At 37.0% G+C, this 72,089-nt stretch overlaps 2 protein-coding genes across 5 annotated transcripts; both read right to left on the bottom strand.

Annotated features, from left to right (window-relative positions):
* Positions 1–31,983: 31,983 nt before the first annotated feature.
* Positions 31,984–32,895, bottom strand: LOC133832913 (uncharacterized). Its single transcript, XM_062263189.1, has one exon. It carries the CDS (start codon positions 32,893–32,895, stop codon positions 31,984–31,986), a length of 912 nt encoding a protein of 303 aa, XP_062119173.1.
* A 25,587-nt stretch (positions 32,896–58,482) lies between these two features.
* On the bottom strand, positions 58,483–63,098 carry LOC133831217 (putative pentatricopeptide repeat-containing protein At1g19290). Of its 4 annotated transcripts, none has more exons than XM_062261427.1 (5): positions 60,152–63,098; positions 59,944–60,022; positions 59,706–59,829; positions 59,058–59,143; positions 58,483–58,971 (listed from the first exon to the last, which is right to left on the bottom strand). In XM_062261427.1, the coding sequence occupies exon 1, from the start codon at positions 62,947–62,949 to the stop codon at positions 60,160–60,162; it is 2,790 nt and encodes a 929-aa protein (XP_062117411.1). In that variant the 5' UTR covers positions 62,950–63,098; the 3' UTR covers positions 58,483–58,971; positions 59,058–59,143; positions 59,706–59,829; positions 59,944–60,022; positions 60,152–60,159. The 4 variants fall into 4 exon arrangements, with proteins under 4 accessions (XP_062117411.1, XP_062117410.1, XP_062117409.1 ...); XM_062261426.1 differs by having other exon boundaries at positions 59,706–59,826; XM_062261425.1 differs by having other exon boundaries at positions 59,944–63,098.
* Between the last annotated feature and the right edge of the window lie 8,991 nt (positions 63,099–72,089).

Raw genomic sequence — 72,089 nt, 5'->3', positions numbered from 1 at the left:
GTTGACTAAGTCAATTTTGGAAAATTTATAGAGATATGAGATTTAGATAATAAAAGAGAATCTTTGGGTAAATTTATTAATATTGATAAATTTGTGTCAATATAAATAAATAAAATTAAATCAAGTTACAAATTATAATTAGTTAATTTGAATAAGGATTTAATTAATTAATTAAAATAAATAAATAAAAGGTTTTGAGTTTAGGCCCAATTATGATTTAAATTCAAAATAAAGGTATTGGGCCCAAGTCCATTTGTGGGAGCCTAAGGCTTTTATCTTTTTGTTTATTATTTTAATTAATTCAAAATTTAAATTTAAATAAAGCCCATTAAGTTGTCTATATAAGGAATATGATATCTAGGGTTTTCAGATGTCAGTCTCAGTTGATTCATTAGGTAAGTGAAAACCTAGACACTCTAATCCTTTCTTAGCCACTTTCTCTTCTTCTTTTCTAGATATCTATCTCATGTGTTGAGAACCGACCCACACTAGTTCTAGGTTGATCAAAGGCTTGGTGAGGAAGACTGTGTTGCTGATCTAGTTCAATCTCTTTATAATACTCTGCTACAGAAAAGAATCAAGGGTTAGAGAGATTGAAGGAAGGAGTTGTTCCAGTTCCACTGCGTATTCGTAAGTTTCTACATCATTACGTTTATGTTAATTTATGAATCTAATGTTCATATGTATGTCATGTTATTCTATGTTTCCATTATGTGTTTGGAAAAATAATAGGAAGCATGCATCTAGATTTAAATTCCAATATCCTACAATCATAACACTTGCACTTTTCCTCCCGAAAAGTGACTCACGAACAAGACTTCTCCCGAAGCTTGATGACCAATGTCCAAGTGTGTTCAACCTGCACAATTAACACAAAGAAAACAATACAGAAGTACACTGTAATAAACCACTAAGAACTTGCTGGACTCAAGTTCTTCACATAATCAAAAGTCTTTTTAAAACTTGAAAAATATTTGGAAAATAATACACCAAGAGAGATGATAAAAAACCAGCGACCTAAGGATGATTATATACTTTTTAGAATCTCTTTAGGTCGTGGAAAACAAATTAGAAATCAAACAGCCAATAAATGGAAAATCTTCCAAAACAGGAAAGTCAGAATCTGTTCAAACAAACTGGCAATCCGTTCAAACAGAATCATTGAACCTGGACAGTTTTTCAATCCTAGTTTCCTTAAATAAATAAGGAAACAATTTCTACATTATCACTGCAAGCTGTACACGATTTCTGTACAAAAAAATCAGATCAAAAGATAAAAATAATGTAACGACCCCAAATTCGGTATTAAGGCTTAGGGCCTGAGATAGCGTGCCTGGAGGGCATAATGGAATTCTGTGTGGGTCTTTAATGGGTTTTATGCATGATTATGATTTAGTGCACGTTTTATGATTATGTGATTAATTGTGGTGCATGATTATGCGAATTAATATGCATGTAGACCTGATTGAGCATATTTGTAATTTGGCCATGTTGGGCATGACTATGTTGATACCTGTGATCTATGACTCGAGACGATCCTAGAACGAGCGGGTTAGCGGGAAGTCAAAGCGGGAACCTGTACCAGGCTTGGGTTAAGCCTGGGGAGTTAATCGAGAATTTGGGAATGTATTTGGTGATTTATTAGGCATTGGGTAGCGAACGGGAATTATTAGGAACACTTGAGGAATTAGTGGGAATTTGGGTATTATGACTAAAATGCCCTTTATGGACATAAAGGCTTAGAATTGATAAGAGAGGGTATTTTGGTCATTAGGCTTGCAAGAGATAAAATAAAGGAGGCCTTTATACTTAGTGGATTTAGTAGAGAAAATTTTAGGCTGAAAAGAAAGAAAGAAGAGAAAAGAAGAGAGGGAAAGCTGAAGGGTTGGCTTTGAAGATTTGGTTTGTGGTTCTCCCACCCTTTTTCTTTGATTTTTCTTGAGGTGAAGCTCAGTGGTAAGCTAGGTTTGTGGATTTGCAAGAGATTAGCAAGATAAAATCAGAGATTTGAGGTAAGTTCTTGAGGTTTTCGGTTTTAGGGTTTTGCTGGTTTTGAACTGTGTTTTTGAGCTAAATGGATGGAGTTTTTGGGGAAAACAGGTCAAGGTTGTAAAGGTGCAAGCCAAGGAGGTCTAGGGTGCAGTTCAAGGTCGAAATTCCACCCACGGTATGATTTCTAAGACCCTATCCTAGTTGTTTGATTGATTTTTCTGGTTTTGGGGTTCATTGGGTTAGATTTTGAGTTGTGGGTTGCTTGAGCTTGGGATTGAGTTCTTGGGGTGCTTGGGATGAGTGTGTGGTGTATATATGTTTGTTTTTGGGCATGGGAAAGAGTTGGACAAGTTTGGGTTCGAAATGGGGGAAGAAAATCGCAAGATGCGATTTTTGGTTTTGTTGTGCTGCAACTAGCGCTACAGCGCTAGGCAGGGGGCGCTGTAGCGCTAGCCCCTGTCTGGTGAGGGTGGTTCTGCTTGTAGCGCTACAGCGCTACCTTTTGAGCGCTGTAGCGCTGCACTGTTCACAGAGGGGATTTTTGGGCTTTTGTGAAGGGATTTTGACCTAGGGTTCGGGGCTCCATTCCGCCACTTTGTTTTGGGGATTTAGGACTTCCCGGGGGCTCGGGATTAGTCCCGAGGCTAGGTTTTGGACTTGAGGATTGGTGATGACTTTGACTTGTGGATTTTGCTTAGGTAAGCGCTAGGGCTCGGGTAAGATCGTGCTCAAGGAGTCAGGTTGATCAAGGCTACTTAATCTAAAGGTAAGAAAACCGTAACACCCGAGTTTAGGGCATGGCCCCACTGTGTGATTGTAGGGCGTGGCCCCGGATTGTATTACGTGCAAATGCTTAACCTTAAATGAACCATGATGTGTGTGAATGTTTATTTTGAATGTACTATATGTGTTATTATGATGAAACGAGCGGCAGAGGCCGGGTACGGCATAGGCCGGGGCGGCCGTGGGCCGAAAGTAACACAGCACATGGGATGCTTATATTCAGGGTGGGACCCAAGGGATACATGAGTTATCCTCGCGGTGAGAACCGAAACTCCAGGCTTTGGTAAGGCCTTGGGAGCGGCATGGCCGTACTTGTTTATTATGGTGGTTTTCCTATGTATCAGTGAATTATTGCCAGCTATTTGTTTTGCATATGTTATGTGTTATTTGGGTTTTCTTGCTGGGCTTCGGCTCACGGGTGCTCCGTGTGGCAGGTAAAAGCAAGGAGTCAGTCAACCGGCCATGAGTATGGAGAGCGTGGGGACGGCGCGTACATGTTCGGCCTGCCCGACTGCTTTGGTTGGGGGCATTTTGTATATGGCTGTATTTAACCATTCTTTTGATAGATGATCAAGTGTAAATCTATTTTGGTGTTGTAAACATTTTGTAAACCTTATTTTGGGATCCCAGATGTTTTATATTTAACGTTTTCAATGAAGTTGACCATTTTAAAAGAATACAGCCTTAAACTCTGGTTTAATCACACTTTTGGTTTTAGAAACCACTTCGAGTCAATTAAACGCACAATTTCTGTTTTAAACTCACTTAGTAACGGCTCTAAGGTAGTAGGGCGTTACAACTTGGTATCAGAGCGAGCCAAGGTTTATTGGTTCTGGAGATTGACCGAACATGTACGCACGCTGCCATTGAAAAGCTCGACTCAGGGTGGTTTGGTATGGTCGATTGATATATTCATGAATATGTGTTTAATGCTTTGTGTGCCTGCCTAGATTGTTATGAGCATAATGATTCAAATAACATATGCATGATGCCAGGGCGAGGCCCGTTGTATGCTGCATGATATTTGTATGTCATTCTGGTCGATTAATCTTGGTTGTTGTTGAGATGGAGAGGTGGAAATTGGACCTTGTTATCATGCCTAATGAGCGGTGTCATTGATTGCAGGCATTTAGTTGCAATGCCTCGCCAATCATCGAGACTCCGCGACATTCAGGCCGAGGATGATAACCAGGGGCAGGACCCTCCACCTGCCCCTCAGAACTGGCAGCAGATTTTAGCAGAGATGGAGGCTAGGTTGAAGAAAATAGAGGATGAGCTTAGTCAGTACAAGCAACCAGCTCCTCCACCGGCCACTGTGATACCACCACTGCCTAGTGTGGTGCTGGCTCCGGTTCAACCTGTGACTGGGAACAGGTTGGAACCTCTATATGAAAGATTCAGAAAACAACAACCTCCTACCTTTGAGGGGGGAGCAGACCCACTGCAGGCTGAGCAGTGGATGAGTACAATGTCTGTAATCCTGGACTTCATGAGGGTTGAAGGAAGGGATAGGGTTGATTGTGCAAGTTATATGCTTAGACATGATGCACGAATATGGTGGGAGGTGGTAGGGCAGCGAAGGGATACTGCTATTATGACCTGGGAGGAATTCAAGAGCCTTTTCAACGAGAAATACTACAGCGTAGCCGTTCGAGCGGCAAAGGCGGATGAGTTTAACAGTCTGACTCAGGGCAGGTTATCTGTCACTGAGTATGCCTTGGTATTTGATAGATTGGCGAAGTTTGCGCCAGAGCTTGTGCCGACTGATACGGCCAGAAGGGACAGATTTGTACGGGGATTAGGTGCAATGATCGCCCGTGACGTGAGTATTACAATGGCTCCAGAGACTACCTATGCGCAAGTGGTGGACAAGGCCCTCACTGCTGAGAGGGCTGAGGATCAGATCTGGAAGGATAACGCTGCTAGGCGTGATACCAGGAGGGTAGTGCCTTCTTCTTCTGGGCCTAGTCGGGGCAGCGGCCCCAGTGAGCAGAAGAGGAGAGTACCAGACTCCTTTACTCCCTATGGTTCTGACAGGAGGGTTCGCGGTTCTGTGGGTGGCCGCCAGGGCGGTAATGACAACTGAAGGAGTTATCCATGGTGTCCTCGATGCAGGCGACGGCATCAGGGCGAGTGCCGGTCCGCCTCTGGGGCGAGTACCAGCATCAGGGCCTGTTTTGTTTGTGGAAGCACCAGTCACTTGAAGAAAGATTGCCCACAGGCTAAGAAGGAGGAGCCTAGGCAGGGTGACAGCCTCGCACCTGCTAGGGTCTTCACCTTGACTCAGACTGAGGCAGAGGCCAGTCTATCAGTGGTTACAGGTCAGATTTTTAGCGCTGGATCCTTGTTTACTGCATTGATTGATTCTAGTGCTACGCACTCATTTGTTTATGCTAGGGTGATTGATCAGCTGTGTAGACCTAGTATTTTGTATGCTAGGGGTTTTCAGACTATATTGCCTACAGGGGAGCTGGTAGTCTGTAGGAGGTGGGTTAGAGCCTTACCAGTAGTGGTAGACGGTAGAGAATTGTTTGTTGACCTGATTGAACTAGATATGGACGATTTTGACATAATACTAGGGATGGATTGGTTGACGCGGTATGGAGCAACAATTGATTGTAGGCGACGAATGGTGACCTTCGAACCGGAGGGCGAGGCACCCTTTGTGTTCGTGGGAACGGTGGATGGACCGCAGGTACCTGTGATCTCGGCACTAAAGGCTAGAGACCTGATGCAAGAGGGTTGCATAGGATTCCTAGCAAGTATAGTGGATTCCTCTAAGGTGGCGGCAGTGGGACCGAATGAAACCAGAGTCGTCTGCGAGTTTTCAGACTTGTTTCCAGCAGATCTACCGGGGTTGCCGCCACAGCGGGAGATTGAGTTCGTCATAGAGTTGGCTCCGGGAGCAGAGCCAGTTTCCAAGGCACCTTACAGAATGGCTCCAGCAGAATTAAAGGAATTGAAGATTCAGCTGCAGGAACTACTTGATTTGGGGTTTGTCAGACCGAGTTTCTCGCCGTGGGGTGCTCCAGTTTTATTTGTTAAGAAAAAGGATGGATCGCTCAGGATGTGCATCGATTACAGGGAGTTGAATAAGTTGACCATCAAGAACAAATATCCATTGCCTAGGATCGACGATTTATTTGATCAGCTTCAAGGGAGTACAGTGTTTTCGAAGATTGATCTCCGATCAGGCTACTATCAGTTGAGGATCAGAGATGAGGACATACCAAAGACTGCATTTCGGACACGGTATGGGCATTATGAATTTCTGGTTATGTCCTTTGGATTAACCAATGCCCCAGCGGCATTTATGGATTTGATGAACAGAATTTTCAAGGATTATTTGGATAAGTTCGTGATTGTGTTTATTGATGATATCCTAGTATACTCCCAGTCAGAGTCAGAACATGAGCATCATTTGCGCCTGGTGTTGCATCGGTTAAGAGAGCATAAGTTATATGCTAAGTTTAGCAAATGCGAGTTCTGGTTATTGCAAGTTTCATTTCTAGGCCACATTATCAGTAAGGATGGGTTACTAGTCGACCCAAGCAAGACGGAAGCAGTAAGAGATTGGCCTAGACCCAGCAATGTTCCTGAAGTTAGAAGTTTCCTTGGACTAGCAGGTTACTACCGGCGGTTTGTAGAGGGGTTCTCCAGAATTGCTACTCCGTTGACAGAATTGACAAGGAAGAAGACCAAGTTTGTGTGGACAGATCGATGCGAGAATAGCTTCAAAGAGCTGAAGCGGCGGTTGATTACTGCACCAGTGCTGAGCCTGCCAACAGATAATGAGAAGTTTGTGGTCTACTGTGACGCTTCCAGACAGGGTCTGGGATGCGTGTTGATGCAGGCTGGGAAAGTGATAGCGTACGCATCAAGGCAATTAAAGGAGTACGAGCAGAGGTATCCCACGCATGACCTGGAATTAGCTGCAATGGTATTCGCACTTAAGATTTGGAGACACTATCTGTATGGAGAGAGGTGCGAGATATACACTGATCACAAGAGTCTAAAGTATTTCTTTACCCAGAAGGACTTGAACATGCGCCAGAGACGGTGGCTAGAGCTGGTAAAGGATTACGATTGTGATATCCTATACCATCCTGGGAAGGCTAATGTGGTGGCTGATGCATTGAGCCGGAGGGGCCCAGGACAGTTGTATAGTTCGAGGCAGATATCTGACAGACTAGCAGGAGAGATGACCAGAGCGGGTATAGAGCTAGTGGTTGGTAGGTTAGCCAACATTACTCTTCAGTCAACGCTCCTCGAGAGGATTAAGGAAGCACAGGGAAAGGACCCTCAGTTAGTTGAACGTAGAGAGAATGTCCTATCGGGAGCAGCTAAGGACTTCTCTATTTCTGAGATGGGTTTGTTGAAGTACAAAGGACGGATTTGCGTTCCGATTGATCCAGACATTCGGCGAGAGATTCTGGACGAGTCTCATACCACTCCTTACTCCTTACACCCAGGTTCTACGAAGATGTACCATGACCTGAAGGTTTTGTATTGGTGGTCAGGCATGAAGAGGGACGTGGTGGATTATGTGGCTAGATGCCTAACCTGTCAGCAGATTAAGGCAGAACACCAGAGGCCAGCAGGATTATTACAGCCTCTTGGGATTCCCGAGTGGAAATGGGAAGATATTGCCATGGACTTTGTGGTAGGATTGCCAAAGACCGTGGGTCAGCATGACTCGGTATGGGTGATTGTGGACAGGTATATGAAGTCCGCCCACTTCTTACCTGTGAAGACGACTTATACTGTGGAGCAGTATGCAGAGTTTTATGTTAAGGAGATTGTTCGACTTCATGGGGCTCCGAGGTCGATAGTATCCGACAGAGACCCCACTTTCACTTCCAAGTTTTGGAAGAGCCTGCAGAAGGCTATGGGCACGCAGCTTCGGTTTAGTACCGCTTATCATCCTCAGACGGATGGACAGTCTGAGAGGACAATTCAGATACTGGAGGACATGTTACGAGCGTGTGTGTTGGATTTTGAGGGATCTTGGAGTAAGTATCTCCCTCTGATTGAGTTCTCGTACAATAATAGTTATCAGGCGACTATCGGAGTGGCTCCGTATGAGATGCTGTATGAAAGAAAGTGCAGATCACCGATTCACTGGGAGGAGGCAGGGGAGAGAAGGTATTTAGGTCCTGAAATGGTTCAGAGGACCAATGAGGCACTTGAGAAAATTAGAGCTCGTATGCTCGCCTCCCAGAGTCGCCAGAAGAGTTATTCAGATCTGAAACGCAGGAACGTGGAATTTCAGGTTGGTGACCATGTATTCCTCAGGGTTTCACCCCTGAGAGGAGTAAAACGGTTTGGCGTTCGGGGCAAGCTGAGTCCCAGGTTTGTTGGTCCATTCGAAGTTCTAGAGCGAGTTGGGGAGGTGGCTTACAGGTTAGCAATGTCTCCAGCTCTATCAGGGGTTCATGACGTGTTTCATGTATCCATGCTTCGGAAGTATGTTTCGGACACTACTCATGTGCTGAGCTATGAGAACTTGGAGTTGGATCGGGAATTATCGTACGAAGAAAAGCCTGTTCAGATCCTTGATAGGAAGGACAAGGTCTTGAGGAGCAAGACAATCGCCTTGGTTAAAGTACTGTGGAGGAATAGCAAGGTCGAAGAGGCGACGTGGGAACTGGAATCGGATATGCGGGAGCGGTATCCCGAGTTATTTAGGTAAATTTCGAGGACGAAATTTTCATGAGGAGGGGATAGTTGTAACGACCCCAAATTCGGTATTAAGGCTTAGGGCCTGAGATAGCGTGCCTGGAGGGCATAATGGAATTATGTGTGGGTCTTTAATGGGTTTTATGCATGATTATGATTTAGTGCACGTTTTATGATTATGTGATTAATTGTGGTGCATGATTATGCGAATTAATATGCATGTAGACCTGATTGAGCATATTTGTAATTTGGCCATGTTGGGCATGACTATGTTGATACCTGTGATCTATGACTCGAGACGATCCTAGAACGAGCGGGTTAGCGGGAAGTCAAAGCGGGAACCTGTACCAGGCTTGGGTTAAGCCTGGGGAGTTAATCGAGAATTTGGGAATGTATTTGGTGATTTATTAGGCATTGGGTAGCGAACGGGAATTATTAGGAACACTTGAGGAATTAGTGGGAATTTGGGTATTATGACTAAAATGCCCTTTATGGACATAAAGGCTTAGAATTGATAAGAGAGGGTATTTTGGTCATTAGGCTTGCAAGAGATAAAATAAAGGAGGCCTTTATACTTAGTGGATTTAGTAGAGAAAATTTTAGGCTGAAAAGAAAGAAAGAAGAGAAAAGAAGAGAGGGAAAGCTGAAGGGTTGGCTTTGAAGATTTGGTTTGTGGTTCTCCCACCCTTTTTCTTTGATTTTTCTTGAGGTGAAGCTCAGTGGTAAGCTAGGTTTGTGGATTTGCAAGAGATTAGCAAGATAAAATCAGAGATTTGAGGTAAGTTCTTGAGGTTTTCGGTTTTAGGGTTTTGCTGGTTTTGAACTGTGTTTTTGAGCTAAATGGATGGGGTTTTTGGGGAAAACAGGTCAAGGTTGTAAAGGTGCAAGTCAAGGAGGTCTAGGGTGCAGTTCAAGGTCGAAATTCCACCCACGGTATGATTTCTAAGACCCTATCCTTGTTGTTTGATTGATTTTTCTGGTTTTGGGGTTCATTGGGTTAGATTTTGAGTTGTGGGTTACTTGAGCTTGGGATTGAGTTCTTGGGGTGCTTGGGATGAGTGTGTGGTGTATATATGTTTGTTTTTGGGCATGGGAAAGAGTTGGACAAGTTTGGGTTCGAAATGGGGGAAGAAAATCGCAAGATGCGATTTTTGGTTTTGCTGTACTGCAACTAGCGCTACAGCGCTAGGCAGGGGGCGCTGTACCGCTAGCCCCTGTCTGGTGAGGGTGGTTCTGCTTGTAGCGCTACAGCGCTACCTTTTGAGCGCTGTAGCGCTGCACTGTTCACAGAGGGGATTTTTGGGCTTTTGTGAAGGGATTTTGACCTAAGGTTCGGGGCTCCATTCCGCCACTTTGTTTTGGGGATTTAGGACTTCCCGGGGGCTCGGGATTAGTCCCGAGGCTAGGTTTTGGACTTGAGGATTGGTGATGACTTTGACTTGTGGATTTTTCTTAGGTAAGCGCTAGGGCTCGGGTAAGATCGTGCTCAAGGAGTCAGGTTGATCAAGGCTACTTAATCTAAAGGTAAGAAAACCGTAACACCCGAGTTTAGGGCATGGCCCCACTGTGTGATTGTAGGGCGTGGCCCCGGATTGTATTACGTGCAAATGCTTAACCTTAAATGAACCATGATGTGTGTGAATGTTTATTTTGAATGTACTATATGTGTTATTATGATGAAACGAGCGGCAGAGGCCGGGTACGGCATAGGCCGGGGCGGCCGTGGGCCGAAAGTAACACAGCACATGGGATGCTTATATTCAGGGTGGGACCCAAGGGATACATGAGTTATCCTCGCGGTGAGAACCGAAACTCCAGGCTTTGGTAAGGCCTTGGGAGCGGCATGGCCGTACTTGTTTATTATGGTGGTTTTCCTATGTATCAGTGAATTATTGCCAGCTATTTGTTTTGCATATGTTATGTGTTATTTGGGTTTTCTTGCTGGGCTTCGGCTCACGGGTGCTCCGTGTGGCAGGTAAAAGCAAGGAGTCAGTCAACCGGCCATGAGTATGGAGAGCGTGGGGGCGGCGCGTACATGGTCGGCCTGCCCGACTGCTTTGGTTGGGGGCATTTTGTATATGGCTGTATTTAACCATTCTTTTGATAGATGATCAAGTGTAAATCTATTTTGGTGTTGTAAAAATTTTGTAAACCTTATTTTGGGATCCCAGATGTTTTATATTTAACGTTTTCAATGAAGTTGACCATTTTAAAAGAATACAGCCTTAAACTCTGGTTTAATCACACTTTTGGTTTTAGAAACCACTTCGAGTCAATTAAACGCACAATTTCTATTTTAAACTCACTTAGTAACGGCTCTAAGGTAGTAGGGCGTTACAAATAAATACCAATAATTTCCATTTCAAGAATAGATATTCTTTTATAGGAAATTATATATTTATTTTATTATCATAAATATAATAATCTGATTATAAAAAGACACATTTCAACAAAACAGGAAACTACCTATTTTCGAAAATTACCACTCAATATTACAAAACAGGAAACTACCTATTTCGAAAATACCCATTTAATTAATTTTGTCAATAATGTCAAATATGCCAATAAAGGATTTTACAATCTCCCCCTTTGGCAATTTGATAGACAAAATTAATTCAAAAACCTGCAACACAAATGTTAGTGATAAGTAAAGAGAAAGAACTCCCCCTGAAAACATGCATTTAACTTATAACAAACATGTAAAGAAACTAGACTTAACTCCCCCTCAAAATAAGAAGGTCCAGAGTTAAATAAAACAACAAACAAACAGGTTTTTGGAAAATATCTACTCTCCCCCCTTGTGTCTTTCAAAGAAGCCAAAGAAACAAGAGAGGCTCGAACAACAGCTAGTTCTATAGCAACAGTTCCTGAATCTGGGGGAACAGATGAGAATTTAGGAGGAATGTCATCTGAAGCAAACATTAGAGATTGAGTAGCAGGGATCTTCTTAGAGGAAGCTCCACGAGTTTTCACCATTTTTCCTTCTCTGAAATGTAGCAAACACTTACAAAAACAACAAGAGAAAAAAAAATAAGAAGACGAAGACTTAGAGAGATCGTGGGTGAGAAGGATAAGGGTAATGGCAAGCTTTGTAAGGACAACACTTACCCAATTTGGACACCCACGGCAATAAGAGGTTTCCTTTTTTTTTAATGATTTAATTAACAAATAAAAGGAAACAACTTTTAAGACATGATCTACATAAAACTTACCTTTTTTTTTTGTATTTTATAAAGGAAAATAGAAGATATCCCCAATCCAAAAAAGGTAACCAGAAAAAAATAACCCCACACGATCTTCTTATTGACCTTTTTCCTTTTCTTTTTTTTAACAAATCTAAACAAGGTACAAAACAATAAAGATACAAATCATAGAATTCCGAATTGAGAAAGAAGACAAAAATAAATTCCTTGGAGACAAAGAATATAATAAATCACACAAATTAAATGCATAATTTCACATAATCACTACAATGATTCGGTCCACCATGAATTTCCTTGTCAAAATTATTATTATGATTTTTTTATTTTCATTTTATATATATGCACAAAAATGAAACTCAACCAAAAAAAAAAAAAATCTACTTTGATCAATGTGAATCATCCTGATAAGAATAAAATCAAGCAAATGAAAATAAGTGTTAGTGTATACCATGGATAAGAACACTTGTGAAAACAAAAAATTAGAAAGAATATTCGAGAGAAATAAATCACAATTCAGTCACAAGCACATATTCTTAAGTGAATCAATCAACATGTATGAGACTTACACACATTTTTTAATTTTTATAAACTGTGTACAATTTTTTATTGCATTGTTTCAAGCATAAGTGTGTGATAATGTATGCAAGTGAACATTGCCCAATGACAAATAAGTCTTTTTCGAAATTAAAAATAATTGTAACCCATGAAGACGCTGTCACACTACACCAGTGGTAGCCCTTTTCTATGGTAGTGTATCCTCTTCATAACTCTGAATTACAAAGTTCCAACTTACTCAAAAGATGGCTTTCACACACTGATGTAGGTAGCTCTATTCTTTCACAGGAGCTTGAAACAATGCTACACAAAAGGAAGCTCAAACATTAAACATTGATTAATTTACTCGAATATGCCTAGGAGGAATTGATTAAATTTCTCTCAAAAATATACAACCAAAGGTTCATAAACACAAGTCATACTATCCAGCTTGACACACAACAAAATTTTCAAATTGATTGATAATTTTCTTAACCTTAAATAACACACATTTGATCAAGCGGATAACACCATAACAAGAAAATTTAAGGAGAACAAACCCCCAAAGATTTTCGGAGGAAATCAAAGCGAACCGAATCAAGAGCTTTAGTGAAAATATCTGCAATTTGTTTATGTGTTTCAATATATTCCAAGAAAAGAACTTTATTTTCAACTAATTCTCTTATGAAATGATGACGAATATCAATATGTTTAGTACGGGAATGTTGCACAGGATTTTTTGAAATATTAATTGCACTTGTATTATCACAAAAAATAGTTAAAGTGTCAAGATCAAACTCATAATCCATCATCATTTGCTTCATCCACAAGAGTTGTGCACAACAACTTCCTGCTGCAATGTATTCGGCCTCAGCTGTTGAGAGAGAAATAGAATTCTGTTTCTTGTTGTGCCAAGAGACAAGATTATTTCCCAAGAAGAAACATCATCCACTAGTGCTTTTTCTGTCATTAGTGTTACCTGCCCAATCAGCATCACTAAAACATACTAGATTAGGGTTAGTTTCTTTTGAATACCAAATACCATAATCAGCAGTCCCATGAACATATCGAATGATTCTTTTGACAGCTGTAACATGAGACTCCATGGGATTTCCTTGGTACCTGGCACACACACCAACACTATAACTTAAATCAGGTCGACTAGCAGTGAGATAAAGAAGACTACCAATCATGCTCCTATATAGTGTAGGATCAACTTTGACACCATTTTCATCTTTGGATAGCTTTACAGTTGTTCCCATTGGTGTTTTGGCAATCTTTGAACTTTCAAGTCCAAACTTTTTGACCAGGTTCTTAGCATATTTGCTTTGAGAAACAAATGTGCCTTCATCTAACTGCTTGACTTGCAAACCTAAGAAATAAGTCAATTCTCCCACCATGCTCATTTCAAATTCCTCTTTCATTTGTTTCACAAATACTTGCACCTCATTGTCAGAAGTAGATCCAAACACAATATCATCAACATAAATCTAAGCAATGATTATGTTAGATTTGATATTTTTTATAAACAAATTTTTATCTACTCCACCCCTTTTGTATCCATGAGAAACAAGAAATTAAGTGAATCTCTCATACCAAGCCCGAGGGGCTTGTTTCAAATCGTAAAGAGCTTTCTCCAATTTGTACACATGATCAGGTGCATGGGGATCTTCAAATCCTTTAGGTTGTTCAACATATACCTCTTCATTCAAGATCCCATTGAGAAATGCGGATTTGACATCCATTTGGAACAACCTGAAACCAATCAAACAAGCAATAGACAATAATAATCTAATTGATTCAAGTCTTGCAACAGGTGCAAATGTTTCATCAAAGTCTATTCCTTCCACTTGTGTGTACCCTTGTGCCACTAATCTTGCTTTATTTCGCACAATTGTACCAAATTCATCAGATTTATTCTTGAAAATCCATTTTGTACCAATAATATTGGTATTTAACGGTCTTGGCACAAGAATCCACACTTTGTTTCTAAAAAATTGTTCCAATTCCTCCTGCATAGCTTTAATCCAATTTTCATCAGTTAAAGCTTCTTTCACATTTTTAGGCTCAATTAGAGATAAGAAACAAACAAATTGAACAACATTACTAAACCTTCTTCTTGTGACCATACTGTCTTTTGGATTCCCAAGAATTAAATATGCTGGATGATTTAATTTAACTCTGGTTGATGGCTCCTTTTGGACTTCATCCGAAATAATATCTGGAAATTTATTTTCTGTCTGTCCAGAATCTGTTTCATCGGATTCATGCTCTGTTGGAACAGATGGACCATACGTTGAAACAGTAGTATCACTGACAAAAGCTTCTTCGTGTTTTTCAGTAGTATCACTGACAGAAGCTTCTTCGTGTTTTTTAGTAGGTTCATCAACAAACCTATCAATTTCTTTCTCAGTAGAAAACTCAGAAAAATCCCTGGCATCATCAATAACAACGTTAGCCGACTCCATTATAGTTTGGGTTCTCATGTTATACACACGATAAGCCCTGCTATTAGTGGAGTATCCAATAAAAACACCTTCATCACTCTTAGCATCAAACTTACTAAGATTTTCTCTATCTCTCAAAATGTAACAAACACATCCAAAAACATGAAAATAAGCCACACTTGGTTTCTTACCTTTCCAAATTTCATAAGATGTTTTAGATGTACCTGGACGGAGAAAAACACGGTTTATGATATAGCAAGTAGTGTTAATTGCTTCTGCCCATAACCGTTTGGTCAATTTTTTGCTATTTAGCATCACTCTAGCCATCTCTTGAAGAGTGCGATTTTTCCTTTCTACAACTCCATTCTATTGAGGAGTTTTGGGAGTTGAAAACTCATGAGAAATACCTGCAGACTTACAAAAATCATCATAGACAGAATTCTCAAACTCTTTACCATGATCACTTCTTATACAAACAATTTTTCCAATGTTGCAATCTTTTTCAACTTTTAATTTCAAGCAAAGAGTTTTAAATGCATCAAAAGTATCAGATTTTTCTTTCAAGAAATCCACCCAAGTATATCTAGAAAAATCATCCACACAAACAAAAATATACATTTTCCAGTAAATGTGGAGATTTTTCCTTGAGAATTCTATTCACGGGTGAAGCTCTATACTACGAGACATCCTAAAAGGGTGTCACATGATGGTGAGGGAGTTGGGATAAGAGAGTCACCCTCACTAGGCGAGGGCCTTCGGCCGCTTGCCAATCCAAACGTCACCCTCGCTATGCGAGGGTCCCCAGCTAGTCGTCCGCGTGCGCCCCGTTCCATCAGGCATCGAGCCTCGCCTGCACTCGGGAGAAGAAGGTTAGCCTCGCTACGCGAGGCACCCTCGCTATGCGAGGGTGAGGCTTTGTTGTGGCATCCGTGCCCCTAGCCTCGCGACGTCTGCACCCGGAGAGAGGAGAGGCAACCTTGCTATGCGAGGGTGCTTCCTTGTTGCGGCGCCCGTACCCCGAGCCATGCCTACACCCGAGGGAAAAGGGCCAGCCTCGCTATGCGAGGGTGTGGCCTTGCTACGACGCCCATGCTGCGAGCCTCATGTCCATGTGACCTGCATAAGCCGGCCCTGGCCCCTGGCGCCTTGGCTTCTCAGGACACGCATAGGTTGAAGCCTCCTTGACATAAGCACGGGGACCACTTGGAGGAACCTTATTGATATGCCAAACGAACATGGGGCATTGAACGGGGATTGATGAGGACGACCGAGTACGGAACACGTACGCTGACACGGGGCGTACGGTTGTGAAGAATAGAGGCACGACCCTGTGATCTGCATCTGAGGAGTAGTGGCGGTACGGACCTGTACGAAGAGTAGTGGTACCACTTGGACACCCCCGACCATACGCCAGAACCGACAGTACTATGTCCTAGGCCACAACTCTGACACCATCAGGGTAGACACCACTACGCCCTGAGCCACTACACTATCAGAGTACCTATGTACGTCCCTGTCGTTTGGGACTTATTTGTATCCAGGGCCAATAGAGCCCCCCTATAAATAGGCCCCAACCCCTCAGGCTAAGGGGTTGGAAAACTGAGTGTATGAATGAGACTTAAGAAATATATGTTTCTGGTTTTCATGGTTGCCTGAGTTTTCTCCTGTTGATTAGAGTTCTTTCTATCTGATTCAAAGCTTTCTATAGTATAGAGATTGAAGTTTTCTAACCATCAATCGTTGACGAGTTCTTACCGTCAACATTTCCCATTTAAACTCTCAATTTGAATTGGACCCATAAGATCCATGTGAAGCAATTCTAAAACTTTTGAAGTGTTTATGTCAGAAACACTTTTATGTGTAATTTTTAATTGCTTGCCAAGTTGACAACTCTTGCACTTACCATCAGATTCTTTACCTAGCTTAGGTAAACCACGAACAATCCCTACATGTGACAATTTTTTCAAGGCTTTGAAATTTATGTGACCAAGTTTAGCATGCCACACATCAGTGTTATTTCTCACAACAGATTGACACATAATAGAAGGCAAAAGAGTATAGCAATTGTCATTAGATCTAAAACCTTCAAGAACATTCTCACCATTCTTGTTTAAAACAAAACAATTCTCTTTATCAAAGTTAGCAGTATAACCTTGATCACAAATTTGACTTATGCTAAGCAAGTTAGCTTTAAGTCCTTCCACAAGTAATACTCTTTTGATTTTAGGTAACCCTTCAAAGTTAAGAGTACCCATTCCCAGAACATTACCTTCAATTCCATTCCCAAAAGTAACAGATCCACAATGCATAGGTTTTATGTTTGTAAGAATAGACCTATCACCTGTCATATGTCTTGAACAACCACTGTCAAAATACCAAAAATATGAAGAAGCAGATCTATCATATTTACTAGTAAAACCAGCAAAACAATTATTCTTTTTTATCCATATTTTCCTTGATTGAATATTTTTCTTTTTTCCTCTTTTAAAATTATCAAAATAATTGAATTTCTCAAAATATTCATTTTTGGCAAAATTCATAAGAGTAAAACACTTAGGTCGAATATGACCCTTCCTACCACAAAAATGACAGATTGGAATGAATTTTTCGAACTTACCATTGGATTTACCTGCTGACTGTGTCCTTTATGTTGGAACAACAGATTTCAGTGAGGATGACATAGGAACATCAGACGATAGCATCCCAGCCGAGATAAAGACAGTTTTCTTTTATTTTTGAGAACTTGAAGCACCAAGTCCCACATGACTTCTTTGACCTGTATTCTGTATATTCTCAAAAACAGTTGAACCGGGGTTAAGCATTCTAACATTTTTCTCAAGAGTATCCAAATCCTTAGACAACTTATTAATTTCAACATTTTTTGAAATTATTTCTTTTTCAAAATTTTCATTTAAGTCAGTAAGCTGTTTAATTTCAAAGGATAATTCTTTATTTTTGCTTACCAATGACCGATTTTCAAAACACACTTTCACCCATGAACCATACATCTTTTTGTAAGATTCACTCAAAGACTCATCATTCAATTCAGATTCATCACTATCATAATTTTCTTCATCTTTTGAAACATTATTCAAGCAAACAATTTTTTTATTTTCAGATTTAGAAACAGGTAAAATAGAAGTGAAAGCGACATTACCTTCCTCATCTTCACTACTTTCTGAGTCATTATCACTCCAAGTAGTAATCATACATTTTTTGTTCTTTTTCAAGGTATTTGCACATTCAGACTGGATGTGACCAAATCCCTCACATTTCCTGCACTGAATACCCTTTTTATTAGTTTGAAAATGATTAAGAGAAGAATGATTACCTTTTGACGGCTTGCCATTGAACTTCTTATTTCCTATCTTTTTCATATATTTTTTAAAATTCTTTGCAAGCATTGCCATTTCATTATCACCATTTTCATCATCTGATGCTTCTTTTTTCAGTACTTTTGAAAGCTATGGTATTCTCTTTCTCTTTGGAAGTACTTGGCTTGTCTTTTTGGCGAATCTTTTGATTTAACTCAAAGGTACGAAGTGACCCCATCAATTCTTCTACTTTCATAGTACTGAAGTTTTTTGCCTCTTCCATAGCAGTGAGCTTAACATTGAACCTGTCAGGAAGAACTCGAACGATTTTTCTAACAAGAACAGAATCATCAAGTTTCTCACCAAGTGCAAAATACTCATTAGAAATATCAGATAATCTCTCATAAAATTCAGAAAGTGTTTCAGAATCAGACATCCTAAGGTCATCAAACCTAGTTTGTAACACAATAAATCTAGATCTTTTGACATCTACAGTTCCTTCAAACTGAGTTTGAAGAATTGTCCAAGCATCTTTAGCCGAGACACATGTGGAAACAAGTTTAATAAAACTTTCTCCAACACCATTGAAAATGGCGTGAAGAGCTTTATTATTATAACTGGATAATGTTTCTTCTTCTGTATCCCAAACAAGTTCAGATTTTACCCTTGTGCCTCCATCTTCACCTTTTTCAGTAGGAGGTGACCATCTAGACAAAATTTCTCGCCATGCTTTCTCATCTTGAGCTTTTATGAAAGCTCTCATCCTAACTTTCCAATATGGATAGTTTGAGTCATTAAGCAATGGAGGTCGAGACACTGAACTACCTTCTGCAAAGAAAGACATTTCACACAAAACAAATCAAACAGAAAATAACCACAAGATCTCACTAAGAGTTTAGTGAACCGCTCTGATACCAATTGAAATTCCGTTTTTTATGATTACCAACTTAATTATTCAAATTAAATAATTAATTGTTGAACTATTACAGAAATGTTTTAACAGACACAAAGATGTTTGAACAGAAACCAGATATGTTTAAACAGTTTGTGACCAGAAGATAAAAAACGAACATAAAGTAAAGAACACACGAATTTTTACGTGGTATCAGCAATCTTTGCAGATTGCTACTAGTCCACGAGGCCACACCCAGAGAATGAAATTTATTAGAAGAATATTGAAACGATTACAAAACCAAATTGACTTATACAAATAAAGACTCCCTCTTGAATTTGTCGCAACTGTTGTGATCTAAACTCCTAATCAAATTTATGAAGTGTTAAGATCTTGAACTCCCTTCAAATAATAACACTTGCACTTTTCCTCCCAAAAAGTGACTCACGAACAAGACTTCTCCCGAAGCTTGATGACCAATGTCCAAGTGTGTTCAACCTGCACAATTAACACAAAGAAAACAATACAGAAGTACACTGTAATAAACCACTAAGAACTTGTTGGACTCAAGTTCTTCACATAATCAAAAGTCTCTCTAAAACTTGAAAAATATTTGGAAAATAATACACCAAGAGAGATGATAAAAAACCAGCGACCTAAGGATGATTATATACATTTTAGAATCTCTGTAGGTCGTGGAAAACAAATCAGAAATCAAACAGCCAATAAATGGAAAATCTTCCAAAATAGGAAAGTCAAAATCTGTTCAAAAAGACTGGCAATCCGTTCAAACAGATTCATTGAACCTGGACATTTTTTAATCCTAGTTTCCTTAAATAAATAAGGAAACAATATCTACATTATCACTGCAAGCTGTACACGATTTCTGTACAAAAAAAATCAGATCAAAAGATAAAAATAAATACCAATAATTTCTATTTCAAGAATAGATATTCTTTTATAGGAAATTATATATTTATTTTATTATCATAAATATAATAATCTGGTTATAAAAAGACACATTTCAACAAAACAGGGAACTACCTATTTTCGAAAATTACCACTCAATATTACAAAACAGGAAACTACCTATTTCGAAAATACCCATTTAATTAATTTTGTCAATAATGTCAAATATGCCAATAAAGGATTTTACAGTTTTGGTACCCTATATTTACATTAATAGTCATTTGGTACTCTGTATTTAATTGATATAATTTTACCAATTTAATAAAACTTCTCTCAATTATATGAATTCCAAATATAAATTTAATTACTTAATTATATATAACTGATGACAGTTTATTCATATTGATAAAAATTGTATTTATGAAATTTGAGTTTAGGGTACCAAATATCTATGATTTTGAAATACATGGTACCATATGATTGATTATTGAAAAAAGAGGGTACCAAAATGATAGTTTACAAAAATACAGATACCAAATGAGTAAATTTCCTATAATCAGTGTCATATATTTTAAAATACAATGTTTAATATAATGTATGACATAAAGATATTACTAAAAATATTGTTGGAATACAAATAATAACATTGTTGTTAAGGATTTGGTGGTTTTGTTTCCGAACGAGCAATTTTGCTATTGAGCGGTTTTAAAGGCTAGACCTTCGTAAATAAAACAATAAAAATAAAATTGTATATAGTTTAATAAAGAATGTGATTTTGTCTGAATAAATAAATAAATGAAGAAAGGGATTAATTTGTGTTTGTAATTTAGGATGACGATTCATCCTTGTTGTTGTCTTGTTTGGCTTCAATGGAGAGAATAATGAAATGCTTGTATTTCACATTATTCATTTTTTCTTCATCTCCGGACAATTTGATTGTCTATTTTTTTGTTACTAATTTATTTGCAACACTTTCAATGGTTTGAGGAATTTCCTGCAAGAACAATTTAGAGTTAGTTTATATAAATTATGGTTTTTTTCATATGTATTATTTTTAAATGTAGCAATATTTATTCTTACCTGTGTAGAATTTTCCATCAACTGGACTGCAAAACTACCAAATGTCTCTTCTACTACTTCTCTTAACATAATAGCATCGAGCTTTCCAATATCATCTTCTAGTTGCACATATGTCCTAGTACTTAAAATTTATTTAAATATATTAGTTTTAATGTGAATATTTTTTTTAAAATTTATAATTTATTTATAAATTTAAATAAAATGTACTCACTGTGGTGTGGGGGTGTCTCGTTGTTTGCAGTTTGGATTTTCGCAAACAATTATTTCGTCATACTTATGTCGTATTTTTCTATGGCATGTCGCACACGACATGTAATAGTACATTTGGGCAGAATCAATTATATTTATCTTTGCTTCTATCCAAAAGTATTTTTTTCTACATAAAATAAGAATTGTTCTTTAGAAAGTTAATAATTGTATTTTGTTATTAAATTTAAATAAAAAAGTAATATTTACCTCCATAGATTGCAAAGCCTTCATCGCACAGGGAATATCACAAATCTTCACGATTTTTTGAAGTCCAATAGATGATAGAGTAGTAGATAGATGTGTCAACGATGTTTCAATGATACTTTTGATTTTCAGTGTATTATTATTCGCCCTTTAGAATAAAAATGGAATAGTAATAAAAGTTATTAAATATAGGAAGATTGTATGAAAATAATATAATTAAATGTAAAGTAATTTGAGCAATATGTGTATTTTAATATGCAAGTATTACCATTGCTTCAATGCAGTTGCCTCTGGAATTTGAGGATTGATTGTGAAGGTACTTGATGAATGTGATGATAGGGACAATCCTGTGTTCAAAATGAGATTTATATTAATGAAAGTATATCAAAGATATAAGAATATATAAGTTATGTATTTCTAAGTACCTTTATATGTTCGAACAACTATTTGTGTTCCCAATATTATTGGGTATTCATCAATAATTTTTGTTATTGTTTGGCATTCGTCTTGGGCAAACCGACCCCACATAGTCAATTTAATTGGGTTGAAGCTGACAAATTAGATTGAATAAAAAATGTTAGTGTATATTTTGTAAAGTAATATCAATACTAAATTTAATTGAAAGTATGTTTTTATTCTTTTACTTTTTATCGATAAGATATATCTCTTGGATTGTTTGTTATTGAAATTTTGTAGTTATCTCTTTTGTTGATTCAATCTGGATTGCAACAGCTAAGAAATCTACATATTGAAATAAGAAAATGGTTATTTTGATGATAATCAATTTGTATAAGAATTAAATTTGAAATACCTATTCGTTCAGCTGAGTCTTTGTAAGAGTGCAAGTCTGTAAATGGAACGATGTTATATTTTGGCGCCTCTATTTGATTGTCTTGTTCTTCTACATCTTCTATTAGTGTTCTTGAGTTGAGGGTCCAATCATATTCATATGTTCCAATCTTGTACCTTGGGTTGGCATTTTTGACAAGGGCGTCACTGATACAATAAGAGTGAAACAATTTTAAATTGTCCTCCCTAGAGTCAATATCTGTTCCATAAATTACTGATTGGACTCGATTCCCCTGAACCAAAATTTTAAGAAATAATGGTTAATATTGTATTATATGAGTTGCAAATGATAAATAGAGGTATGCTACATTCATTTAGGAGAGTATTAGTAAATTTCAAACTAATATATATTTATAACAAATATGATACCTGTTTGGTCAATTAATATTAGATTTTAGTTTTTGACTGCTGAGTTACGACTTGTTCGCTTTGGAGATTTGTCTGCCACAATCATCTTGATTTTTCAAGGTTTTGTATTTGGCGTGATCTCGTTGATCGATGTACATATTGTCGGCATTTTTTCCCTGTAAAGATAGAAGAATATTACACACATAAATATAATGTATTTGAATTATTAATTTATGAAATAATGGAATAATAGAATAATGGATTGAAAATAGATTAATAAAATCTATGAATATTACCTACGTAAACATTAATTTAAACATGATGATGATAATAATTCAGTGTACACAATATTTTTGGTGTAGTTTTTGTCAAGTTTATCAGTAGTCACTGGTCGAATTAAAATCCTCACTGTAGACGCTGTCTTTGCCCTTGATAAAGCCATGTATAATTGGCCATGAGAAAATACGGGTTGTGGTAAATAAATCCCAACATAATCCAATGTTTGGCCTTATGACTTATTTATGGTCATTGGAAAACTTAATCTTATAGGAAATTGAGTTCGCTTAAACGGAAAACTACTATTATCATCCACATTTGGTAAAAACGGTATTCTTGGAATGAAGACTCTTTTTCCCATATCATGTCCAACTGCAATTTCAGCATCTATGATATTTCGATCTAAAGCCCGACAAATCAAACGGGTTCCATTGCATAGTCCCTCTAAAGGATTAATGTTTCTTAGGAGCATGATGGGACAATTTTTCTTTAGTAATAATTGATGAGGCGGAAGTCCATTAGGCATTAATTTGTTTAAGAAATCTTCCATAACTGATTGCTCAGTTTTATCTATTGTCTCATCTACACTGTAATATCGTTGGGCTTCACCTGGAAATCTATATATTAACAATGCATTTATTTCATCGACAAAACTATTCTTTGGTCTTAGTATAGCCCAATTCATCATAGTTGACATATTTCCTGAATAATCTTGAATGTTGTGGAAAACTTCTTGTATTAAGTGATCTAATGAAGTCTTGTCATTATCATAGGGAACAAGCATCCCATTTGGTATTTTTATGATTTCATCTTTTGTGGTGGGTGGCAATCCATTACCTACTGCTAGTACATAATTTAAAAACATTGGATCTAATCTTGCTCGCATATTTTTAGTTAGTCAAAATTTAGTCAATGTAGGCCACGAGTAAGAATGAACCAGACTGAAATTAACCTGCTCTTGTCTAGTTCCTTTACGGACCATAGGTAATACTTGTCGAAAATCTCCCCCGAAAACAACAACCTTTCCACCGAAGGCTACGTCAGAATCATTGATGTCTCGTAGCATTTTGTCTAATGCCTCTATGTGTTGTTTTCTTGTCATTGGTGCCTCATCCCATAAAATTAATTTTGCTACACAAAGAAGGTTTGCAAGTGCACTTTGTTTGCTCACACAACATGTGATTTTTTCGTCAGTATCAAGTGGAAGCTTAAAGTGTGAGTGAGCTGTTCGACCTCCTGGAAGTATAGATGCAGCAACACCTGATGAAGTAGTTGCAAGTGCTACCAAGTTTCTTGATCGTACTTGTAACGACCCCAAATTCGCTAATGAGGCTTAAGGGCCTTGATTAGCATGCCGGGAGGGCATAATTGGAATAAATATGGTTTGCATGAATATATTGATTTAAATGCATGATTCCATGATTAATGATGTTGAATGATAATTGATGATAATATGATATATATATATGTGATATATGTGAGAACCGCATTATTAGGTGGGTAGACCTGCAGAGCACGACTCGAGGCGATCCTAGTGCTAGATAGCGGGGAAAAGTCACGACAGGGCTTAGCAGTTGACTTTGGATAAGTCAAGGGTATTTCAGGCATTGGGTAGTTATTTAGACTATCAGGTTATAAAAATAAATATATGGAGATAAATTTGAGGTTAGAAATTCTAGGCGGGAATATTGGGGGATCTTACCATTTTGCCCTCGGGGACGGTTCCGGCACCCCGAGCCTTGGGATTAACTTAACAAGTAAGACAATTTTGAGGAAACCCGTAGAAAGACTAAATCGACCTAAACACTCTTTCTCAGTTCTTCTTTCCTTTCTCTCAAGGAAAACACAAAGGAAACTAAGTGAAAACTCAAGGGAGAAGCAGGGAAAATTCTGGGACTTTAGAGCTGGGAATCATTGGGAAATTGAGCTGGATTTCTGAGGCTTAGTTCAAGACCTATTCAAGGGAATCAAATCAAGGTTAAGGTAAGGATTTAAACCCTGTGTTTCCTGAAGTTTAACTTTGAGTGCAGTTTGTTATTGAGGTTATTGTTCAATTGATGTTTCGGGTGGAACTTGAGCAGGGAAACATTGGGAGTCAGCTGAGTTTTGGTTAAAGGAAGGATTCCATTAACAAGGTAAGCATAAACTTATGAATTAGTGGTTTGAATTTGGGTTTTTGACTGGTTAGTTTGAGTGGTTATGTTCTTAAAGTTTCAGTGATTAAGAGTGGGATTTCCATGAGTTTTGAGTTGAATTTTCTGTCGAGTTGTGTGGCTTAAGTTGGTCTATAAGTTGTGGTAATGTTGGATGTTTAAGTAGGGAGCTTAGGAGTGGTTTTGGTTGAGGTTTTGAGCTTTGAAATGGTGGGTTTTCTGGGCACGAAGGGAAGGGTCGCGGATCTGTTCTAGAGCACTGCGGCCCTAGGATTTAGATGAGCCAAGGAGGCTCGGCCAGGGGTGAGCGCCGCGGCACCCATTGTAAGGGCCGCAGTGCGTGTCTTTTCTCAGGGTGGCCCTTGGTTCTGTTTTGAGGCTAGGGTCACGGCTAAGCTTTAAGGGCTGCAACCCTTAGTTGTGCACTTGAACTTTTTGGGGATTTTAGGCATGGAATGTGGTCTAGTATGCTCGGGATTGATTTCACCACCGTGCTGGTGGAAATCGGATTCCCGGAAGTTAGTTTTGTAACTGAAAACCTATATTTGAGTATTAATGGAACCCTATACATTGGTTGTGACTAGATGATAAAAGCTTAGGCTCGAGAAAGGATCGTGCTTGAGGAGTGTTGCTCATAAGCAATAACCGTAAACACTAAAGGTAAGAAAACTGCACTTGGTTGAATATATGTGACGGGACTAAGGGTTCCCTATTGTGAATGCTTGAAAATATGGTATTATGTCATGCAAGCTATTTAGTGAACCAACGGCCTAAGGGTGCCAAGGGTTACACTAGCGCACAGGGCGCGGCTCGGCCACTGGTAGCCGAGGACAACTTAATATGCACTGGGCTCAGTTTAAGCGGGTCGGAGTCAGTGGGATAAACAGAGGGTGCGACCTAAGTTGTCGGTCCTAATTATTATGTGATATAAATGTTATAAGTGTTTGATTGCATTCATGACTCTGAATATATACTGATTGACTATTGTGGATTAATTGATGAGAGTTTTTGCTTAGTGAGTTTGTTATTTGTTTCTACTGTTTATGTTGCACATATTTTCTTGCTGGGCCTTGGCTCACGGGTGCTACGTGGTGCAGGTAAAGGCAAGGGAAAGCTTGATCAGCCTTGATTGGAGAGCTCTGCGAGTGGAATGTACATGGTCAGCTGCTCAGCCGCCACGGTTGAGGTTTAGGGAGGGACGCGTGACCCAGAGATTGTCTATTTTGCCTTAGTATGGCTTACCTTCATTTATGTACTTTTGGAAGTCTATAAATCAACTTTTAACTTTATTTCTTATGGGATCCCATGTATATAACAGTTTAATTATATAAAATGAGTCTTTTGAGACCAAAACTTTTTTAACCCTAGCTCATACATGTTTAATGATACATTTTCAAATTAATGGCTTGATTAGCAAGTCTTGCACCTTTATAAGTACACAGTGTAGCGGTCTTGGCTATCCAGGGCGTTATAGTACTGTTGCTAGAAGTGCCCTGTATAGGAATGTTTTCCCTGTCCCACCTGGGCCATCTACAAAGAATGCAGCATTTTGGTTTGATAAAACTTTTTCCAACACTACAGTATACACTTGTTGTTGCTCGCTATTAAGTGATCTTGAAGATGTAATATCTTCTTCTGGAATTTCAACACCCAACTCATCACTGATTTCTCTAGATTAAAATTAATTTCCATCGAAAGAAATGTCTTCATCAAGAAGATGGTAAGAGTTAATGTTTTTCCCCATTGATTCAATTGTAGAAGAGATTGACCTTAATACATGATATCTTGCAGTCGATGTAGAATCTTCTGAAGATTTGAAATCAATTGGCATATTTTCCTTAAAACGTTCCCAAAGGTCTCTTGGATTGGTTGGATTACAATATACCAATATTGTTGCGAACAGTCGGCTCAAATTAGATGGCATTTGATATAAAGATGCCTCATGTAAACAGTGTTCTAAGCTACTGTCTCTTTGTAATAAACCATGCATTGTTGCTGCCTCACGAAATGTGGGGGCCAAAATGCCCTCCACTATTCTAAGTGTTAAAGAATATATGTTATTTCCTCAATGGAAAAGGTAAGATAATACAACTCTATGCAAAATATTACAAATAAATAATGATTGATTAAAAAGAGTGTTACAACTCTATAACTGAAAATACAAACAAACAAAGAAAGGAAGAGGAAGAAGGAGAAGAAGAGAATGGTGAAAGATACAACTCTAAACAAAATATTACAAGTAAAGGAAAGGTGTTTGAAACAAAAGAAAAGAAGATTACAACTCCAAACAAAAGTTACAAGTAAATAGAAAATGAAAATAAGAAGAAAAGAAATAGAGAAAAATGCAAGAACAAAACAATAGTAAACTCTCACTTACACAACCTAAGTGAAGAGGGTTGGGGATCACCAACTTGAACAAGGTTTAAAACCTTTGTCCAAAAGCTTATTTCCCCTAATTCAAGCACTAAGGGATCTCTCACAGAATTTTTGAAATGCTTTCTGGAATAATCAAGCCTCAAGGTGTATTTTCCAGCCAAGTGCTTTGTGGATGGAAAATGGTGTATCTTACAAGTGAGCATTAGGCTCCTATTTATAGAGTTTGAGATACCCCTTTGAATTTCAAATTCCACCAACCCCCATGGCTGTTACCAATGTTTAATTGGATGTTTATGGAATTAAAATGGAGGTTTGGGAGTTATTTGGGATGTTAAAATCGTTCAATTTGGAAAAAACTGAAAAATCATATAGGTTGTCAGCCTCACTGGCCGCGGCCACTGGCTTCTGTCCTCCAGGCCGCGGCCACTGAAAGTCAATGGCCGCAGCCACATGCCATTTTCAGCACAAAAAAGTCATTTTTCCAAAACGTTCCAAAATGTCCCAAATCCTTTCCCACATGATTTTGTAACCTTCAAACACCTATTGAGAGTTAAAAACATGTCTCCAACAGCCATATTTCATCATGGCTTTGTGAAATCCAATCTCAAATGTGTAACATATAATATACACATTATTGGGTAATATTTAGGAGTTACAAATTTGTAACTGATTTTGTAACTCCAAAATATGTCACATTTGGGCACACACATGTGTCTAATTTTTGTGACTCTCAATAATATATTACAAGGTGTGACAAATCACATTTTTTCACATTATTTAATCTAACATTATATTATATGAAATAATATAACATTCCTCCACTATATTAAATAATCACTTTTTGTAGCACTTAATTAATCAATCAAACATTATATTAAATTATAATATTCCCCCACTTGATTAAATAATCACTCTCTATAGAAACCTTTGCATTGGTGCATAAAATAAAATGGCTTTCGACTTGAATTTTATCTTAGTGTAATTATCACAAAGCTTGTTGAAATTTTGGTTGCCAAATCATTAAACCACTATCCCTTGATAAAAAATCGGTGATAACACACACACATTTTCTATGTTCACTTGAGACCTCAATGTCTCACTTTTGCACCGTTAATGCCCATGTGCACATTCCATTCATAGACTTTTCTTGAGAATGACTCTCAATTCTCATGAGGGGCGGCACCACCCCTAGGTCTATATAGGTAGAACTCTTATAGTATTTTGTTACCCTAAAATACTTGTCTTTTCAAGACTGAGTTCTATTAAAAAAACCTTTCGGTTTTAACCCTCATTTTGGTAACACACTAGTACTCATATCTCAAATGGGACAAAATTTGAGTACTACTACTATTCACTTGATTGACTTGTTATTACCTATTAAACCTAATACTAGTTTGGTGACTAGTATTAAGATAGGTTATCATCAATCGTGAATCTCTTTAGGGAGTTTAAGTCCCACCCCTTGAGATGTAGAAATGATTCCATTTGAATCATTTCTTTTCTCATGTATGCATACTTAGACACTCTCATTATTTTATTCAAACTTTGTTGCTAGCTATAGTTTGATTAAAATAGTTACCTCTTTAAAATAGTGATTTTGACCATAATATCCAAGATAAACATTTGAATATTAATTCTATAAATCTCTTTGTTTCTAAAATGCTCCCTTATGTTTTAAATTGATTCCTTCTTGAATCAAAATATTACAAACAATGACTTTAGACACCAAACATGTCTAGATTTGTCTGTTCTATACACATATAGCCAATGTAATTTAGAATGTGAAATTCAAAATCACCTATTTGATATGATGACCAAATTAATCAATTATTGTCAACAAAATAAATTGATTAATTTTGGAGCATCACCCCCACATTTCTCACATAGTGATAATAAAATATCACTTTAAAATAGAAATTTCTTCATTTCTATTAAGTCTTTTATCCTTCAAGATAAATCTAGACCTATGATTCTCAAAGTTCATCATGAGTCCTTTGTGCCACATGATAAACTCTCAAGATAAAACATGTTTTATCTTGATTTATTTACTTGCTAAAGCAAGGCACACTCCTTTCAAAGAAACTTTTACTTAGTTTCTTTCTTTTATGTATTTCACAAAATAAAATGTGAACACAAGTGTAATGTGAGAATTTCTCAAACAAATAATCACAAATTTTTATTTTTAGTTGTCTAAATAATCTCAAAATCACTTAAACAACTTTTGTGTATTTATTAAGAGCCTTTTTGAGATTCTTTTGAAAACATCAATTTGACATCCATTGATTTTCTCATCAAATTCAAAATGAAAATGTCAATTTTTTAAACGCATTAAATCAAAGAAAATAAACCCTCATTGATTTATTTAAACACTTTGATTTCTTATGTTTTTGTTTAAAATTATCTCCTCATTGAGATTAATTTAAACATTTCACCATCTTTAACCAAAATGAATAAAGTTCTCTTTTATTCACAATTGGTGTAAAGATTCAAATTGCTTCTCCAATTTTGAATGTCTCCTCATTGAATATTTAAGAATTATTTTCACTAAATAATTCTCAAATATATTTCATTTGACCACACTCTAGACTATAAGTCTATTGAGTCAATATGTCATCCCACAATTTTGAATCCACTTTGATCCATTTTTCTTGCAATGGAAAGACACTTATCAAAAGATGTAACCCCCTTATGTTCATCTTTTCTTATCTCATAATTAAGATGCTCAACACATTAAATGAGAATTTTAATTTCCAAATCATACACTTTATTCACCAAATAAATGGTAACTTATTACATTCTAATGATATAGGATAAAACATATTATCATCTCACAAATATTTGAAATATAATCTCACATTATTGTCAACATACATGACTAATATCATACTAATATGGCTAATTATTAATATGAAAAATTGAATTACAAATATCATACACATATGATTTCATATTTCTATTGATTCACAAAATCAATATATAGGCATGTCATATAAAACTCATAAAATTGTCATTCTAATAATTTCCCATTAACACAAAATAAGACAATTCTATGACATGCTAGCATATTACCCAATAATCTACTAGATTATTTATACATTGATCACATATAACAAAAACTCAAGATATTAAATTATCTTCTAATCTAACCACTAATAAAAAGGAGATTAGAAAACAATGAATCTCATTTATAAACTTTTCTTCTTCTCATTTCTATCACTATAAGAAAACCATTAGATCTTCTAAGAAAACAAAGAAGAACATTACCTTATCTTACCATCTTTTCAAAGTTGGATCCTCAGAAGATCTCTATGGTTTCTCCTTCCATTGAAAAGGAACTAAGCTTTTGATTGTTAGAGAATATATGTTATTGCCTCAATGGAAAAGGTAAGATAATACAACTCTATGCAAAATATTACAAATAAATAATGATTGATTAAAAAGAGTATTACAACTCTATAACTGAAAATACAAACAAATAAAGAAAGGAAGAGGAAGAAGGAGAAGAAGATAATGGTGAAAGATACAACTCTAAACAAAAGATTACAAGTAAAGGAAAGGTGTTTGAAACAAAAGAAAAGAATATTACAACTCCAAACAAAAGTTACAAGTAAATAGAAAATGAAAATAAGAAGAAAAGAAATAGAGAAAAATGCAAGAACAAAACAATAGTAAACTCTCACTTACACAACCTAGGTGAAGAGGGTTGGGGATCACCAACTTGAACAAGGTTTAAAACCTTTGTCTAAAAGCTTGTTTCCCCCTAACTCAAGCACTAAGGGATCTCTCACAGATCTTTGGAAATGCTTTCTGGAATAATCAAGCCTCAAGGTGTATTTTCCAGCCAAGTGCTTTGTGGATGGAAAATGGTGTATCTTACAAGTGAGCATTAGGCTCCTATTTATAGAGTTTGAGATACCCCTTTGAATTTCAAATTCCACCAACCCTCATGGATATTACCAATGTTTAATTGAATGTGTTATGGAATTAAAATGGAGGTTTAAGAGTTATTTGGGATGTTAGAACCGTTCAATTTGGAAAAAACTGAAAAATCATATAGGCTGTCAGCCTCACTGGCCGCGGCCAAGAATTTTCAGTGGTCGCGGCCACTGGCTTCTGTCCCCCAGGCCACAGGCCATTTTCAGCACAAAAAAATCATTTTTTGAAAACGTTCCAAAACATCCCAAATCCTTTCCCACATAATTTTGTAACCTCCAAACACATATTGGAAGTTAAAAACATGTCTCCAACAGTCATATTTAATCATGGCTTTGTGAAATCCAATCTCAAATGTGTAACATATAATATACACATTATTGGGTATTATTTGAGAGTTACAAATTTGCAACTGATTTTGTAACTCTAAAATATGTCACATTTTGACACACACATGTGTTTAATTTTTGTGACTCTCAATAATATGTTACAAGGTGTGAAAAATCACATTTTTTCACATTATTTAATCTAACATTATATTATATGAAATAATATAACACTAAGATCTTCAAAGGACAGCGGTCCCCTTACATGGTTTAGCAATATCCGCATAAAATAACGCTCACCCTCAAATGGATTTGCTGTAACAATATGACCTATGACTGTTTTCATTTTTCGGGGAGTCCATTCTTTGTGTTGATGGTTCCAAACATAATATTCTGGAATTTGTTTGTACAATAATTTCTTTGCATTTTCATATACTCAATTTAATGCAAAGAATTGTGTTAGCATAGTTTTTCTAGAACGGTCTAAATTGAGGATGTTAATTAGATCGTCGTTTGCTTGGAAAGTGATCGGGTGTTGATCCTCCAGATGTAAATGAAAACTATACACTGCTGGGGACATCTCATTGATAATAAATCCATATATTCTCCACATTGCTTCTAGGGGAGCAATCCATCGGGCAGACTGGAATTGTTGGATTTCATCAACTTGTTGATTGTTTGTTTCAGAAACCAAGTTGAAAGCGACACAATTATGACCTTTATAAATGTACTTGTCAAGATATTTCACTGCTTTTATTGTAGAACAAATCTCTACATTAATGTGAGAGTCAAATGTTGCAAGGAGATACGGGTTGTATGGAACAACCAAACGATTGTCTAGATTTTTTCCTCGGACCTTCACAGTCATTCCATTGTTTGAGCGCCTATATATTGGGAAGCAATCGTTTCCAACAGTTGTTGCAGATGCATAATTCTTTGGATAATTACTTTTGCATCCACGATTTCCTTTCATGCAAACATTTGATGGATTCAATACTCCACATGGTCCATGCATCATGTGCTTCACAACAACATTATGGAGGTGGATGTTTGTATTTTTATCAGGTATCTCTGCTGATACGATCTCATCAAAAGATTCTGGTGCATGGAGTTTCCACTCATGTTGTAAGATAATTAAAAAGTGGGCATGCGGAAGACCCCTTTTTTGATGCTCAATAACATAGACATATGCTGACACTTTTTCGAATATTTGCCTTTTGAATAACTGGTCCTTTAATTCTTCCAATTTCGCATGAAAGACTCGAGCAACCAAATCAAGTCGATTTTTACTCTCCTCGCATGGACTTAGTTCATTTGTAATTTCTGTCCAATTTGGATTGCATGTCATCGTTAAGAAAATGTCAGGTTTGTCGTAACATTGAACTAAAGACATTGCTTCCATATATCTTTTTCTCATGTCTCTTGGACCTCTAATAAAAGAAGATGGGAGTATAATCTGTTTCCCAACATTAGAAGGATTTGTTTCCCCAAGCGTAATTGTATCAACAATACCTTGATACTGTAGAGTCCAAGAACTTTACTTAGCTAATTGTTTAGTAGTATTATAGTATGTTTAGTGTTATCATTGTTACTTTGGATTTTTGGTTCAGACCGGGAGTTATTTGGACACTCATAGTAGTACTTATAGATTTTCTAAGTTTAACCTATAGTTTAAGAATATTAAGTATAACCTAAGGTTTGATTAATGTGTCTGATATTAAGGAATATATTATTATATTATAAGGTTTAGACATCAACCAATAGGATTTTAAGCACATGTTTTGAATGGTAATTAAGGATTAAGTATTTTTGAGGATTAAATTAAATAAGGGTAAAAGTTTGAATGTATAGGGTCAGTCAGCAGCTTTGAGCACGTTGAGGGCTTAGTCAAGGCTGTTTAGTCCATTCAAACTTAGCTAAAAATGTGTAAACTCGTGTTTAAATATTCTGCGTATGCCGATATATCGCAGCTATAGGGGGCGATATGTCGCAGCACGTAGATACGGAAAACACGAATCGATGCACGATCGCCTCGGGAACAAAGGTCCAGGCGATATATCGCCTATAGGGGGCGATATATCGCCTCCACCAGCATGTTTTCAAATTCATTTGAATTCTTTTCCCTTCAGCCATTCAAACGCCTTCAACAGTCCAGCATCTTCTGAACGAGTCTTCAGCCTCTGCTGAACGATTATTCAAATGATTTTCACTTAAAAAGCCATTATTTTTATTCAAGTAAAATCAAGATATTTTCATTCCCAAACTCTATAAATAGGACCTAGTACCCAGCCATTATTCACCATTTGCTCTAAGTTCAGAGGCTGCTAGTGTTAAGTGAGTGAGAGAGTGTAAACACTTGGTTTGGGGAAAAACTATAAGCTTAAACATCATAAGCTTATCAAACACTTGGGAAGTAAGTGAGTGCTATAGTATTTCGGTGGATGTTAGATTGATCTTGCAATCTTTGAGGTAAACCCAAAACTCTAGTCCTTTCTGTGTTCTATGTTATTTCTTTCTCAAAACCTTCTACTCAGTCCCCTAACCTTATTCTTATTTTTGGTTAGGGAATCCAAGTTCTTAAGCACTTAGTGGTGGTAAGCATATTTTCGTTTAATGGTTTAGTCTTCCTATTCTCTTTCATTTCATCTCCTTTCTTTAGACTCACCCTTGTTCATTGTGGTTTTAGGAGTGTTCCAAAAGTCCTAACTCAGTCCATTTTATCCCGGTAACTTTGGTAAGGAAATAGGCTAGAATCAACATGTTATGTGATTACGTTATCTATATGTTTTATGTTATTAAAAGTGTTATGATATATGTGTATGTTTGTAGGCTTGGGCATATGACCCATATGACTAACAAGACCCCAAATGGGTTATGGGCATATGACCTACTTAGCTAGTAGGACCCCATTAACCCCATGGGCATATGCTTGTTTAGCCTATGGGACCCCAAGTAATAATGGCCATTATAATAAGTGTATGTTATATGTATTGTGTTAAGTCCTTATGTTTTCTTATGAAATTATGTATGTGACTTTGTGTTAGATTTTCCTTACTGGGCATTAGGCTCACTCCTTTCTGTTTATGTGCAGGAAAATAAGTTTAGAGGTGGTAAGATTCGTGACGCTTAGAGGATGTGTATCGATGGTGAATGGAGTCAAGGGGCCGAGCGTTATTCGATTCGAGGATGTAGTCTCATTTGATGTTTTTTTTTTATGGTTTTACATGTATTTTCCGCTCCAATTATGTAATGTCTTTTATTTAAAATCATCTTTTGTTTTTAAAGACAATGGGATCCCATATCCTTATTAGAATTTTATTTATTTGTAAGTAACTCTTATTTTACAAGTTACTAAATAAAATTGTGGTATTTTCGTAAAAATGTAAGTTTATGTATAGTTTTTGTTAATGATCCAAATAGTCTAGATTAGTGGGTCATTACAGTTGGTATCAGAGCATTATTTGTTTAGCCTCTTGAAGGCCACCTATTGCTTGGTGAAACAAAAGCAACCTTCGTGTAATCCTTTCTAAGGCTCCTACGGTGTTTCTTGGCTCCCTTATTCTTTTTAAGGCCTTAATGGCTCGGATATCTTGGTAGGTTAAAGCTCCATTCATTTTTAACTGAAACATAAACACTAAAGTTGTTAGCTATACACATAGACAAAGTAACTTGTAACTTGTAACTTAAACACTTACTTGGCAGTCCGATTCGGAGCTTTGAGCATGTGTATCGAGGAGAACTTCATGCGAAGGAACCGTTTGCTCTGATACCAACTGTAATGACCCACTAATCTAGACTAATTGGACCATTATCGAAACTATACATAAAACTTACATTTTTACGAAAATACCATAATTTATTGAATAACTTGAAAATAAGAGTTATTTACAAATAAACAGAATACTAAGAAGGATTTTGGGATCCCATTGTCTTTAAAACAAAACAAGATTTAAAATAAAAGACATTACATAATAATGCGGAAAATACATGTAAAACCATAAAAAAAAAACATAAAAGGAGACTACATCCTCGAATCGATAACGCTCGGCCCCTTGACTCCATTCATCATCGATACACATCCTCCAAGCGTCACGAATCTTACCACCTCTAAACTTATTTTCCTGCACATAAACAGAAAGGAGTGAGCCTAATGCCCAGTAAGGAAAATCTAACACAAAGTCACATACATAATTTCATAAGAAAACATAAGGACTTAACACAATACATATAACATACACTTATTATAATGGCCATTATTACTTGGGGTCCCATAGACTAAACAAGCATATGCCCATGGGGTTAATGGGGTCCTACTAGCTAAGTAGGTCATATGCCCATAACCCATTTGGGGTCTTGTTAGTCATATGGGTCATATGCCCAAGCCTACAAACATACACATATACATATCATAACACTTTTAATGACATAAACATATACATAACATAAGCACATAACATATTAATTCTAGCCTATTTTCCTTACCAAAGTTACCGAGATTATGGACTGAGTTGGGATTGTTGGAACACTCCTAAAACCATAAGAAAGAGTAAGTCTAAAGAAAGGAGATGAAATGAAAGAGATGGAAAGACTAAACCATAGAAACATACTTACCGACTTATATGCTTAAAAGCTTGGATTCCCTAACCAAAATAAGAATAAGGTTAGGGGACTGAGTAGAAGGTTTTGAGAAAGGAAATAACATAAAAATACAGAAAAGAACTAGAGTCTTGGGTTTACCTCAAATATTGCAAGACCAATCTAACATCCACCGAAATACTATAGCACTCACTTCCCAAAGTGTTTGATAAGCTTATGATGTTAAAGCTTATAGTTTTTCCCCAAACCAAGTGTTTACACTCTCACACTCACTTAACACTAGCAGCCTCTGAACTTAGAGCAAATGGTGAATAATGGCTGGGTACTAGGTCCTATTTATAGAGTTTGGGAATGAAAATATCTTGATTTTACTTGAATAAAAATAATGGCTTTTTAGGTGAGAATCATTTGAATAATCGTTCAGCAGAGGCTGAAGACTCGTTCAGAAGATGCTGGACTGTTGAAGGAGTTTGAATGGCTGAAGGGAAAAGAATTCAAATGTATTTGAATTCATGATGGTGGAGGCGATATATCGCCCCCTATAGGCGATATATCGCCTGGACCTTTGTTCCCGAGGCGACCGTGCATCGATTCGTGTTTTTCGTATCTACGTGCTGCGACATATCGCCCCCTATAGCTGCGATATATCGGCATACGCAGAATATTTAAACACGAATTTACACATTTTTAGCTAAGTTTGAATGGATTAAACAGCCTTGACTAAGCCCTCAACGTGCTCAAAGCTGCTGACTGACCCTATACATTCAAACTTTTACCCTTATTTAATTTAATCCTCAAAAATACTTAATCCTTAATTACCATTCAAAACATGTGCTTAAAATCCTATTGGTTGATGTCTAAACCTTATAATATAATAATATAATCCTTAATATCAGTCACATTAATCAAACCTTAGGTTATACTTAATATTCTTAAACTATAGGTTAAACTTAGAAAATCTATAAGTACTACTATGAGTGTCCAAATAACTCCCGGTCTGAACCAAAAAAATCCAAAGTAACAATGATAACACTAAACATACTATAATACTACTAAACAATTAGCTAAGTAAAGTTCTTGGACTCTACAATTCTCCTCTACTAAAAAGAATTTCGTCCTCGAAATTTACTTACCAAATAATTCCGGATACCGGCTCTGCATGTCCTCTTCCAACTCCCACGTTGCCTCGCGTTCAGAACTATTGCTCCATAGGACTTTAACTATAGGAAAGCTCTTGGACCGTATCTGCTTCATCCCCCTATCTAGGATGCTAACCGGTCGTTCCTCGTAACTTAAGTCTTTCTGGAGTGCTATGGTATCGTACTTGAGGACGTGAGATGGGTCTGACACATACTTGCGTAACATCGAGATGTGGAAGACGTTGTGACTATCGGCTAGTGCTGGCGGTAGGGCTAGTCTATACGCAACTGGTCCCACTTTGTCCAATATCTCAAAAGGACCTAAGAATCGGGGACTGAGCTTGCCTTTCTTCCCGAACCGCTTGACACCCTTCATAGGAGATATCTTCAGGAAGACTTGATCTCCAACTTGGAACTCCACATCGCGTCTCTTGGTATCTGCATAGCTTTTCTGTCGGCTTTGAGCAGCAAGCATACGCTGTCTAATATGCGTTACTGCTTCTTGAGCTTGCCTAACAGCTTCGGGCCCTAGAAGCTGCCTTTCTCCTACTTCGTCCCAGTGCAACGGTGATCGGCACCTTCTTCCATATAGCAACTCATAAGGTGCCATTCCGATCGTCGACTGGTAGCTGTTGTTGTACGAGAACTCGATCAGCGGTAAGTACTTGTTCCACGATCCTCCAAAGTCAAGTACACATGCGCGTAGCATATCCTCTAAGATCTGAATCGTACGCTCTGACTGCCCATCTGTCTGAGGATGGAAAGCTGTACTAAGACTTAACTTAGTACCCATGGCTTGCTGTAAGCTTCTCCAAAATCTTGACGTAAACACTGATCCTCTATCTGATACTATCGTCTTGGGGATTCCATGCAATCGTACAATCTCTTGGATGTAGATGTCTGCATATTGGTCTGCCGTATAAGAAGTCTTAACAGGCAGAAAATGAGCCGACTTGGTTAGTCTATCTATGACTATCCAAGCAGAATCATGCTGCTTATTTGTCTTTGGCAGACCCGTCACGAAGTCCATGGCTATATCGTCCCACTTCCACTCCGGTATGCTAAGCGGTTGCAATAATCCTGCAGGCCGCTGATGCTCCGCCTTCACTTGTTGGCATACCAGACACTTAGATACATACTCCGCTATGTCCTTCTTCATCCCTGGCCACCAATAGACTGCCTTGATGTCATAAGTCATCTTGGTAGACCCTGGATGAACCGAGTATGGGGTGTTGTGCGCTTCTTCTAGGATCGTCTTCTTAATACTTTGATCGTCTGGCACGCATACCCGATCCTTATATCTCAATAAACCTTGACTGGATATTGAGAAATCTGTAGTCTTGCCTTCTCTGACTGCATCCATGTGCGTTGCTAGTGAATCATCATGTCTCTGACCATTCCGTATGTCTTCTAGCAGATTCGATTGGATAGACAAGTTAGCCAGCTTGCCTACCACCACTTCTATTCCAGCACTGATAAGCTCCTGTTGCAGTGGCTTTTCTATTCCGGATAAGGCTGCTAAGTTCCCATAACTTTTTCGGCTAAGTGCATCGGCAACTACGTTTGCCTTCCCCGGGTGGTATAGGATTTCGCAGTCGTAATCCTTCACTAATTCCAACCACCGGCGCTGCCTCATGTTAAGCTCCTTCTGAGTAAAGAAGTATTTTAAACTTTTGTGGTCCGTATAAATCTCGCACCGTTCTCCGTAAAGATAATGGCGCCAGATTTTTAACGCAAAGACCACCGCTGCCAACTCCATATCGTGAGTTGGATAGCGTTGTTCATACTCCTTTAACTGACGTGACGCGTAGGCTATCACCTTGTCATTTTGCATCAGTACGCATCCCAATCCTAACTTTGATGCATCACAGTAGACAACGAACTTGTCGTTGGGTGTTGGGACACTAAGTACTGGTGTTGAGCAAAGCTTATCCTTAAGCAACTGGAAGCTTTCCTCACACTTATCACTCCAGTTAAACTTTTGTTGCTTCCGGGTCAGGTTGGTGAGTGGAGTGGCTATCTTAGAAAAGCCCTCTACAAACTTTCTATAGTAACCTGCTAGCCCTAAGAAGCTTCTTACTTCCGACGCGTTCTTTGGTCTAGGCCAATCTTTCACGGCCTCTACCTTCGATGGATCTACTGCAACTCCGTCTTTCGATATGATGTGCCCGAGGAACGCCACTTGTGAGAGCCAAAACTCGCATTTCTTGAACTTCGCGTAGAGTTGGTTCTCCTTCAATCGCGTCAAAATCATCCTCAAGTGTTCCTCGTGCTCTACTTCATCCTTGGAGTAAATTAGAATGTCGTCGATGAACACAACGACGAATTTATCCAGGTAGTCCTTGAAGACCCTATTCATTAAGTCCATAAACGCGGCTGGCGCGTTAGTAAGACCAAAAGACATAACCAAGAACTCGTAATGTCCATAACGAGTCCTAAAGGCTGTCTTAGGAATATCTCCCCCCTTTACCTTGAGCTGATGATACCCGGACCGTAAATCGATCTTAGAGAATACAGTCGCGCCTCGGAGTTGATCAAACAAATCATCAATCCGAGGTAGCGGGTATTTGTTCTTAATCGTTACTTTATTCAGCTCACGGTAGTCTATGCACATGCGCATACTTCCGTCCTTCTTTTTCACGAATAGTACCGAAGCTCCCCATGGTGAATGGCTTGGCCTAATGAAACCCAAGTCTAGGAGTTCTTGTAGCTGCGTCTTTAACTCCTTGAGTTCTGTAGGTGCCATCCGGTATGGTGCCTTAGAGATAGGCTCGGTGCCCGGTACTAATTCTATCGTGAAGTCTATTTCTCTAGTTGGCGGCAATCCTGGCAAGTCATCGGGAAATACTTCTGGAAATTCTTGTATGACTCGAACATCTCCAACTTTGAGTGATGTCTCCTTCTCCACATTCGTGATGTTGGCTAAGAATGCTTGACATCCTTTCTCCATCATTCTCTGAGCTTTGAGAGATGATACTAACGGTGTGCGTAGTCCTGCAGCTTGTCCCATGAAGCACAGTTTCTGGCCGTCAGGAGTCTCGAACACCACCTTCTTGCGTCTGCAGTCGATCGTTGCGCCATGCCGTGCTAGCCAATCCATGCCTAGTATGACGTCGAAGTCTTTGATCACCAGCTCTATCAGGTCTCCTTCTAGTTCCTTGTCCTCAATCTTGATTGGTACGCCTCGTACAATTCGTGATGATAGAACTACTTTGCCTGAAGGCAACTCGGTTGCAAACCTAGTTCTAAATCTTTCACTAGGTTTGTCTAGTTTATCTATCATTCCTAACGAAATATACGAATGAGTGGCTCCCGAATCAAATAATACATGACATAATTTATTGAGGATGGAAACCTGACCTGTGACCACCTTGTTGCTAGTATCCGCCTCTCCTTGGGTTAAAGCAAAAACCCGAGCAGGAACCATCTTTTCGTCCTTCTTTCCTTCCGGCTTTTGCTGAGGACAGTCTCTTTTACGATGCCCTTCTTGACCACAGTTGAAACACTCCTTGGTGTTGGCACGGCATTCTCCAGGATGCTTCTTCTGACATTTGGCACATGGCGGGTATTCCACGTAGCCCGACCTATTTCCCCCATTACTTGGTCGTGCCCTTTTATTGTTGTCGGCTTGCTTGTTGTCAGGATGCCTTCTCTTCTGTCCGTTACCGTTGTTGTTGGACTGACTGTTGCTGGACTGATTGTTGTTCCGACTGGCCTGAGGTTGGCTCTGCTGCCTAGGTTCCGGCTTGCTGGCTTCTTCTTTGCTCACGTTGGCTTGCAACCTTTCTACTTCAATTGCCGTCTAAAGAACGTCGGCATATGAAGTGTTTCCCGGGTTTGCTAGTTTCACCCCCATCTCAATCTTTGGTCGGAGTCCTCTCACGAATTTGTTCACCCTCAGATAATCGGTCGGAACTAACTCTGCCGCGAACTTGGCTAAGCGATCAACCTGACGAGCATATTCCGCCACTGTTAAATTCCCTTGCTTCAGATTGGTGAACTCCTCAACTCTCGTAGCAAGCACTGCTGAATTGTAGTACTTCTTGTGGAAGAGCTCCACAAATCGGGTCCACGTCATAGTAGCAGCATCGTGGGATTGCTGGACCAAATCCCACCATATCCTGGCATCTTTCTTGAGTAAAGATGAGACGCAGGATATGCGGTCAGCATTATTAAGGTTCATGTGGGCTAGGATCGTCTCCACATTCCTTAACCATTCTTCTGCTTCAAAGGGGTCCGTAGTCCCTTCGAAGTTCGGAGCGTGCTGCTTGCGGAACCTTTCGTACACTGGCTCCATGTGCTGAACAGGATAAGGAGCGTAGTTCGTCATAGGCCATCCCCCATACGGACCAACTTGTTGGGGTGCTGGGGCCATTGGCTGTGGCTGCGGCTGCGGCGGAGGCTGAGGCTGAGATTGAGCCTGTTGGCGTTGTTGCTGCAGAAGTTCCTCGACTTGCTGTCGCAGTCTGGCAATCTCTGCAGTGTTGTCAGCTGGCTGTGCCGGCGCATTGCGGCGAGCAGTAACACGCACTCTCCTTCGGCGAACGGTAGGGACCGCATTGGTCGCTGGAACATCGTTGGAAGCGTTCCCGTTGGTGCGAGCAGATCTTCGGAGAGACATCGTAGCAGAGTTCTAACAGTTAAAAGAAACATGTTAGAACTTTTTCCTAATAGGCTCTAAGGAAAAAACTTATTCTAAAACAAACATATCTCGGACCTATTTATTATGACTTTTTATGAAAAATTATATAGGTCTTTATTTATTATTAGAGTGGGTTTCTATACTTAGAAAAACAAGTCATCTTCATTTTCTAAGTGTGTTTCTAATAATCCTATATGACTTAATTCTCAGGCTCGAAACTTATCTTTGTTCCAAAGTTAACCATATTGAGGGAGGGCTGGGATCAGTAAAATCGTTCCCACTACTAAGGCCCCCTAACTCTCAACAAGGAAACCAGGTTCATTGATTCGTATCCACCCTCACCGAACTCAGTCATTATTCATTTTATTTAGTATTTATTATGATTGAAAAAAAATTCAAACTCACACATGATATTCAAATAGCATGTTTATTCATTTGGAAAAAAAAATTCACTTATTACAATCATAACATAAAAGTAAATAAAACAAATAAAAACTACTAATCTAAAAATCGGGATCTTCTACATCCGATCCGTCATCTAACATATCATCATCTATAGCCTCATAGTCATCATTATCATGAGCATCAAAATGCCCTCTAGGAAGGTTTGTGAGAATCCTATTCTTTTGCTCCTTGGTGAATTGAAATTCAAATTTTGCGGTGAACCTAACTAAGAGGAAATAGTATCTCATTGCTAATGGTGATTCATCCTCATCATTCATTTCTTCCCATATTTCTTCTAAGGCTGCTATTACAGGATGGAAATCTTTAAACAACCTAATCACTAATACATATTGTTCCGTTGATCTTAGCATTATTTGTTTAGCCTCTTGAAGGCCACCTATTGCTTGGTGAAACAAAAGCAACCTTCGTGTAATCCTTTCTAAGGCTCCTACGGTGTTTCTTGGCTCCCTTATTCTTTTTAAGGCCTTAATGGCTCGGATATCTTGGTAGGTTAAAGCTCCATTCATTTTTAACTGAAACATAAACACTAAAGTTGTTAGCTATACACATAGACAAAGTAACTTGTAACTTGTAACTTAAACACTTACTTGGCGGTCCGATTCGGAGCTTTGAGCATGTGTATCGAGGAGAACTTCATGCGAAGGAACCGTTTGCTCTGATACCAACTGTAATGACCCACTAATCTAGACTAATTGGACCATTATCGAAACTATACATAAAACTTACATTTTTACGAAAATACCATAATTTATTGAATAACTTGAAAATAAGAGTTATTTACAAATAAACAGAATACTAAGAAGGATTTTGGGATCCCATTGTCTTTAAAACAAAACAAGATTTAAAATAAAAGACATTACATAATAATGCGGAAAATACATGTAAAACCATAAAAAAAAAAACATAAAAGGAGACTACATCCTCGAATCGATAACGCTCGGCCCCTTGACTCCATTCATCATCGATACACATCCTCCAAGCGTCACGAATCTTACCACCTCTAAACTTATTTTCCTGCACATAAACAGAAAGGAGTGAGCCTAATGCCCAGTAAGGAAAATCTAACACAAAGTCACATACATAATTTCATAAGAAAACATAAGGACTTAACACAATACATATAACATACACTTATTATAATGGCCATTATTACTTGGGGTCCCATAGACTAAACAAGCATATGCCCATGGGGTTAATGGGGTCCTACTAGCTAAGTAGGTCATATGCCCATAACCCATTTGGGGTCTTGTTAGTCATATGGGTCATATGCCCAAGCCTACAAACATACACATATACATATCATAACACTTTTAATGACATAAACATATACATAACATAAGCACATAACATATTAATTCTAGCCTATTTTCCTTACCAAAGTTACCGAGATTATGGACTGAGTTGGGATTGTTGGAACACTCCTAAAACCATAAGAAAGAGTAAGTCTAAAGAAAGGAGATGAAATGAAAGAGATGGAAAGACTAAACCATAGAAACATACTTACCGACTTATATGCTTAAAAGCTTGGATTCCCTAACCAAAATAAGAATAAGGTTAGGGGACTGAGTAGAAGGTTTTGAGAAAGGAAATAACATAAAAATACAGAAAAGAACTAGAGTCTTGGGTTTACCTCAAATATTGCAAGACCAATCTAACATCCACCGAAATACTATAGCACTCACTTCCCAAAGTGTTTGATAAGCTTATGATGTTAAAGCTTATAGTTTTTCCCCAAACCAAGTGTTTACACTCTCACACTCACTTAACACTAGCAGCCTCTGAACTTAGAGCAAATGGTGAATAATGGCTGGGTACTAGGTCCTATTTATAGAGTTTGGGAATGAAAATATCTTGATTTTACTTGAATAAAAATAATGGCTTTTTAGGTGAGAATCATTTGAATAATCGTTCAGCAGAGGCTGAAGACTCGTTCAGAAGATGCTGGACTGTTGAAGGAGTTTGAATGGCTGAAGGGAAAAGAATTCAAATGTATTTGAATTCATGCTGGTGGAGGCGATATATCGCCCCCTATAGGCGATATATCGCCTGGACCTTTGTTCCCGAGGCGACCGTGCATCGATTCGTGTTTTTCGTATCTACGTGCTGCGACATATCGCCCCCTATAGCTGCGATATATCGGCATACGCAGAATATTTAAACACGAATTTACACATTTTTAGCTAAGTTTGAATGGATTAAACAGCCTTGACTAAGCCCTCAACGTGCTCAAAGCTGCTGACTGACCCTATACATTCAAACTTTTACCCTTATTTAATTTAATCCTCAAAAATACTTAATCCTTAATTACCATTCAAAACATGTGCTTAAAATCCTATTGGTTGATGTCTAAACCTTATAATATAATAATATAATCCTTAATATCAGTCACATTAATCAAACCTTAGGTTATACTTAATATTCTTAAACTATAGGTTAAACTTAGAAAATCTATAAGTACTACTATGAGTGTCCAAATAACTCCCGGTCTGAACCAAAAAAAATCCAAAGTAACAATGATAACACTAAACATACTATAATACTACTAAACAATTAGCTAAGTAAAGTTCTTGGACTCTACAATTCTCCCCTACTAAAAAGAATTTCGTCCTCGAAATTTACTTACCAAAACTCAAAACTCTAGTCCTTTCTGTGTTCTATGTTATTTCTTTCTCAAAACCTTCTACTCAGTCCCCTAACCTTATTCTTATTTTTGGTTAGGGAATCCAAGTTCTTAAGCACTTAGTGGTGGTAAGCATATTTTCGTTTAATGGTTTAGTCTTCCTATTCTCTTTCATTTCATCTCCTTTCTTTAGACTCACCCTTGTTCATTGTGGTTTTAGGAGTGTTCCAAAAGTCCTAACTCAGTCCATTTTATCCCGGTAACTTTGGTAAGGAAATAGGCTAGAATCAACATGTTATGTGATTACGTTATCTATATGTTTTATGTTATTAAAAGTGTTATGATATATGTGTATGTTTGTAGGCTTGGGCATATGACCCATATGACTAACAAGACCCCAAATGGGTTATGGGCATATGACCTACTTAGCTAGTAGGACCCCATTAACCCCATGGGCATATGCTTGTTTAGCCTATGGGACCCCAAGTAATAATGGCCATTATAATAAGTGTATGTTATATGTATTGTGTTAAGTCCTTATGTTTTCTTATGAAATTATGTATGTGACTTTGTGTTAGATTTTCCTTACTGGGCATTAGGCTCACTCCTTTCTGTTTATGTGCAGGAAAATAAGTTTAGAGGTGGTAAGATTCATGACGCTTAGAGGATGTGTATCGATGGTGAATGGAGTCAAGGGGCCGAGCGTTATTCGATTCGAGGATGTAGTCTCATTTTATGTTTTTATGGTTTTATGTGTATTTTCCGCTCCAATTATGTAATGTCTTTTATTTAAAATCATCTTTTGTTTTTAAAGACAATGGGATCCCATATCCTTATTAGAATTTTATTTATTTGTAAGTAACTCTTATTTTACAAGTTACTAAATAAAATTGTGGTATTTTCGTAAAAATGTAAGTTTATGTATAGTTTTTGTTAATGATCCAAATAGTCTAGATTAGTGGGTCATTACAGTTGGTATCAGAGCCAGGTTCCTTCGCATGAAGTTCTCCTCGATACACACACTCAAAGCTCCGAATCTAACCGCCAATGTAAGTGTTTATGTTTTAGTTGTTTTGATTATGTGTTTAGTTAACGTTTTAGCCCTTATGTTTTCAGTTAATAATAATTATAAATTAGTTTATTTTTCGTTATTTATTTTATTTATTATCTTTTCATGTATGATTGTTTTAGTGAAAACCTTTTTCCAAATAAATACAATTGTTATTTTTGAATGACATGTATGAGTTTGATTTTCTCCGCAATCATAATAAGTAATAAATAAAATGAATAATGACTAAGTTCGGTGAGGGTGGATACAAATCAATGAACCAAGTTTCCTTATTGAGAGTTAGGGGGCCATAGTAGTGGGAACGATTTTACTGATCCCAGCCCTCCCTCAATATGGTTAACTTTGGAACAAAGATAAGTTTCGAGCCTGAGGATTAAGTCATATAGGATGATTAGAAACACACTTAGAAAATAAAGATGACTTGTTTTTCTAAGTATAGAAACCCACTCTAATAATAAATAAAGACCTATATAATCTTTTCATAAGAAGTCATAATAAATAGGTCTGAGATATGTTTGTTTTAGAATAAGTTTTGCCTTAGAGCCTATTAGGGTAAGTTCTAACATGTTCTCGACTGTTAGAACTTTTGGTGAAGATGTCGCTCCGAAGATCTGCACGCACCAACGGAAACGCCTCCAACGATGTTCCAACGACCAATGATGCCCATCCAGTACGCAGAAGAGGAGTGCGTGCTACTACTAGCCGCAACGCGTCGGCACCACAAGCTGACCACACTGTGGAGATCGCCAGACTGCGACAACAAGTCAAGGAATTTCTGCAGCAACAACGCCAATAGGCTCAAACTCAGCCTCAGCCTTCGCCGCAGCCGCAACCACAGCCACAGCAAATGGCCCCATCACCCCAACAAGTTGGTCCATATGGGGGATGGCCAATGACGAACTACGCACCATATCCAGTACTTGGAGCCAGTGTATGAGAGGTTCCGCAAGCAGCACGCTCCAAACTTCGAAGGGACTACAGACCCCTTTGAGGCAGAAGAGTGGCTAAGGAACGTGGAGCCGATTCTGACGCACATGAATCTCAGTAATGCGGACCGCATATCCTGCGTCTCGTCATTACTCAAGAAGGATGCCAAAATATGGTGGGACTTAGTTCAACAGACTAACGATGTCGCCACCATGATATGGACAAGACTTATGGAGCTGTTCCACAAGAAGTATTACACCTCGGCAGTCATCGCTAATGGTAGAAGAATATGCTCGTCAGTTCGACATATTAGCCAAGTTTGCACCAGAGTTGGTTCCAACTGACTTTACGAGGTTGACCAAGTTCGTTAGAGGACTTAGACCAAAGATGGAATTAGGGGTTAAGTTAGAAAACCCGGGAAACACTACATATGCCGACGTTCTTGAGACAACAATCGAAGTAGAAAGGATTCAGATGAATGTTAGCGAGAAGAAGAGGGATTAAACGATTGTTCCAGACCAAAGTCTTTGTCTTGACCCAGGGAGGGACCCATGCTAGTAACAAGCAGTTACATGTCAGATTCCTATCCTCGATAGTATAGGTTCTAGTATCGCTTGATTTGGGAGCAATATACTCGTATATCTCGTTAGGAATGATAGAAAAACTAGACAAACCTAGTGAAAGATTTAGAACTAGGTTTGTAACCGAGTTGCCTTCGGGCAAAGTAGTTCTATCATCACGGATAGTACGAGGCGTACCGATCAAGATTGAGGACATAGAACTAGAAGGAGACCTGATAGAGCTGGTGATCAAAGACTTCGACGTCATACTAGGCATGGATTGGCTAGCACTGCATGGCGCAACGATCGACTGCAGACGCAAGAAGGTGATGTTCGAGACTCCTGACGGCCAGAAACTGTGCTTCATGGGACAAGCTTCAGGACTACGCACCCCGTTAATTCCATCTCTCAAAGCTCAGAGAATGATGGAGAAAAGATGCCAAGCGTTCTTAGCCAGCATCACGAATGTGGAGAAGGAGACATCACTCAAAGTTGGAGATGTTCGGGTTATACAAGAATTTCCAGAAGTTTTTCCCGATGACTTGCCAGGATTGCCACCAAATCGAGAAATAGACTTCACGATAGAATTAGTACCGGGCACCGAGCCTATCTCTAAGGCACCATACCGAATGGCACCTACGGAACTCAAGGAGTTAAAGACACAGCTACAAGAACTCTTAGACTCTTGGGTTTTATTAGGCCAAGCCATTCACCATGGGGAGCTCCGGTACTATTCGTGAAGAAGGACGGAAGTATGCGAATGTGCATAGACTACCGTGAGTTGAATAAAGTAACAATTAAGAACAAATACCCGCTACCTCGGATTGATGATTTGTTTGATCAACTCCGAGGGGCGACTGTATTCTCTAAGATCGATTTACGGTCCGGGTATCATCAGCTCAAGGTAAAGGGAGAAGATATTCCTAAGACAGCCTTTAGGACTCGTTATGGACATTACGAGTTCTTGGTTATGTCTTTTGGTCTTACTAATGCGCCAGCCGCGTTTATGGACTTAATGAATAGGGTCTTCAAAGACTACTTGGATAAATTCGTCGTTGTGTTCATCGACGACATTTTAATTTACTCCAAGGATGAAGTAGAGCACAAGGAACACTTGAGGACGATTTTGACGCGATTGAAGGAGCACCAACTCTACGCGAAGTTCAAGAAATGTGAGTTTTGGCTCTCACAAGTGGCGTTCCTCGGGCACATCATATCGAAAGATGGAGTTGCAGTGGATCCATCGAAGGTAGAGGCCGTGAAGGATTGGCCTAGACCAAAGAACGCGTCGGAAGTAAGAAGCTTCTTAGGGCTAGCAGGTTACTATAGAAAGTTTGTAGAGGGCTTTTCTAAGATAGCCACTCCACTCACCAACCTGACCCGGAAGCAACAAAAGTTTAACTAGAATGATAAGTGTGAGGAAAGCTTCCAGTTGCTTAAGGATAAGCTTTGCTCAACACCAGTACTTAGTGTCCCAACACCCAACGACAAATTCGTTGTCTACTGTGATGCATCAAAGTTAGGATTGGGATGCGTACTGATGCAAAATGACAAGGTGATAGCCTACGCCTCACGTCAGTTAAAGGAGTATGAACAATGCTATCCAACTCACGATATGGAGTTGGCAGCGGTGGTCTTTGCATTAAAAATCTGGCGCCATTATCTTTACGGAGAACGGTGCGAGATTTATACGGACCACAAAAGTTTAAAATACTTCTTTACTCAGAAGGAGCTTAACATGAGGCAGCGCCGGTGGTTGGAATTAGTAAGGGATTACGACTGTGAAATCCTATACCACCCGAGGAAGGCAAACGTAGTTGCCGATGCACTTAGCCGAAAAGGTTATGGGAACTTAGCAGCCTTATCCGGAATAGAAAAGCCGCTACAGCAGGAGCTTATCAGTGCCTGAATATAAGTGGTTGTAGGCAAGCTGGCTAACTTGTCTATCCAATCGAATCTGCTAGAAGACATACGGAATGGTCAGAGACATGATGATTCACTAGCAACGCACATGAATGCAGTCCGAGAAGGCAAGACTACAGATTTCTCAATATCCAGTCAAGGTTTATTGAGATATAAGGATCGGGTATGCGTGCCAGACGATCAGAGTATTAAGAAGACGATCCTAGAAGAAGCGCACAGTACTCCGTACTCAGTTCATCCAGGGTCTACCAAGATGACTCGTGACATCAAGGCAGTCTATTGGTGGCCAGGGATGAAGAAGGATATATCGGAGTATGTATCTAAGTGTCTGGTATGCCAGCAAGTGAAAGCAGAGCATCAGCGGCCTGCAGGATTATTGCAACCGCTTAGCATACCGGAATGGAAGTGGGACGATATAGCCATGGACTTCGTGACGGGTCTGCCAAAGACGAATAAGTAGCATGATTCCGCTTGGATAGTCATAGATAGACTAACCAAGTCGGCTCATTTTCTGCCTGTTAAGACTTCATATACGGCAGACCAATATGCAGACATCTACATCCAAGAGATTATACGATTGCATGGAATCCCTAAGACAATAGTGTCAGATAGAGGATCAGTATTTACGTCAAGATTTTGGAGAAGCTTACAGCACGCTATGGGTACTAAGTTAAGCCTTAGTACATCTTTCCATCCTCAGACAGATGGGCAGTCTGAGCGTACGATTCAGATCTTAGAGGATATGTTACGCGCATGTGTACTTGATTTCGGAGGATCATGGATCAAGTACTTACCACTGATCGAGTTCTCGTACAACAACAGCGACCAGTCGACAATCGGAATGGCACCTTATGAGTTGCTATATGGAAGAAGGTGCCGATCACCGTTGCACTGGGACGAGGTAGGAGAAAGGCAGCTTCTAGGGCCCGAAGCTGTTAGACAAGCACAAGAAGCAGTAGCGCTTATTAGACAGCGTATGCTTGCTGCTCAAAGCCGTCAGAAAAGCTATGCGGATGCCAAGCGACGTGATGTGGAGTTCCAAGTTGGGAATCAAGTCTTCCTGAAGATATCTCCTATGAAGGGTGTCAAGCGGTTCGGGAAGAAAGGCAAGCTCAGTCCCCGATTCATAGGTCCTTTATAGATATTGGACAAAGTGGGAGTAGTTGCGTATAGACTAGCCCTACCGCCTGCACTAGCCAATAGTCACAACGTGTTCCACATCTCGATGTTACGCAAGTATGTGTCAGACCCATCTCACGTCCTCAAGTACGATACAATAGCACTCCAGAAAGACTTAAGTTACTAGGAACGACCGGTTAGCATCCTAGATAGGGGGATGAAGTAGTTACGGTCCAAGAGCTTTCCTATAGTCAAAGTCCTATGGAGTAATAGTTCTGAACGAGAGGCAACGTGGGAGTTGGAGGAGGACATGCAAGGCCGGTATCCAGAATTATTTGGTAAGTAAATTTCGAGGACGAAATTCTTTTTAGTGGGGGAGAATTGTAGAGTCCAAGAACTTTACTTAGCTAGTTAGATAGTAGTATTATAGTATTTATAGCATTATCTTTGTTACTTTGGATTTTTGGTTCAGACCGGGAGTTATTTGGACACTCATAGTAGTACTTATAGATTTTCTAAGTTTAACCTATAGTTTAAGAATATTAAGTATAACCTAAGGTTTGATTAATGTGTCTGATATTAAGGAATATATTATTATATTATAAGGTTTAGACATCAACCAATAGGATTTTAAGCACATGTTTTGAATGGTAATTAAGGATTAAGTATTTTTGAGGATTAAATTAAATAAGGGTAAAAGTTTGAATGTATAGGGTCAGTCAGCAGCTTTGAGCACGTTGAGGGCTTAGTCAAGGCTGTTTAGTCCATTCAAACTTAGCTAAAAATGTGTAAACTCGTGTTTAAATATTCTGCGTATGCCGATATATCGCAGCTATAGGGGGCGATATGTCGCAGCACGTAGATACGGAAAACACGAATCGATGCACGGTCGCCTCGGGAACAAAGGTCCAGGCGATATATCGCCTATAGGGGGCGATATATCGCCTCCACCAGCATGTTTTCAAATTCATTTGAATTCTTTTCCCTTCAGCCATTCAAACGCCTTCAACAGTCCAGCATCTTCTGAACGAGTCTTCAGCCTCTGCTGAACGATTATTCAAATGATTTTCACTTAAAAAGCCATTATTTTTATTCAAGTAAAATCAAGATATTTTCATTCCCAAACTCTATAAATAGGACCTAGTACCCAGCCATTATTCACCATTTGCTCTAAGTTCAGAGGCTGCTAGTGTTAAGTGAGTGAGAGAGTGTAAACACTTGGTTTGGGGAAAAACTATAAGCTTAAACATCATAAGCTTATCAAACACTTGGGAAGTAAGTGAGTGCTATAGTATTTCGGTGGATGTTAGATTGATCTTGCAATCTTTGAGGTAAACCCAAAACTCTAGTCCTTTCTGTGTTCTATGTTATTTCTTTCTCAAAACCTTCTACTCAGTCCCCTAACCTTATTCTTATTTTTGGTTAGGGAATCCAAGTTCTTAAGCACTTAGTGGTGGTAAGCATATTTTCGTTTAATGGTTTAGTCTTCCTATTCTCTTTCATTTCATCTCCTTTCTTTAGACTCACCCTTGTTCATTGTGGTTTTAGGAGTGTTCCAAAAGTCCTAACTCAGTCCATTTTATCCCGGTAACTTTGGTAAGGAAATAGGCTAGAATCAACATGTTATGTGATTACGTTATCTATATGTTTTATGTTATTAAAAGTGTTATGATATATGTGTATGTTTGTAGGCTTGGGCATATGACCCATATGACTAACAAGACCCCAAATGGGTTATGGGCATATGACCTACTTAGCTAGTAGGACCCCATTAACCCCATGGGCATATGCTTGTTTAGCCTATGGGACCCCAAGTAATAATGGCCATTATAATAAGTGTATGTTATATGTATTGTGTTAAGTCCTTATGTTTTCTTATGAAATTATGTATGTGACTTTGTGTTAGATTTTCCTTACTGGGCATTAGGCTCACTCCTTTCTGTTTATGTGCAGGAAAATAAGTTTAGAGGTGGTAAGATTCGTGACGCTTGGAGGATGTGTATCGATGATGAATGGAGTCAAGGGGCCGAGCGTTATCGATTCGAGGATGTAGTCTCCTTTTATGTTTTTTTTTTATGGTTTTACATGTATTTTCCGCATTATTATGTAATGTCTTTTATTTTAAATCTTATTTTGTTTTAAAGACAATGGGATCCCAAAATCCTTCTTAGTATTCTGTTTCTTTGTAAATAACTCTTATTTTCAAGTTACTCAATAAATTATGGTATTTTCGTAAAATGTAAGTTTTTATGTATAGTTTCGATAATGGTCCAATTAGTCTAGATTAGTGGGTCATTACAGATACAACTCTGATCGAATATGTTGTTGCTTGCCTCTAAAATAATCTAGTCTTGAGGTCTCGATCTTTACATACATATCAACTACAAATTGCTGCAATAATCGACTAGAAAGCAGCAAAATTGATCTGACATTTTCTCTTATTTGCAACTTGTAGCAATAATATTCGCGACATAAAACTATTAGGCACTTTCTTTGTTGGTTTAATCCTACAAAAGTTGAATGTGAAAGAAATGTTACTAATGTGGATGTATATATACTAAATGTATTTTTCTAAATATTAATACTATAGTCTAACCTCGCTCTTCTGTTGCAAGTAGTTCGTCTGCAGTGGCTGATTCTTAAAGATTTATTGATGGGTTTGTTTCGTTGTACTTTGATCTGCTTCCTCTAATCCTTTGAATCCCTTGATGCCAACCAGTATCACCGAAAGGAAATAATATCAGATATTGAAGTGGATCATAACACCCAAAGTAATACTGAACTTTATGATTTCCACCAGAATGGTTATACAGAAGAATGTTACGTCCTCTTGGTTGATCTCTGCCATCATTTTCGACCCATATCGCTGCAACTTGTGAGGATGTAGGGGCATTGAATACACGTTGATCAAGCCCAGCATCTGTTTTTATATGAATGATTTGTTTTTCCAAATCAGGGAGATCTCCAAGTGAACGAAAAAATGGAATAAGGATTGATGTGAAGAATATTGATGAACTGGGTTACAATTGATGGCTCCATTCTGTCTGAATCAGAAATTCGATTTTGTAATTCATGCTCCATGTCATAGAAATACAATTGGAGATAAGAAGGACGACTATTGGAAGGGAGCAAGTCGTTTATATAGTGATAGATTTGTCCTTGGGTTCTGAGAGTATATATTCCTCTATTTCTTCGACAGAGTTCTTTATCAAAATTAACACCGAACGATGTAAACGCAAACTTATTATTATAAGTTCGAATGTATGTTCAGAAATGTTGAGATTCACTACTGTTGGATGTGAACAACGGATAAAGCTCATTTGGTACATTATCTGTGGCCAGAGAATTTTTCCATCAGCACAACAAAACCCAGTTGTTTCATGGCAAAATCACTTTGCTTTACAATGTCGACAGCTAGGCACTAATGGAAGTGAATATGGTTCAAATGGTACTACTTTTAGCAATTGTCTAAATCCAGTAGAACGCATATGCGATTAACCTATTTTGATGAGAAATGACTAATTAGAAAAACAAAATGAAACTGTCCATATTGTTTTAATGAATAATTTTGAAAAACTAACTAATTTTATATTAATTCCTTACCCCTACAAGGTATTGGTATGTTTGTTTCATAGATTAGATCTTGTCGAACAACATATGGGTCCTATTCATAAAAAATTTTGAAATGTTAAGAAAAAACGAATAGAAGGATGGTTGAATTAGACTACCAAGAAAAATAATTTCAGGAAAACTTGTTCAATAAATACATTTATAGATGAATTTGGCTCTGAATGAATTAGCCTGGTGCCATCAAGATTGGGATAGATTAAGACTTCACGAGACGATCCCTCTTAATTGATGTCAGTATGAGTATGAGAATTTCGTTGTCTCTTTGATACTCTTTGAAGAGAACTAACATGTTCAATATTGTTCGTATATTGAACACCAATATTTGAATGTTGAGTAATGAATAGTGTCATACGATCATTATCAAATGTGTCCAAATCATCGTTATTTGAGATCCTCTGAGCTATGGGGGAAAAGGTACTTACTTTATTTTAATTTCTTTTGGATAAATTTTCTTGGGTGATAATTCTTTTCTTTGTATTATAATGTGTGGTTCTGCTTTTTTGTTCATATTTCGGCTAAGGCTCATATGAGTTCAAGGGTTTGCATCTATAGCAGGTAACCATCTACTTCTTTGTAATTTTGTTTTTGCTGTTTCATGGCATTGGCAAATGCAAATTTTGCCTTCTAGTGCAATATGTTATTTTAGTTTTGATAATTAATATGATTGTTTTATAGGTTCTTCTTAGTAAAATTTCTTGAATGATTTGGAATTTTCTTGTAATTTGTCGTATCATGGCTATTTTTTTAGGTAGCCATTGTTTCTAATGCAATGATTGTTTCGTGTCATCTTTTTGAATCATGATATTTGTCTGATAATGCCTTCTTTTTTGAATGTTTATAATGCATACGCTTCAATATGATTTTATTTAATTATCTTACCATTTTAATTTTAGATTTTTTTTTTAATTTCATTTCACTCTTCAGACTTCTGTTATCATTTTCATTTTTAAGTCAAAACTTTTTTTTCTCAAAATAAATAAATAATCTTTATTTTATTTTTTTACTTTTTGTTGGTGTTTATTTTGTCATATATTTTTCTATTATTTACTTAATTGAAATAGCTGATATGTTGCTTAAGTTCAACAATGATCAGAATTTTTTTTGGTTCCTTTTACTAATTTTTATTTAATTTCTCTCTCTCATTTACTTATACTGGGGTTATGCTTAAATTATTGCATCATTATTATGTTTTATATATTTTTTAGTATTTTTAATTCTTTGATAATGTCTTTTTATTTACTTTTTTTTTTTTTTCTAGTTTCTCCTTTTGTTTCTTTATGACTACTTACTTCTTTACATATTCTACTCTACTCTTTTCTTGATTAATTTTTTATATGATATTAATTTATTTTTAGTTAATTTTTCGGAAGAATTTTTCGTTTCTTGTAATTGCGTTCTACTTATTTTAGGATTTTTTTCCCTTATTTAATCCTTATGGATCGATAATGCATTACATATGCCCAATCCAATCAAAATTGTAATGCATACAATGCAATATTTTTAGTTTTGCAATAGAATTGTTTCTCTGTTTTTTATTCAATTTTGGATGAATTGTTGATGGATTCTCAGTGCCTTTCCTGTTCCTTGGTTTTGGTTTGAATTGTTAGACAATTTCATATTTTGTATAAATTTGGTGGTGTACTTTGTCATATCAGTGGCCATTGTTTGTTGATATTGCAATGGTGACTTATGAGGGGATTTTTTGTTCCTTGGTTTTGGTTTGAATTGTTAGACAATTTCATATTTTGTATAAATTTGGTGGTGTACTTTGGCATATCAGTGGTCATTGTTTGGTTGATTTATGTTTATGTGGTATATATTTCTTTGTTTGTACTTTTGTTTTCTAGGGGTGGGTTAAAAGAATGAATTTCATTATATGGGGTGGGTTAAAAGATTATATTAAATATTAATGTGCTACTTTTCATATGGAAGTACAAGTTTTATATGTTTTATATGTTTTTTGTTTTCTTTTTTAATGGCTCCAAGGAATTTTTTAATAAAATTATGTTACATTTTAACAATCCCAAGCCCTACATCCAAGTATTTTATTTATGCATGGTTAGCATTATTTGTTTGAGTATTATTTAATGTTGATAGTTAATCTAATCAATTTAAAATCTTGTTGATGGTTGTAGGTTTCTTTCATAGTTCTCTTAATCTACTATTTTATTGTTCGACTATTTTACATTTATTAGCATAGCAATTAATGATTTTATTTTTCTAATCACTAAATTCATAAACTAAAAACATCTAAAATATTTTTACTCACATAGCATAATATAATATAGTAATTAATAAATGAATTTGTATAGGATTAATTGAGTAAATTATAACTGAATTTGTATAAAATATTACCTTGTGTTTTGTTTTGTTGAACTTGAATTACTTTTGTGTGTCTATTTACCTTGGAATTTTGCGTAGATTGACAACCTGATTTTAGAAGAAAAAAAAATAGTTAGTAAATCTATGATGAATGTTTATAAAAAAATTTGAAACATAATTATTTGAGAATAAATGGTTAGTAAATTAATGATGTATGATTATAAAGAATTTAAGACTTAATTTTGTGTCTATAAGATGGATATAGTAAATCATAAATTAATTTGTATAAGATGTTACCTTGTGTTTTGTTAAAATTGAATTATTTTTGTGTGTCAATTTACCTTGGAAATTGCGTAGATTGACTACCTGATTAGATAAAAAAAATGGTTAGTAAATCTATGATTTATGTACATAAGTAAGAATTTGACACTTAGTTTTGTATGGATAAAAAATGATTTACCTTGATTATTTTTTCTAGTTGAACTCAGCCTACAATTTTGTGTGGAGAGAATGTATAATGTTTTGGAAAGAGGTTAGTAACGCTTATATAAGACTACTATTAAATTAGATATTATTTTCGAAAAAAATTAAACTTGATATTTTTGTGAAAAGAACTCAACAAAAAATCTATGACTATATTAACTGACATTTTTTTCAAATTAAAAAAAAAAAATCAAGGCCTAGAAAATAAGACACTATTGAAGGGATCAATTTTTCAACATTTTAAATAAAATCGTTAAAGTTTGAAATTCCAAATAAAAATATCAAGTTCATGATTTTTTGTAATTAGTTAATAGATATTAATCTCTTTAACTAAAATTATAGCATTTAAGCACGTTAATCCAAAAAAATACATACACGTTTGCCATATTTTTTATTTAATTAAAATGAAGTTGTTAAAGTTAACATCAGTTTATTAAATTCTGTTAAAATTGCTAGAATTTTAAAATAACTCTGTTAATTCAAATAATTGTGTACATGTTTATCATGATTAAAATCAAATTGTTAAAGTTAACGTCAGTTTACTTTTAAATTGAGGGAATTTTAAAATAACTCCCTTAAAACAAAAAATTACCATTATTTACATATTTTATATATATATATATATATATATTGCTTGAAGATATAGTTAATGAGCTTGATTGTCGAATGCGATGCTGTTAAAGTGACCCTTTGTAATTGCAAAAAGGAAGGACTTCTATGTCAAAATTGGTTGTAGACGTAAGTTCTGCATCTATGGGTCACCACTTGATAAATCCCGTCTTCTACGTCATATGACTAAAGAAATATCCACATAAAAATCATCTTAGAGTCATAGCCATGCAAGCTTTTGTCATGTGCTAGGACCACCCGCATAGGCAGCCAAAACATGTGTTTTACTTTTATACTTGCTTCAGTCATTCTTATTTTTTGCTGATTACGTATTGAATTTAGTTTCTGTGAACAGTTTAAAATAAGCCGGATAAAAGTTACTCATTAGACTTATTCACAGTTCTACGTTCAATGTTTTTCTCTATTCCTTGAGGCTTTTCATAAACTCCAAGACTGTTTCGAGTGGTGAATGCAAGTGCTATAACACAACAATACCTTGGTAGCCATACAAGATTAGGATTGCAGTCACCTCGCAGAGAAATGTTGGTTTGTAGGGTTCTGTTATCATATCCATGGGTCAGTTCTCCTCTCTGCTCCAAACCTAGGTCACTTTTAATCTGATGATCTTTAGGTTGGTATAAATAAATAAGTTGCTAATCAATTATCAAGTTTTGTTAAAAACATAAATGTACAATGCAAACAAAAAAGTTTCCTGAAAAACTCTTACAGGGCTGATAGTTTGCTTCCTCACAGAGACAGAGACTTCTGGTCTCAGGCATGAGATAATGGCACCATGACAAAATTTGAATAAGAATTAAGCACAGCAAAAGAGAACAAAATTCTCAAGCACTTTATTATGAACAAAGAGGCAATGACACATCTGAAGCTAAACATAATAGCACCTTTAGTTAGAACACAGGAACAGTTGCATGCATTTTCCAATATGTAACAACGTATTTATACCCCTCATTTGAGCATAAAGGCATATTGCATTAATATATGCAAAGATAGCCTTTGAAAAACTGAGTCACTGTCTGACATGTCAAATTAAACCTTACAAAGTATAGAATCTGTCAGATATATTATGGTTTGACCATGTGCCATTACAATTCTTTCACCCTCTTGCTTCCTTTAATGATTGTCTTTCAACTAGTAATGGAACTTGCTGCTCTACTTTCATATTTAAACCTTCATAACATTCTTGTAAATCAAGATAAACGGGTTGGTGTCCACTTGTCTTCATCTTCATGATTGCAAAGTCAAGAAACTCTCGGCAGAGCTTTCAACCATATTAAGCATGACATATCATGTGTCCCGTGGCTGCACAAAATGAAACATACACCGTGGTATTAAAATATTAGCAGAAGCATGATTAGTTTTTCTTGAAGAGCATAAAAATAACCAACCTCCATTCTTTAACAGCTGCAGCACTGAGAAGTACCATCATTGTTCATGGGAAGAGCAGTACTTCTAAATCCAAAATGGACGAGCCCTATATTTAGTAACACCAGCATGATTTGTAGGAAAAGATACATATTGCAAAAAGCATCACAAAAGACAATGGGTATATAAATTGGAGAAATTAACACCAATTTGAATGAGTGTAAAAGATAAGAGATTTCTGTATAATAACATCACATTGAACTCTGTGCTCACAGAAAGCCCATGTACACATATATGGCAACTCTTGAATATATTTGTTGTGTGAGTGTATTCTATTAACATAAGTGCCACAATTCCAGCTTAAAAAAAAAAAACAGATCCAATCACTGCTCACTGATCAGGAATACGATGCCTTTATGTTCTAGTATTCTTAGGAATACGATGCCTTTATGTTCTAGTATTCTTATGAAGTGCTTACAGACAGCACATTTGGATGACATCTCTCCTTATAATAGGTTTTATACAGATTTTATGGTAAGGATAGTTCCCAGATGTAGAAAAATGCAAAAACAGAATATTTGTAAGAAAATAACCATAAGTTAATTAAATTAAATTCATAGACGAAGATATCAATCATTAAAAAACATGTAATATATTGGTTTAAAAAATACCTCAAATTCAGAAATCGGTAGGTTGCAAGCACGGCAGCAGAAGCACTCTCGATGGTAAAATGCATTTAAACAATTCAGATAGCGTCCAAAATCAATCTCATATTGGCAACCAGCACAGATCCTACTCAACAAATAATAAGGGGAGCCTTGTTTATATTTCTTCAGCAATAATAATGCCTAAAAAATATTACATTTTAAACTTAAGACAGTACAGCTGTCTGTCTTATAAATCACATACCTGTATCTCATTGGACAGTAAGCAGAGATGGGTTGATATGAATTTGCCGGGATGGGTTGATCTGAATTAGTGTAGAAATCTGAACTCAAAAAATTAGTGCACCAAAGCAAATCATCAGTTACCCTCGAGGAAGATCCAAATTTTTAGTCTATTGATGATATGCATCCACATACAGCTTTTTCGGAGTCGTGTACAGGGCATTACTTACCTACTTCTTCATGAGGCATAAATAACAGATGAGAGATTCCTATCATGTACCACACTATTAAGGTCACAGACCTTTTGCATATTCTCATCCTTGACATCATCTTGAATCAAATTTGTATCTTTCACAAGGTTTGCTTTGATTCCCATTTTGATAATGATAGCAGAAAGCATCACTGATTCTTCCATATTTCCTTGCTTGCGAAGACCATTGATCAAGGCAGAATAGGTAATAACAGATGGAACTATCCCTTCTGCGATCATTTTGTCTTTCAACTTAAAAGCTTCAGCAATATCACCAGTTTTGCAGTACCCATTTATCAATATATTATAGGTCACGAGATTAGGAGTCAAACCCTTCAGGTGAAGTTTATAGAAAAGCCTTTGTGCTCGTCCCAAATTCCCTGACTTACACAAGCCATTTATAAGAGCATTATATGTAGTAATGTTAGGAACCAGACCCCTATTCAGCATCTCATCTCGTAAGTTGAAAGCCTCATTAACATTACCAGTGGCTGCAGTGGCATGGATAAGGGTACAATAAGTAAAATTATCTGGATTAAAATTTCGAAGAAGCAAAGTAGAAAGAAATTTCTTGGCGTCAGCAATCTTTCCAGATTTGCAGAGTCCCAGAATAGCTATATTGTAAACAATACTGTTGGGCAGAGGTACAGTTTTTGCACTTTCAATGAGAAAATCTGCAATTTTTTCAATTTCTTTTTCTCTAATGCCAGCTTTACATGGCTGCAAAGAAGCTCCACAATCTGGAAAAGTACCGAAATCCACAACCTTCTGTAACAGCACACTTCCTTCATCAATGCTCCCAAACCTGTAGAGACTACTGATGATCTTGGTATGCATAACGACATTGGGACTCAACCCTTTACCAACCATATCAAAATATAAATTAAAAGCTTTATCCATCATCCCTTCATTGCACCAACCAGCAATAAGGGCTCCATAAGTAACAGTATTAGGGGATAGTCCTATAGTGTGCATCTCAGCAATAAGATCCATCACTTTACTTAATTTCCTTGACTTAAAGACTCCAGTAATCAGAGAATTGTACATTTCAATGGAAGGAAATATTGATTCTGAAACCATCAAGTCCTTTACTTTGAAAGCTCCATCAATATTTCCAACTTTACAATATCCATCACTCAGGGTTCTATAAGTTACTTCATCGGGGGCACATCCAAGCTCCTTCATCTTGATGAAAAGGTCCTCCGCTTCAACCATTTTCCCCATCTTGCATAGTCCGTTTATCATTGTGTTGAAAAGATACCTGGTCTTAGTAAAGCCCCGAGCTAAAATATCTTTCCATAGACTCATGGTGCCATCAAAATCTTTCATTTTGATGAACACATCAAGCAGAGTACAATATCCAATCTCATCAAGCACCACACCTCTTTTCACCATTAAATCCCGAAGACGCAAAGCATCATTGAAAGCGCCTGCATGACATAAACCCTTGAGAAGAGTATTATAAGTTACAACAGTTGGTTCAACCCCTTTCCGAAGCATCTTTTCGTAAAGCACGAAAGCTTCACTTGTTTGACCTTCCCTACAGTATCCATCTACCAGAGTATTATAACTAAAGGAATCTGGTTTTAGGTGCCAGCTTCTCATGCGCTTCACTATTCCCTCTGCTTTATCAATTTGACCAGTTTTACAGTAACCGTTAACCAAGGAATTGCAAATGAAAACATTCATCTTTAAGCCTAACTTTAACATCTCATCCTGGATCCTAATAGCATCATCCATTTCTCCAGTTTGACAATACCCATCTAACAATACACCATAAGCACGCTCATCCACAGTTATTGACTCATCTTTTTTCATTCTCAGAAGAACTTTCTCTGCTTCCTCCATCTTACATTGCTTGCAGTAACCCTTAATCAAAAGGGTATGACTGACTACACTTTTTAAAACACCCTTTTCAGACATCAACTTCAACACTTTTTCTGCACCCTCCACATCTCCCGAACTAACATAACCATGCATCAAACTATTGTAAGTCACTGTGTTTGGCTCAAAACCAGAACTCTCCATTTCTTTGACAAAGTCCGCAGCTCTACCTACTCTACCTTCCTTACAGTAGGCATTCACAATTATAGAATATGTAAAAGTATCAGGAACAATGCCAAGCCTTATTACCTGGTCATACAAAAGTATAGCAGTGTGATGTTCGCCGTTTTTCACCAAGTTACTCAGCAAACAATTGCAAGACCTCAAGCTAGGCAAGCTACTACACTTACCCATATTATCAAACACGTGTAATGCATACTTTGTAAGGCCCTTCTCAGCATATACCTTTAAAATCATATCAAAAACAGTTGGAGAAAAAGAAAACTCCTCGTAAACACTGACAAGCTCACGCCAAATAAAAAATGCCGAGTGGTTATTCTTACATATAGTTACCAATTCCTTCAAATGCGCTTTGGTTTCATCATACATACGTGCTCTAGACAATATATGTACAATTCTACAGTAAGACGTTATATTAGGTCTAAAGTTTTGTTGATTCGAGGCCAACCTGAAAAACCCTAAACAGGCACTAGGGTTTAACCTCAAATTTCGCAGAACGGAATCAAGGAGTTCGTCTGAGAACTGGAAGGAGAGCTTTGTAAGAGCATCGAAACGTTGGAGAACGAGAAGGCTGGAGATACGGTCGACTAGCTCGGGACGGGTCAGCTTGAACTCGTCCCGGAGCTTCCATTGGAGGGTCCGGGAGATGTGGAATGATCTCAGTGGAGAGCGCAGGAGGTGACGAGTAGAGGAGTCTCGGAAATGAATAAACATTTATTGAGGATCAGAGTTTTCTGGAGAGGGAGAGTGGAGATGTCGTTGATGGGTACACTATCATCGTGGGGGTTCACCATTGTTGGCCATTAACAAGGATTCGCAAAACTCCAGGTCCAGGACTGATTTTGTAGCATGTTTACTAACAAGTAATTGAATCGTATTTGTTATAATCATTCTACTTCATTTGTTTAAAAATTCGTTGTTTACTTTCATTTACTTTTTTATTATTAAAAATTAAAAGATAAATTTAGCCTAAAAAATATTATCATTTTAAAAAAAATACATTTTCTACACAGAACAATTTAGTCAAAGTAAAAGCATTTCGATCAAAAATAATATTTCTTGTTAGTTGAATAAACAACATAATAAAATAATAATTTTAATTTTTTAATATTGTATTATCATTATTTTTTAATTGATTTATTCTTATTACGATTACGGTATAATAAAGGAGTTAGTTAGGGCTGAGCATAAAATCCGAAAAACAGAAAAAACCGTGTACACCGAAAAAACCAAAACCGAAAAAACCGCCGACGGTGCAAACCGCCACTGTTCGGTCGGTTTGGAAATTTTGGGTGAACCGACCAATAAAACCAAAACCGACCGAACACAATAAAATAATAATATAATATTATATAATTATTAATTATTAAATTTTTTAATAAAAAAAATAAACTTAAGGCACTTGTAAATGTAATTATGTTCTATATATTTATGTTTTAAAAACATACAAAAATGGATTCTAACAATCCAAAATTTTTAATTTTTTAACTAAAACTTTCAAAAAAAAAATAATAAAAAAAATAAAAAAATAATCAATTCAGTTTGGTCGGTTTAACCGACCAAACCGTGGTCCAAAACGGTCGGTTTTTGGATTGCACCAATCCGAACCAAAAACCGAATTCTAGATTTTTTTTTGTGAAAAAACCGCCCAAACCGACCGATGCTCACCCCTAGAGTTAGTTATTTCTTAGTTCCTCTCTACTCTTTCTTCCTAATTATATTTTCACAAGTGTCTATGTTTGCCGGATATTTTTTTTTATGTCACAATATTTAAAGGTTAAATTTAAGAGAAGTTTCATTGCTTTTAAAATAAATGGGTTAATAGTACTTGGGCTCAAGTTTTATCATATAACTTAGGTCCCATTTTTTTATATCAATTAAATCTTAACATTTATATTTTGGCTCACATAGGTCCTCAATGTTATATTTTACTAAATAAAACCTAATTTATGAGGGTAAAAATGAGATTTTTCACAACAACAAAAATATAGCACCCATTTGTTTTTTCTTTTTTTACTAAATTAATTAATTAATTATTACAAAATATATTATTTTGGTAAATTAACCTAAATATTCTTATCAAATATTTAAAAAAAATATTTTCTATTATACTTTTAAAACATTTAATATCACTTATATATTATTTATAAGGAGTTTAAATAGAAATGTGTGTAGTAAGAAAAAAAATGATGTTATGGATAGAAGCAACCTTAATAAATTTCATGCTTCTAAAATTTACAAAATGTATATTTTTTTTATTATTTCTTAATATTTCAAGAGAATATTTAAGTCAATTACCAAAATAATATATTTGGTAATAATTAATTAATTAAGAATGGTTTAAAGAGAGAAAAAATAGGTGTTATGTTTTTTTTTTTTATTTATTTATTTTTTAAATCCTATCTTACCTGTTGTTCGTGTTTTGATCATCCGACACGTGGCAATTGGTAGTAATTAGCGACAGGCCATGAAGTCATCGAGATGCGAGTTCCTTGATGTGGAACAGTTCGGTCGAATCGAGGATATCTCCAAATGAGGCTATGTCCTGAGGTCTTCTCTCAGGTGAGGGTGTCTTCCAGTGAGACCATGTATCAGGCTAGTCTCCGAAGCATGAATACCCACAGGTGAGGCCATGACTCGAGGTCTTCCCTCAAGGAGAGGATGTCTCCAAGTGAGGTCACACCCTGAGGGCCTCTTTTCACTCGGCCATTCTCCAAGTCCAGGACTCCGGTCCTCGGGCCTAGGAGTACTATCAAGTGCAATCACTGCAGGTGTGGGCCTCGAAAGGATCATCTGACAACTTTTGGCGATCCTCGATTAGTGGTGTCGAGTTTGTACACTTGAAAATCGGCATTTCCCACAACGCCGCCTGACATGGGCAAACGTGTGTCGTACCTTGACAGTCACATATATGTTCTTCATAAAGTTAGTGTGTGACTTTCTGCAATGGGCCCCGTAGAATCTGCATGGCTATAGTCTTTATTGTAACACAATCCTTTGAGTATTAACTTAACACTAATACCCTAATATTTGTGAGAGATGATTAGCATTAATGACCTCAATCTCTATAAATAGGGATGTGGTATTTCCTTGTAAAGGGTTCAGTTTTTAAGAGAGAGAAACTTTGTACTCAGTGCAATATATACGCCACTTGAGAATCACCATTGAAGCTTGCCATCACAAGCTTCAAGCTCACTAAATAATAGAGACTGGTGGACTAGGGTTCTTTTATAACCTGAATCACGTAAAACATTGTGCATTTCCTTGTTTATCCTTTAATCTCTCAGATTAAGTTGGCAGCAAAAAAGACAGTCAACATTACCTTTATAAATTAGAATTTATTTAATAAAATATAACATTTGGGACCTATGTGAGCCTAAAAATAAAGGTTGGGGTTCTAATTGCTATAAAATAAAGGTTGGAGACTTAAGTGATACAAGTGGTAAAATTTGAGGACCCCAAGAACTATTTTGTCAAAAATTATCCAAATTAACATTTTTTTTCAAAAAAATGTCCAATGCAATTTTTTCAAAATCTTACCTATAAAGTTCCTTTTTTTAAAAAAAAAAACTTCATCATTGTCAAATTTCATAGTGAAAATATGTGGAAAATTAATTTTTTTCTTTTTTTTTTCATAAATATGAATATTTAAAAATAAAATTAATTTATGGTTTTTTTAACTTAAGCTAATTGTGTAGAAAAATATTTCAATATACTTTTTTTAATAAAATCATATTTTATTTGTTAATTTAGTGTTTAGATATTTGTTTTATTTTTAAGATATTTAGGATTTTTGCCTCACGAACTATGACCAATACATTATTATGCCTCTTGATTTTTTCAATCTGTTAAAAATTACCCTCAAACTATTCACAGTGTTATAAAGTGAGACTTCTGTTAAGTTTTATATTATGTGGCTAACGAATTGTTGACTTACCATTGCCACGTTAATGTCACGTGTATAATGTAAAATAAAAAAATAATTTAAAATTAAAAAAAAATTATTTCTTATAAAATATTAAAATTGAAAATAATTCAAAAAAAATATTTTTTCTTTTTAATTCTTAAAAGATTAATTAAATAAAATTTTCAAATATTAAAAAAATAAATTGAAACTCATCTAATTGTTTTTATTTTATTTTTTAATAATGATGGAATTAATAAAGTTTAAATTATATTAGTTTAAGTTTTGTAAAAAAAAATAGATCATTTTTGGTTTATTTTTTTAATATTTGAAAATTTTATTTAATTAATGTTTTAAGAATTTATTCAAAAAATATTATTCTTTTATATATTTTTTTTTTTCAGTTTTTGAAATATTTTTAATTTTAATGTTTTATAAGAAATATATGTTTTTAATTTTAAATTATACACATAGTGTTGATATGGCAATAACAAATTAGCAATCCGTTAGTCACATAAGATAAAACTTAACGGAAGTCCCACTTTACAACACTATGAATAATTCGGGGGTAATTTTTAATAGCTCAAAAAAAATTATGGGGCACAATAATTTATTGGTCATATTTGAAAGGGCAAAAATCTTAAATATCATGCTTAAGTATTTTTGTCATTATATCCTATTTTCAAAATATATCACTGAAAAAAAAAAAGTTAACTATATAAAAAGAAACACAAACTTTTATATATATTTAATTATAGGTAGGTAGGCGATGTAGTCACGTTTTGGACCAAAAGCGTGACGATGGGTCACACCAATAAATAATGATGTATATGTAGATTAGTGGTGTGGGCCTTGTTGAATAAAATAAGAATACATTTTGCACACCTTAAAAGCTATTTGAACCATACCTAAAATGAATTAAAACGTGGAAAATTTAATGATAACATGTGTTTTGTATAAGGATAAAAGTGAAATCTTACACTAGTGTGAATACATAGGCGATATACCAACTGTATTGTCTCATCCCTCTTGTGCCTTTGTGGCCTGATAGACATGACGAGCAGTCACAACCGCACAACAGGGATAAGCAGCACTGACCAGAGACCCAAAATGTTGGGGGCGACCAAGGAGTTTCAATGTGTTTGATCGGCTGGGAAGAGATGACCAGAGATGGAGAAATGAGGACTTGAGGGATGTCCTCAATGATTGAATGGACAAACACGACTCAAAGCAACTGAAAAATCGAGTTAGCCAGCTAGAGCGTGTAGCTGAACCAATCCCTGCAGTTGCGCCTGCTGTCCTGGTAGCAGCGCAATCCTAGTTGGATGCTTTAAGCCAAAATATAGACTTTGATTGAAGGAAATGTCCTCCCTTCATCAACATGATTGTCAATGCTAAAGTATTGAACAAGTTTAAGATGCATGTCCTGCCAAAATACATCAGTAAAGAGGACCTTGTATCTCATGTTAATAAATTCAAAATTCATATGGACATACAGAAGGTGTTCGAAGATGCTCGCTGTAGAATATTTCCTACAACCTTGTCTGATACTGAACGTGAATGGTACTTTAAATTTCAACATGCCTTGATTACCTCGTGGGAGATGTTTGTGAATGAGTTCTACATCCAGTGCCATCAACATCCTATATAAATCCTCTTTGGAAATGATGGAACTTTTAGTTCGAGACCTCAAACCCTGAACTCATATGGGGAGTCATGCCAGGAACAACATCTGCGAACAACACAATCATGGCTACTTTTATTTTGGTCGATTTTTCTTCTGCGTACAACATTGTGATTGGAAGACCTATATTGATTGATCTACAAGCTATACCATCTATGTGGCATCTCGCCATGAAATTCTCAACCGACGCAGGTATAGGTAGTGTATATCGCAACCAAAGGGAAGTTGGGGAGTGTTATAACTCCTCGATTACCAAAGCAAAAAAAAAAGGTGTAAAAATCACTAGTATGATTTGTACGAGCAACCCTTTGATCAAAGATGGCGAGAAGATTAGACAAGAAGCAGAAAGACTACATGTGTAAGTTCTGACACTATAGTTACGAAGCAAAATGTCCAATCTAATGATCAAGTCATAAAATAGGGTGTTGCCCAAAGTGAGGAGGGAGAGATAGATCCTCGCTTTGGAGTTTTTTTTTTTTTTTTTGAAGAAATTGGACTTGTGGAGGACCTCAATGGTGTCCAAATTGATGAAGAAATCCCGACCAGGATTATCAGGGTCGGAAAGAATTCAGAAAAAGAATACGAGAAGAACTAGTGGAATTTTTTTAGGAAAAAGCTGGATGTCTTCTCCTAGTCGCATAAAGACATGGTTGGAATCTGTCCAACTATAATCATCCATGTCCTTAACATAGACAAGAAATTCCCACCAGTATAATAAAAAATGAGGTTGCTCGACATGCACAAGTCGAAAGCACTAAAAGAGGAAGTCAAAAGACTAAAGGAGAATTAATTAATTCAAGTGGTTTTTTATCCATCATGGTCTCCAATCCGGCAATTGTCCCCAAACTTAATGGTAAATGACAGACATGTGTGGACTTTACAGATCTTAATAAAGCCTACCCGAAGGATTGTTTTCCACCACCCAAAATCAACCAGTTGGTCGATGCTATATCAGGGCATGAAATACTTTCATTTGTGGATGCCTATTCTAGGTATAATCAAATTAGCATGCACCCCCCGGACGAAGAACACACAAGCTTCCAAAGAGAAACTAGATTATACAACTACAAGTTGATGCCATTTGGTCTAAAAAAACGATAGTGCTACTTATTAGCGACTAGTTAATCACATGTTCAAAGAATAAATTAGCAACAGTATGGAGGTGTATGTTGGTGACATTCTCGTCAAATCAAAGAAAGTTGGGGGTCATGTACACCATCTTGAGGAGTGCTTCAACATCCTTAAAAAAATATATCAAATGTAGATCAATCCTCTAAAATTTTATTTTGGAGTTAATTCTAGGAAATTTCTTGGGTTTATTGTTAATGCATAAGGAATAGAAGCAAACCTTGAGAAAATCCAAGCGTTAATCGATATGAATTCACCGACCAAAACCAAGGATGTGCAGAGTTTAACAGGACAAATTGTTGCTCTCAACAGGTTTATATCAAAATCAACGAACAAGTGTGTCCCATTTTTTAACCTGTTGAAGGGTAGCAAGAAATTTAAATGGACGGGGGAATGCGAGCAAGTTTTTCAAGCAATCAAAAGACACATGGCTCAACCTCCTATTCTATCAAAGTCTGCTAATGAATAAACTCTATTTATTTATATAGCAGTCACAGAGTATGTTGCTAGTGTTGTGCTAATTCGAGAAGAAGACCAAACTCAACACCCAGTGTATTACATCAGCAAAAGGTTGGTAGAAGTGGAATCAAGGTATCCAACGATCTAGAAGCTAGCCTAATGCTTACTAGTTGCCTCTCAAAAACTACGACCCTACTTCTAGGTCCATCCAATTATTGTTTTAACCGACCGACTCTTGACACAAGTATCACAAAAACCTAAAAAGCAACTGGACACTTATTTAAATGGGTTATGGAGTTGGGACAATTTGAAATCACATATCAACCACGAGCAGCAATAAAAGAGCAGATAACTACGACTGAAAAGCTCAAAATATAAGTCCCAACATGGAAATTGTGGATGGATAGCTCTTCCAATGAACACAACTTAAGTGCATGATTGATCTTAATAAAACCAGAAGGATATCTTTTTCACTGTGCACTCAAATTTGGATTTGTTGCATCAAATAATGAAGTGTTGCTTGCCAAATTAAGATTAGCAAGAGATGTTAGTGCTCGATTAATTGAGATATATAGGGATTCATAACTGGTCGTGAATCAAATACTGGGAGACCATCAAGCACGAGGAATGAAAATGGTTGCATATTTGAACAAAGCTAAGGACTTTCTCGCACAATTCGAGAAGTATTCGATACAACAAGTACCTCACAACAAAAATTCAAATGTAGATGCTTTGGAAAAATTAGCAAGTGTAAAGGATGCTGGCACAAACAATATCATCCCAATCAAACATTTAGAAACTCCCAGTATAACCAAACAAGACTCTACCCTGGTTATTAATGTTGCGATACTTGGATGATTCACATTATACGATATCTCGAGCAGGGCATACTGCCTACCGATCGAAATGAGGCTAAGAAGCTAATTAGGAACCATGCTCGATATATACTACTACACATATTCATGCATCGATGATGATTTTCTTTACCTTTGTTGAAATGCGTCACCATGGAAAAATCCAAAGAACTTTTCCATGAGGTGCACGAAAGTTTTTGTGGCGACTACGTTGGGGGAAGAGTCTATCAAAAAAGATATTGTGACAAGGGTACTTCTGGCCAACAATGAACAAGGATCGATGGATTATGTGCAAAAATGTGACAAGTGTCAGCGATTTTCAAAAATCCCTCAAGCAACACTAACGAGCTGAAGCAAATGCAAAGTCCTTGACAATTTGAAGTATGGAGTATAGATCTGATCTGTAATGCCCTACTACCAAGGACCATTACGTTGTGTATTTCAAATAGTGCTAAACTTGTGAAATGAGTCATTTGGCCATAATCGTATAACTAAATGTGATTAACAGTTTAGGGTTAAAATTTTTGGTCAAGGATACAACATTTCACCAAAACGTTTATTGTATACATTGGGATCCCACAATATATTTTAAAGGTTAATTACAATAAAAGATTTACAACCAGCCGACCTAAGCGACAAAATAGGGTTTAACCCTAGTTCCTCTTTTAAACCCTCGGCCGTGGTAGTCGAGCAGCTGCATATGTACACATCGTCACCTAAGCTCTCTAACTCAAGGATGGTCTAGCTTTCTTTTACCTTTACCTACACCACATAGCACCCATGAGCCGAGACTCATCAAGAAAACTCAAACACATGCTCATAATTAGACAATAATGTGCCACCAAATCATAATAAGCATGCCTAGTAGTAATAATCATATTCATGCATGCAGGCAAGTACAAATAAATGATTGTGGAGTCCTGCACTCTGAGTAGATGACTAATAAGTCTCTCTGATGTAGATGACTAAGAAGTCTCTCTGATGTAGATGACTAATAAGTGTTTCTGAATAGATGGCTAATAAGTCTCTTTGGATAGATGACTAATAAGTCACTCTGAATAGATGACTAATAAGTCTCTCTGGGATTTCACGCCCTAAGGCATGTGATGTTTCAGTCATCTGAGCCTTTTAGCCCTGACTCTGAGTAACTAGCCTTTAGACTAGACAAGCGCTTTAGTTTTCTTCGACCAATAGGTTGGTCAAGCATTCAATGCTCATGTTGATTAGATCTAATCATTTTGACATGCGTTAAACACGCTAATGTCACTCTTAACTCATAAGCCAATACCATACGACCAGTTCTCAATACTACTGTTGATCATGACTGATAAGTCAGAACTTTACAACCAATACTAAACACCATTGTCGTTTACTGACTAATAAGTCAGTGCTTCCTCAATGAGGTAATGCAAACAGGCATATATCAGATGTCAAATATCCAGATATAAGGCATTCAACATGCTTAACCAATAATCACAAGCATAATCATAATCATGCACAATTACAGAGACTCAAGCTCTGATCAATTGCATATTTAACATTTATGCCATGCCATAACCACATGTATCATTTGCATCGCATGCATCACATACTGGGTGCATTTTTCTTACCTTTGGTCCAAGCACATCTTACCAATAAACGACCCTCAAGCACGATCCTGTTCCAAGCCCCCTAGCGACAACCTAGCCACAACCATAATATAAAATCCCATAAAAAATGAGTAAATAAATACTTCAGGACCAAGTCCTAGCCTCCGAGATGTCAAATTCTACCCAACTGGGTAGTAGGGTGGGTGACTAATGAGTCACACTCTGGGGCTCAACCC

This window comes from Humulus lupulus, chromosome 4, assembly GCF_963169125.1.
Source record: "Humulus lupulus chromosome 4, drHumLupu1.1, whole genome shotgun sequence".
Taxonomy (NCBI): Eukaryota; Viridiplantae; Streptophyta; class Magnoliopsida; order Rosales; family Cannabaceae; genus Humulus; species Humulus lupulus.
Note: the sequence above shows the minus strand (reverse complement) of the source record. Positions and strands in the feature narration are given on the sequence as shown.

What these genes read in the sequence shown, in the direction of transcription:
- LOC133832913 (XM_062263189.1), bottom strand. Translation starts at nt 32,895, where the DNA reads ATGACATGCAATCCAAATTGGACAGAAATTACAAATGAACTAAGTCCA.
- LOC133831217 (XM_062261425.1), bottom strand. Translation starts at nt 62,949, where the DNA reads ATGTTTATTCATTTCCGAGACTCCTCTACTCGTCACCTCCTGCGCTCT.